We start from the raw sequence: 60,948 nt of genomic DNA on the forward strand, positions 1-60,948 counted from the left end.
TATAATTTAGATGGTATTTTTTTTTTTTTTTTGGCCATGCCATGTGGCACACGGGCTCTTAGTTCCCCGACCAGGGATCAAACCCTTATCCCCTGCAGTGGAAGTGAGAAGTCTTAACCACTGGACCACCAGGGAAGTCCCTAGATATTATTGTTGACATGATGACAGTTGTACCACAGGCTGATGGGGTCTAGAATTTGCTGAGCACCTACTATATGCCAGACACTATGCCAAGGAAGCTACAGCGGAAACTCACCTCAAAAGGTAATTCCAAGGTAATTGTAAATAGAAGCAAAACAACAATGTAAAGACAACTTTTTATCATCTAATTCAAGATATTGGTCTCACTAGAAAAATAAAATTGTTAAATTACAATGAAAAAAATTCATTTTTCTTTGAACATACTCTATTGAGAGGACACTTGACTACAGGAGAACAACAGCAACAACAAAAAAATGGAAAACAGAAGAAAAAAATCTTACTTCCTCAATCTACCAAGATCAAAAGAGAATCTCATGTTATTGAAGGGAGCCAAAGAGTATATTCCACTATGTGAGAGAATTATAGAGAAACCCAGGGGCTTCTAGAGAAACTGGGACTTTGTGACATTTGCTCCCAGTTTGTGAAAGTAGGAGGGAATTAATATTGTGTATACACCAGGCATACATTACTTCATCTAATCTTCACAAACACTACAAGATAGGTATTTTTTCATCTTATAGGTGAGGAAACGGTAGTTTGAGGGGTTATGACACTTTGCGGAGGTTACTCCCTAAAAAGTAGTGGATCTGCGAATTGAACTTGTCTACCTCGCTTCAGAGTTCTTTACATGTCACCACAATCCCTAGGCAGTGGGTCCAGAAAGCATGCCAAATGAGGACATTGTTGCCAAAGTCCAGGAGACCAACTGAGTCAGAACTTAAGCAACACTGACAGGAGGCGGGGAGGTGGGGAGAATTTACCACAGAAGCTATTATTCTTTACGATTTATTAGGTTTTCAGAAGTGGGATGGCGAATTCCTGACGTGATTTTCTGGTGCACTTTGATGAGCAGTTGAGGATACCAAAAGGACCCTCTCTCTAAATTATCTCTCTAACCCACTATTCTATCTTTTTTAAAAAAAAATTAATAGCTCTCCTTTTTAAATGAATTGCCTAGTTGGGGAGAGCAAGAGTCAAGAGCCCTGGGAAAGTGCAGCTTAGTTTTGAGAAACTCTTGAGACATCCAGTGTCCATGGCAAGTAGGCGGTTATATAAATGGATTTGGGAAACAGAGGAGAGGTACAGGCTGGAGAAAATAAACTGTGGAACCATGACTGAAGTCACGTGCAAAGATGAGAGCACCTAAGGGATTAGGATAATCCCCAGGGCTCCACTATGTTCCTAGTGTTAATCAATTAATACGCTGGAATAGGAAAATCCTAAAACACCAAAAGCAAACACAGATGGTCCAAAATGACTCAAGATCCTCTCCCAGAATGTCAGTAGGAGAAAACTGCAATGATCTGGAGTCTCCATTTTTCCTCTAAAGACTTAACTGTTTCTAAGAGATCTGATCTCTTCAAATTTAACTCATTTGCAATCCAATCTCTTAGTACAGGAGACCAGGATAGGCAGCCTAATTTCAGTTATCTTTTTACAGTAAGAACCTAATCCTTCAGTCTGTGTTTCTTTGTCATGCTGCACCCATCTCTTCTATTAATACAAGTGTAGATTCCTCAGATGTCTAGATCCAAACCTAAAGTCGTCTAACTGACAAAGGCTGTTTCATGTCCCTATTCACGGGGAATCTAGGTTGGAAAGACTTGGAAATATCGTTAGAAAAATGATCATTTGGGCAAAAAAAGGTCAAACTCATGGGCCAACATAATCCAAGAATATTAAAAGCTATAATTTAAGTCCAGGTGAGTCAATTACATTCCTAGATAAATTAGGAACTGATGCAAATGATTCAAATAATTGCCCTTTATTTCATTTACCTCCCTCATCAAAATATTTTGGACTATCTTCAATGTGATTAGTTTGTTTAAATCAATACTTTTTTCACTTCAGTTGCCCCTAAATTAAACTATACATCAGTGGAATGCCAACACATAGAGAGAAGGAAGTTAATATAGACTGGAAACCTTTCTAGTTTCACAAACAACCTTTAAACTATAAAGTAATTTTACTAACTACATACAAATAAACTGTGGACATGTTGGAAAACTGGAGAGAAGTGGTTGTGGCTCTTGGTTGAATTAAAACTGATGAAACAAAAAAGTCTTTGGAGGAGTTAGGGAAATGATCTCAAAGAACTCAACTGAGACTATTCACAGATTAAATTAAAATCTTTTCTGAAGCAACTTACATTTTAGGGTAAAGGGAAAAGGCAAAGGGTACTGTAGACTAAGCAAATAATAAAGACAGGTTTGGGCACTGTCACCAAGGTACACACATCTCTAATAATGGCAAGGCAAGGTGCTACCTAGAATAAATCTAAACTTTGTAGATAACGAGATTTTCCTTAACTGGAATCTAATAACTCCATCCATTTTAGAATTGATTATATAAATCTGAAAATTGCCTATGAAGAAGATTTCTTACCACCAGAATCCTTGCCAAATCATCTGCATTACAAACTTCACGGGTATGGTTTCTCTCGAAAATACTTAAAAGCTGAGTCTACTAAAGATACTGAAAAGATTGAGAACTTCTCATCTTCCCAACTGGCAATACATCTCTTCAAAACTCTGTGTGAGCCTTGAAAAACTCAAAGGCTTTCAGAGGCAGGGCAAGTTACAAAGGTGAGAAGTGATCCTGAAAGGGTACATGCCCTGCCCCAAAGCAGAAAGGCATTCAAATTCAAGTTTTGTTTTGTTTACAAGATAGGTATTTTTCCCATTTACAGTTGAGGAAACAAAACGTATACAGGTACATTCCTCCTGGAGTGGCCACTTTCAAACCCATGTACCAAGGACATTCTTTGAAGCATTATGTACAAGAGACTAGAAAATCTAATGATCCAACAATTAAATTCTATGCAGTCATTTAAAACTTGTTTTCTAAGAGTTAATGATAGAACCTATTTTTTCAATTATTGTCATCATTTTACTTGCAAACATTCCTCAGTATTTAAATGGGTTTAACAGGAAAGTTGGATACTGTTTCAATAGTTAGATTTTGGGATAAGTTTTGAATTCAAATCCCCACCTCTACCACCAATTAGCTTTGAGACCCTAGGGAGGTTATTTAATCTCTAAGTTTCCTCACCTGTAAAATAGGTAAAATGATACACTCTTGTGAATGTTATGAGAATTAAAATAAGATCTACATAAAGCAATATGCATAAGTTCCTATAATACAGCAGTCAATAAATGATAATAAATAATAAATTCTAACGAATCTTTTAGCTTATCGTGGCTATATTTCGCAATTACCTCATTCTAGTATTACCAAGGACCAAGGGTTAGGATCAAGCAAATTCTATACAAGACACATTCTGGCAGATATATGTCGAGATTGGTTGGTTTGTTTTAAATAGATGTGTTCTATAACCCCTACACTTAATTTGGGACGTCCAAACTCACTCTATTATACTGCATGACCCAGTATCTTGGAAATTTCAATTGAATGTTTACCCAAGTGCCCGAGCTGATTCAGAGCTTTTTTAAAAGATAATTTTGGCCTTACCTGTAAATCTCATGAGGCCAACCTCAGATGACAGTTCCCATTCCAGTTGAGCTGAGACTGCTAAGTTTCACTGCAAACTTTATGCTGTCATACCTCCTATCCCGGCTCCCCAGCCATACACGCACAGAGGAACCGTCCTGCTCTCTACAGCCCGGCTACTCACACTGTGATCTATGGATGAGCACTGTTGGCTTCACCTGGAGCTAATTAGCAATGCAGAGTCTTAAGCTCCCTCTCAGCCCTCTTGAATAAAAATCTGCATTTTAACTAGATCCCCAGGTGACCCATATGCATGTTAACACTGGAGAAGCACTGCCCCACAGTACCTGCTGCTTTTTAATTAACAAGATCATCAGCAGGTTCCAGGAGCCACTGAGAGATACACAGTGAACTGAGTTTATGAGACCCTGAATAGGTGACACAGACTACATGTCCTTTTCCTTTGTGTTTTATGTTCTCTTGCTCATTTTTATGTAACAGCAAAGAAACACACCTGGACCATATTATCATGACCTCACAGAAAACTGAATTATCTGACTGGCTGAATTATACCTCAAGTTAATTATTCATACACAATAGTTCCCCCCTTATCCACAGTTACACTTTCTGGTTTCAGTTACCCACAGTCAACCAGAGTCCAAAAATATTAAATGGAAAATTCCAGAGATAAACAATTCATGAGTTTTAAATTGCGCGCCGTTCTGAGTAACATGATATCTCATGCTGTCCTGTTGCATCCTGCCCAGGACCCTCAACCATTGACATTGTCCACTCCTGACATCTAAGATCAAGCACGATATGATCATGGCTTGATGATCCAGGACCACCCAAAGCAGATGATCCTCCTTCTCTCGTATGGTCAGAAGATCAATAGTAGCCTAATGATATTCACAACGCTTGCGTCACTCACATCACTTCATCTCATCATGTAGGCATTTTAACATCTCACATCATCACAAGAAGGATGAGTACAGGTAAATAATATATTTTGGGAGACCACATTCAGGTAACTTTTATTACAGGATAGTGTTACAAATGTTTTATTTTATTATTGTTGTTGTTAATCTCTTACCGTGCCTAATTTATAAGTTAAACTTTATCATAGGTATGTATGTATAGGAAAAAAAACATAGTATATATAGGGTTCAGTACTGTTTGCAGCTTCAGGCATCCCCAGAGGGTCTTGGAACATATCCCATGTGGATAAGGGGGGACAAGGGGGGACTACTGTACCTCTCCAGTTTGGTTTTGGACATTAAAAGAAAATAACATCAGTTGAAAACTCTGAGTCCCCTAGTACAATTTTGTATTCAAATATATTCCCATCATTTGTAAAAGATATCTTATGAGGTTAAATACTATTTTCAGAAATGCTATTTAAAAGCAGAATGTATATGTGAAGTCACCATATAGTGAGTACTTACTATATACAAGACACTGTGCTAACTATTTTGTATACATTATCTTATTTACCTAAGTACACAGTGCTAGAACTATTTTACAGATAAGATGAAGCTCACAGGTTATGAACTTGTCTAAGATCACACAATTGTTAAATGACAAACCTCAGATATAAATCCAAACCAAAACTTCATACTAAACACTACTGCTCTGTCCATGTGATCCACAAAATTCTCTGTGAGACTGAGCCATATAGGCAGTAAATGCTGTGAGAATTCCTGCAGTCAAAAACACATCAAATATCTAATTTTGCATAATGGAGTATCACCCAAACTTATTTGCTCATGGAGTCCCCTCCTTTCCCCCAAACCTATAAACTACTGTGAGGTCACCCTTTAGACATGTACCACAATGTACTAACCTTTACAACATTTTTAAATGTTTTTAGAACTCTCTGTCACTCAACAGTTTTAAGGCATATTAGGGACGCTCCAAGAAGGAATTCAAATGCTTACATGTCAAAGATATGGGCAGAACTGGTAACCCAAGAAATTTTACCAGGAAAATAACTTCTGGAATACAAATATTTCCACTTAGTCAGATGTGCTTTGTTTAAAAAATGGAGGGACCATCTAGGGCACAAAGAATCCAAATGGGAAAACAAATTAAGGTGTCATACAGCACTTTAAAACACTCAGATTTTATAAAATACTGAATCTACTCACCAAATACAAGTTCAATTTACCACTAATTTTCCAAAAAATATCTTCTACCAAACAAAGTACATCTATACGCTATACTATAGCGCCATCATTTAAAATAAACAAATAAAACCTTAAGAGTCAAGGAGGGACTTCTCTCGTGGCACAGTAGTAAAGAATCCGCCTGCCAATGCAGGGGACACGGGTTTGAGCCCTGGTCCGGGAAGATCCCACATGTTGCGGAGCAACTAAGCCCCTGTGCTACAACTACTGAGCCTGCGCTCTAGAGTCCGCAAGCCACAACTACTGAAGCCCGTGTGCCACAACTACTGAAGCCCACGCGCCCTAGAGCCCGTGCTCCACAACAAGAGAAGCCACCGCAAGGAGAAGCCCGCACACTGCAACAAAGAGTAGCCCCCGCTCACTGCAACTAGAGAAAACCCACACGCAGCAACGAAGAACAAACGCAACCAAAAATAAATAACATTAAAAAAAAAAGTAAAAAAAATGAGTCAAGGAGTTATTTTCTAGAGCATTATAAAATGAAGATCTGAAAAAGATACTAATTATATGGATCCACCATTCCCAAAATAATACTTTATCTAGTTTCAAGACGGCAAAGTCCTAACCACCGCCTCCTTTTGAAAATCACCCCCAAAATGAACAAGAAACTGAAAAGCAAACTCAACTACAGTGCAACTAGGAGACATTATAACTGCAAACTATAATGAAAAGAGAACAGATGGAGGAATGGCAAATGCCTTAGTGAAGGAAGGTCAAATCTAAATGCTTGCAGAGGGAGCAGCCCATGAGAAGCAGGCTGATTAACTCACACAGACCCCAGATGGGCTCAGGAATTGCAGGGACCACGTACCACAAAGGCAGAGCTGAGTCACAGGGCTGAAAACCAAGGGAGGCTCAAGGTGCTGGGATCCAGCAGTGATAAAAACTGGGTAAAAATCCTGCCCACGTGAAGCTGCATTAGAGGATGCAGGCAAAAGTTAAACTTAACAGTGCTTTGGAAAACAAAGCAGGGAATGAAAAGTATTGGGGGGGAGGACGGTGTGGGCACAATTTAAATAGAATGGTACCTGGTTCTCATTGAGAAAGTGACATCTAAAAAAAGACAAAGGTAGGGAAGAACGTGTGGATACCTGGAACAGCAGGAGTAGTATGAAATGTTTCACTTTTTTTCAAAAGGCTTATTCTGATTTTTTAATCGAGAAAAAGTAATGGTGTGAGGGCTTGAGGTATAACATTGTTAGCCCTCACTCATATCTGGTTGTCTTCTTCCTGAGCACTCAGAAGATAACACGCCCATGCCTATTAGTTAGCACCATGCAATTAGTTCTAGCCAATAAAACATGAATGGAAAGCATGTGCTGAGGCATTATTATCTGCTGGGACTCCTCCATGCTCTTTTCCTGCTGTACTAACTTTAGAAACCGTGAGCTCGGAAGGTGGTGTCACAGAATGTAGGGATCCTGATCCCTGTATCATCAGTGGAGGAGAGCTTTACTGATCTACAATAGATTTTGTGAGAGCAAGAAATAAATTTTGGTTAAATCCAGAGGTTTCAGGGTTTATTAGTAGTAGAACTTAGCTATCCAAGTAATTCTTGGCTAAAGAAAGAAGACCTGTTAGGAAAATATTATAATGATCAGGTTAGAATGTTGGTAACGGTGGAGGTGAGAGAAGCTGGATTGTGGGTATTCTGAAAGTCGAGCCAACAGGGACTGTTGGAAAATTAGTATATATAAGGAACAGTTAAACCCCACCTTCCAGTTTCCCAGCTCCACCCTATATTATCAGATGATGACCCTCCCTCCCACCTCTCTCCTCTCTACCTGAGCCTCTACCACCACCACCACCAATCACTTCAAAAGAAGACAGAAGAGAAAGTCTCTGAAGAAAATTGGAAGAGTTCCTTATTCAGGGACAGTAAGTCCTCAGTTCCTAAGGACCACTATTCCGACAGAAGATTGAAGAACTCTTCTTTGGAGAAAAATGAATATTCCCAGAAGAAAGACCTGCAGAGTGATTTGGGGGATCTGGGGGGTGGAATCCAACAAAAGCCACCTCATCACTTGATTAAGTGATAGTGAAGTCCAATAATAATCAGCCTTTAGTGCTTCAATCTTTAATAGAAATAGCCAAAAACATGCAAACAATTGAGAAAATGCTCTAACAGGGAAGTCAGGAAAAAAGAGTGGAAAACTCAAAGGAATAAAATAACAAAGGGAGGAAAAAATTTTTCAAAAAAATAATTTAAAGTCTAAGAGTAGTAAAAACATACTGCATTGGTGAAACAAGAACAGGATGCTATCAAAAAGAATAAGAATATGAAGTAGTCTAATAGTCACTAGTAAGACAGTTGCAAAAAGGTAGTGATATGAAATTAAGGGGAAGAAATCACCAAAGAAATAATACAAGAATGCTTCCCAGAACTGAAGGAAATAACCAAATTTCCAAAACATGGAACAGGGGAAAATAACACACACTAAGAAACACTATAAATTTTCAAAACAACAGAGAGAAAAACAGAAGCTAAAAGCTTCCAAAGAGGAAAAACAGGTCACAAACAAAAAAATCAATAATCAAAATGGCATCAGACTTTAATAGCAAGACTGGGTGCTAGGACACAACAGAACAATGCCTTGAAAAATAGGAAAATGATTTCAAATGGTTAAGTGGGAGGTTAGAATAAAGAAATTTTAGAATGCAAGATTTCCAAAAATTCTACCTTCTCCAAAACTTTTCTCAAGATACTTACTGGAGAATATGCTCACTAAAACTAGGGCATAAACCAAGTCAAAGAAAAACATAGGATCCAGGAAATGGGGTTCAACTTAGAAGAGAAGGATGGGTTATTCCTGGCCTAAGGGCAAAGGGAAGCCCCAAGAGAGCTATGTAACAAGCTGAGGAACCAACTAGCCCATATTGGAACAGGATGACAAAGAGCTCTACGAGATATTCCCCAGGAAAAATAAAAACATAGAAATATGTTTGATCTGTGAAAATGCCATACTAGAGGCATTTTATAGAGCTTTTGGAAGATGTAGGACAACTTAGCTAGAGAGCCAAGGAAAATTACGTAAACAAAATAGGCACTTATTAACTCCAAGGGAAAAAAAAAGTTGTACAAGAAAGGTAGACATAACAGACCTACTTAGCTGAATACTGAACAATATTTACTTAGAGAGTTAAAATCCTCATTTAATATTATAGGATGTTGGTAAGTAATGTCTAAAATTATTAGGAGAAAATGAACATTACTATAAATGCAGAAAAAACAAGTAAGAGTTAATGTCACGGACTCTAGGGACCTGGAAGGGGTAGAGGTGGGGGATTGGGAGCCCTCTGTTTTTTGGTATGCATCTTTTACCGTTATTGGACTTTATAAACCCTGCATTTTTATTTTGGAGATATATAGATATACTATATAGGTATTACTTAGAAGAGATAAAATACTTCTACAGCAGCTAACAGTACTCACCACTCTACTAAGGAAAGAAAGTTAGAAAATCAATGTTGCTCCAATAGTCTTAATAACACATGACAGGTGTACTATTCCAAAGGACGTTAGCTCTGCGCTTAAAAGACTTAAGGTCTTTTAAGGAGACCAAGACTTAGAAAAAAAGAAACCAGATCTTCAGAAGCAGTCATATAATCTGGCCAGTGAGCATAGATTCAAACTCATCTGAACCACATTCCAACATAAACAAAACCAAGGAACTTTTTTAGGTCTTCTAAAAGCATGCAGTATGGCATTTGAAAAACTAACAAACCACTGCGTTCAGATAAGGTAAACAAAGGAATCTAGGGAAAAGAAGTATTTTTTATTATCCACAGGCAGTCAGACTATAGTCTATAATTCACTTATGGCACGTTTCAATTTTATTTTGACAGTATGTTACAAACTTACTTCTACGTGCAGGCATCAGTCTAGCCAGAACTTTAAGGGCACTTTTTTCTTAACCATAACACTTATTCTTCTCTATCCAAAGATATTTCAGACAAGGGATGGCAAACTCAGAAAAGAAGCAACTCCACTAGTCTCAAAGATGAATGATCTCAGCATAGAATGGCCAACGGGGAAGAGAAATACTGAAAAAAAAAAAAAAAAAGCTAAAAGGAAAAAGTGCATTAGCTTTCTAAGTCTTTAGGAATCAAAATCATTCCTTTCATTTTTATGTGTTTTAGCATTTCAGAACATTATAAATACCCTCATTTAAGCAGCCAGCCAGCACAATGGCCCATAGCCTCCCTTCTTTTCCCTCAAATACACCAAACTCCTCCCCAATTGTGCCAGTTATTCTCCCTTTACGCCACCCGCACAACCACCACCAGATCCCTGCCTTCCCATCTCTGCCCCCAGGAAGATGATCCCTGCTGTGTGCATCTCTAGAGAGCGCTTGCTGGCTGGCTGCCAGTTGGGTTTGGTCAACAGGCAGCCCCAGCAGATCAGGTGGAGGATCTTTCTTTCTGACTCCCTCCCTGTCTTGGGCACCACATCTTTGGCAACCGCTGCATCCCACGGCAACCCTTCCTTCCTGTTCTCACTCTCCCTGAGATCTAGTAACACTATTTCCCCTTGTCCCCCTTCCTCTAGAGGCAGTAATGGCTTCAGGCTGTGGCTAGTCTATCCCAGCCTCTCACCACTGCTCGTTTCTTCCTTTCAGGCTGCCCATATCTCTAAGCAACTCTTCCATTAACTTCTTTTCAATTGAACCAGCTAGGGTAATTCTATTACCAGCCAGGACTCCGACCAATTCATTATCTCAAAGCCTTTTTGCACTTCATGTTCACTATACCTAACATGTTCTTCACTTAGCCCTTTTGTATACTGGCTCCTTAGAGATCAGATGTCAAACTCCTATCACCCTCCTCAGAGGGGCTTCCCTGACCACCAAATCTAGTATTAGCTCCCACCTCAAGCACTCTCTTAGTCCCTTCCATTTTTATCATCTCTCTTTCCTAGAAATAAAGCTCCTAAAAGTAGGAACCTAACTAGGCTGTCTTGTTCACCTTTTACCCAGTGCACAGCATGGAGTCTAATAACAGCAGGAGTTAAAGACTTCTTGTGAAATGACGTGGTTGCAAATCAAACTTAAAAAAAAAATTCCTTCAAGTTTAATTTTTAAAGCAAAAGAGTCCCAAGACAATCTCCAACTCTTAAGGGATGTTATTCCCATAAGCAGGTAAAACTCATTTAAAATGAATGCAAATGTTTGGTAGAACATCATTTCTTAAGACTATTCCCACCTATAACACTAGTTCTCAATTGTTTTCTGTAGCAATCCAATGATTGATTATATTCCCACATGGGATACACTGTCAGGGCCTATCAGATAATGGGGGCTAGTCCAAAGATTTAACAGGCTCAGATGGTGTTCAATCCCCCAAAGGTAGCTCTAATTCCTACTACTTTCAAGAAAGCAATTGTGAATATGAGAATTAAGTTATTATACAGTATCATAGGGATATGCATGAGTCAACTCTTATTTAAAATTAAGACCCATCAAGCATTTGTAACAATTCACTGCAATTCAAACTTAACTACCAGAGCCCCATAACCCAAGAGTATGAATGTGAACTAAAGGGCCACTCATCTAAACCAAAATCTGACCTATTATGGATCAGAAAAGAAATATTAGACAAACAGATCAGTTTAGACAGTTGATCCTTCTACAACACAGGTTTAAACTGCATAGGTCCACTTATACGTGGATTTATTTTCAGTAAACATGTTCTACAGTACTACACAACCCCCGGTTGGTTGGATCCTCAGATGTAGAACCGAGGATGCAGAGGGCCAACCATAAAGTTATACTCGGACTTTCAACCGCATGCAGGGTGGACACCCCTAACCCCTGCATTATGCAAGGGTCAACTGTAAATTAGTTTCATGTTACGCTTTTCTAATGATCATCTCCACAAGAATTAAAGCTAGTAAATGCCCAAAATAATTTTATATAGAACTTTAGCTCTAAGTTAATATATTCAGTCAAACATCTTTTCATAAACTGTTCCTATTTTCCATATAAACACAGAGAATTCCTGGAATGCAGATTTCAATAATTATACTTAACTTACTTTAAGTTTTTATTAAAAATGAAAGAAGTCCAAGAGAACAATTTATATGCAACTATACAATGTTTTAAGTGGCTTTCCTATTCCTACTAAAGCTTTATATTTAAAATGTCTACATAATATGTGCTTCACAGGCTTGACACTATCAAACTTTACCACACATGTGACTTTAGCAGCTTTATTGCACAATGATCCATGTTAACACTGCATATTTGTTTAGTTCACCCAATGTCATAAAGTGCTATTCATAGGTGGGAAAGGAACAAAGCTTACTAAACACTGAAATTCTCCATGATATTTCCTACCTCAGTCAGGGAAAAGAAAGCTAATTTAGTGCTACCAACCTGAATAGCAGATTTCCATTTATATATATATATAACCAGAAAGAAAGAAAAAAAAACAGATCTAAGAGTTTTGTTTAGTCAATTAAAATATGTCAAAAGAATTCCAAGATGATTAATGCTAAATGCCTAACAGTCTAGTTTTTGAATACTCTAACTTTAAAAAAACTAACCAGTTTAAATAAAACCACCCAAGAAAGAATCTTTTAAAAATGAAGATAAAATTTAGATATAATGAGATTCTTCAAATTCAAAGAACTTTTAACTTTAAAAAAGGGTACACACAGTCATTATGATTTTAATTATTATTCCTAAACAATTAAATTTGTATTTTTACTTGCTTATATGACAAATGCTTATTACCAATGAGCCATAAAAAATGCCATACAACTGACCGGATAGTTACTTCACATTTTATAATATGTTTAATGACACTAAAAATGTATCAAGAACTTTTCAAACATGTAAACATAAACCAGGACAATCTGATATATAATATTTGTGCCAAAGAATGAAAATTATAAGACACAAAAAGAAAGCAAAAGAATATGACAATTATCAGTGTATCTTCACTAATTTTTATGAAAAATAATTATTTGATATAAGCGCAAATATTTTCATAGAGGAACTAAAAAAAAAATTGAAGAAAAAAAATTTCCCCAAAAATCATATGAAGTGAAAAGCTTCATGTGTTAGCCAAGAATTTTGTGTTTCCTGCAAGAAACCATGTTTCCTACACATGCAAGTATGGGCATTACAGCTAAGAGAACTCTTAAAAATGTCCTTAAGAATACAGTTTGTGGTCTTAAAAAAAAACCAGCAGTATTCATTTTCCAGGCAATATATTCTGAATATTAAATACATAATTTTCCATTTAAATATACTACCGTTTCTATGGCCTTTTTTTACCTATCTATACCTTTGTTTTCCGATTAAAAACGAATGCACAACACAATGCTTAGTACTAATTTCTATCCAGAAGGCATTTAAAAAATATCTTCTCTTAGGACATAAACATGATAAAATGAAAAACCAAACACAAAAGAAGCATAATAAATACTTTTGTATCCCTTCCCCCAACCCCCCAAACAAGGAATGTAAGTATCAGCAACACAAGCTGACATAAATAAATTAGATTTCCCGTGCCTAAGAAGATAATCCAGTTAACCATTTCATTGTTAACTATGAAAAAGTATCTTTTTCCCAGTGTTTGTGAAAGGCAGGAAGGCTGTTTAGGTTTTCCGTTTTAAGAAGAAACATACACAAAAAACAAGTGTAGCGACCAGATACTTAGATGATATGTAATTAGTTACAAAGGTTAACACCAAGGCATTATTTTGCTCACATTTTTTATCCTAAGTCACATCAGATGCTTAAACTACATGGTCTCTTGGTATTCTAGATATTTTGCTGTGATGGGTTCTTCAAGCTGAATTCCTCCACTGCCCATTAATGCAAATGCTGGATACATAGTATGCGAACAGTCCACTTGGCGCTCATAAAGGCATTTCATGTGATCCATATCATAGAAACCCACTTTGCCTTTATCGTAGTCGAGGAAAACCCCTATACTTGTTGGCATGGGGAGAACTCGATTTTCAGGTTCATTAGAAGAAGTAGGTGACTTGGGAATAAAAAATTTCTTCATGCCTATAGTAACTAACGTAAAGGGTTGTGAAGAATCAAAACAGGTATCCTCACTTCCGCTGTCATGCCCACTGTCTTGCTCGTATCTAAAATACAACACAAACAGACAAAGCAGAATCTTATCTGTATCAGCATAGGCTTTCAAGTAGCTTTGAGACATTTTCACAAGATAATATACACTGAGTTAAAATTAAAATCAATTGTACATCAAAACCTTTCTGGTAAACCATAATCAATTGAAAACATAAGAACTACACATTGCCACTTAGAATTACACCACAAACTCAGCCCCAAATTCTGTCATTAAGTAGCATCCATTTTTACCTATATACCTGAGAACCTAAAAATAATAATTTTGGCCTATCAAAAATAAAGCAGGGGGAAGGAAACTGAAGGGACTTGACAAAGATTAAATATTTCTAGCACAAAAATCATGTATAAAAAAATTAAAAACCAAGACAGGCCCCCTAATCCAAGGAATTATCAGACTAAGTAAAATAAATGGGCACTGCAAAATAATGCAGGAGAAAAAACCATGTTTCATTCTCCTGCTAAGAACTATATTTCCTGGTTGGGAGTTCTACATGGATCTATGATGCAAGCAAGTATTATGAAGGTTTTTTTTTTCCCCCCCTTGATTATAAAACAGTAACACCTTGAAGAAAATTCTGATACAAAGTTCCTTCCATTTTTTCCCTATGCATAGATTGCTTCTTATATATTTGTGATAATACTACATCAACAACTTTAATCAGGTCTTTTCACTTCTAATATTTCTCATGTTGTAAACTTTTTTAGCATTATTAATAATAATCTACCAAGTAGACATGCCACTATGTTTAAGTGACTATTTCCCTATTTCAATTTTCGCTCTTATTTCAATTTCTCATCTTAGTGCAAAAAGTTTTTCCTATCACTCAGATTGTTAATCTGGGATTTCTGTAGACATAAATGGTCAAAAATTACTTGCCTGGACTAGTGCACACTATACCATCTAACAAAAATAAACTGTACAGTCTCCATTAAATAGTCAAACTCAAGAAACTGGAATTCTCTGCCATGGAAACACGTCTACCATGACCCAATTTTGTAAGTACTTACGGGACAGTTTAAAGAATTGTATCCCTTAACAAAAGAACAACTTATATCAATTGTGAAATATGGCATTTAGAGGCATTTCACTATTTATGCAATTTTATCACATCATTAAGGTAACTGATATGAAAGACTTTGAAAATTCTAAATTGCGAAGCGATACCATAATCAAGAGGTGTACCCAAAACAGACTTATTTCCTTACAGCATCAGAAATTAACTGCTGAATCTCATTATTCACTGTGTGAATACAAGACAACCTGACTCCTTTTCTTAGCCAGCCACATAAGCATAGCCAAAACACCTGAGTCTAAGAAATGTATACTCTAAATACTAAATACTCTAAATGCAACAAGTAAATCCAAGTCTATTTTCAGTCTCACCTTGCTAAACCAGGATGTTTACTTCCTAAAGAACTAAAGAATTATCAGTAGGAGAATCTACCTTGGACTAACTGCATCCCGGGGAGACCGGAGCCATTCTTGTAGTTTATCACTGGAAGCAACTCCCACTTTTACCAGGTATGAATATGGTTCTACACGGAAGGCCCAAAAGTGTTTCCCTTTTGTAATTCCAACATCTCCAATGATGTAGTCTAAGCTTGTGAAGTAACCCACTTGGATCCGCTCCGCAGCAAGGAGAAGATTAAATCCAGCTCTGCTCTCTACACGGTCTCTCTTCAAGTTCAGCAAGAGGTGTTCATTATTATAGCCGCATTTTTCATCAAAAAGGAAACTGAAAACTGTAAATAGAGCAGAAAATTAGTCTGCAAATTATTAGCATTTCTACAATCTATGGTTAAATTTAACAGGTTTTTCAAACAGAAATTACTAAAAAGATATAGGAAGAGGAATATATCATTCTACCCTACACAAACTATGACAAAACAAAACCCCAACTTAGAAATAATTTCCAGTAAATTCTCTGTACCTGAAAATCTTCAGAAATTTCAAAGCAGAAGAAACATTTTAAATGCATGAGAAATTTATGAATGTAGTTCCTTGGAATAGACTTAGCAAATCTATCCTAAGTATTTTACAGTCTTGAATCTGTCCTTTTATCCCTAAAATAAGGGGCTGTACATTTTCAAAAATATCTATGTATTTTATTAAAACTTTATTCCAAATTTTATAAATATGGAAACTATTAGCAATTTTAATAAGGTCTTTTCCTTATCAATCAAGATGGCAGACATGAGAAACAGTGTACAGTGTAAAAAAAAAAGAAAAAACACAGGCTTTGGGTTCAGAGAGACCTGGGTTTGATGCCTGGCTCAAGCATTTAACTAGAGTTTAACCTAAACTTTGATTTCCTCAACTACAGAATGGAGAGAATGTTGCTGGTGAATTTAACGTTCTTTCTTCATCGCGAAAGAATTTGGAGAATTCCAAATTCAAGAAGTGGATTTATTTAGAGAGAAACACACTCCACAGACAGAGTGCGGGCCATCTTGGAAGACAAGAAGCAAGAGGCCTCGAAATAGGGCGTGGTTAGTTTTTATGGGCTGGATAATTTCATAGGCTAATGAGTAGGATTATTCCAATTATTTTGGGGAAGGGGCGGGGATAGCCAGGAATTGGGCTACCACCCACTTTTTTTTTTTTTTAACATCTTTATTGGAGTATAATTGCTTTACAGTGGTGTGTTACCACCCACTTTTTGACCTTTTATGGTTGGCCTCAAAACTGTCATGGTGCTGGCAGATGTGTCATTAACATGCTAATGTATTACAATGAGCGTATGAGGCTCAAGGTCTACTGGAAGTCGAATCTTCTGCCATCCTGGACCTAGTTGGTTCTCACTAGTTTTCATCATGTACTATGGCTATGTCTTTCTTTTAAAGGTTGTGCCCTGCCCCTTCCCTCCTGTTTCAGTAACACTACTCTTCTATCAACTTAAACCCATTCAGCCTAACATTTAGTGGCTGCTAGCCCAAAAAGTGGAAACATTCCAAACGCCCATCAATAGATGAATAGATAAAGAAAATGTGGTATATACATACAATGGAATACTACTCAGCCTAAAAAAGTAAGGAAATTCTGATACATGCTACAACATGCATGAACCTTGAAATAAGCCAGTCACAAAAGGATTATGTGAATCCATTCACATGAGGTACTTAGAATAGGCAAATTCATAGAGGCAGAGGTAGAATAAAGGTTACCAAGCTCTGGGGGAAGGGTGGATGGGGAGTTACTGTTTAATGGGCACAGAGTGTCAGTTTGGAAAAATGAAAAAGTTCCAGAGATTGTGAGTGGTGATGGTTGCACAACACTGTTGAATGTACTTAATGCCACTGATCTGTAAAAATGGTTAAAATGGCAAATTTTAACTATATAATACCACAATTGTAAAAAACTGTCTGCTAACAAGCTAAAACTATTCTCCATATGTGATTTGACCAGTCTTCCTGGCAATGCCTATTGCCCTGGCATGGCAATTCACACTTTCTCTCAATCTCAAAAGTCTCCCAGTTTGCAAAATAAATTTAAATGGTCACCCTATTCATGTGGTTTCTCTTGGAGAAAAGAAAGACAGCTTTTAATGTTTCCTTTCCTCCATCCCCCTTCACTTTGTCACTGAAAACAGTAGCTACTTTCAGGTTTCCTTTTTCTTCCAATTTCAGTCAGAGACTAGAAAAGAAAGCGGAAACTGCATAAACAGTAAAACATTTACTTAATACTTGCAAATGGATCCTAAAACTCTCTTTAGGATTTTATTAAAATTCAAGAAAAATAATTTGAGCCAACCCTATTTATTTGTATTTCTTTTTAATTAGCCACAATGTACATGAAAAACAGAGTGAATAGTACACTCTGGACAAAAAGGGAAGGATGGGCAGAGTGCACAAAATATAGGTACATAAGCCACTAAAAATGGGCAGGAACAATGAGGTCTAAAAGCCAAATGAAGGAACCTCTGAGGCCGTGACCAACTGGGCAGAATGATTTCCTGCTCACCAGGATGAGCACAACTTTGGTTCTAAATGTCCCTTATCCATGGAGACACTGTAGTGAACATCAACTAACCTGTAAGTCATTCTCATTCTATAAAAATTTACAGGTGCTGTTTAAGTAGTATCAGTGGTTATTAACTTGGAAGGGGGAGGGAGGATTGCTGGGCAGGAGGAGCTTTTAGTGGAGGAAAAAGCTATCCACGTGGTTCTAATACCTGCCTTCCATCCCCGTGTGCCCGTAATTACTGAGTTAGAAAAGCCAGACAAGTCAGAATTAGGTAAATTAAAATTATTCTTCACGTTATTGTACCAATACATTTTTAAAATATCTGCCTAGATCCTATGTTAATAGAGATTTCTATAAACTGATCAAAAATACAGAATTATACTATTTAATACTTGTAAGGTAGCATTTATGCTATTTTAATCCCAAATTAATAGCCCTGCTCACTCAAATGTCATGTTTTTTCTGTATCTGATGTCAGTCAGAAATCTAATCCTGTTCTCAGCCTAGATGGTGAAATTCAAGTATTCAGTCTATTTCTAAATCCTAGCTGGGTATGGAATCTACTTTTCTAGAGTATTTTACAGATGAGAGGTGGTTTTAATGTAGGTCTGCATGGACACATTAACTGGTTTATTTTTTATCACGGTCTCTTCCAACTCTATGCTTTTCTTATTCCCACTATTCACAATACCTGGAGCTGGAGGAGTATGAAGAATCAATTCCCTGCTGCAAGGACTGCAGATTGAACCCTTGTAGGCTCTTACTCTGAAAGCATAGTTACAATTACTTTCAAGATCAGAAATGACTTTACTTGTGCCACACACTTCTATCTCATTCCAAGACAACATTTCTTCATCTCTATTAATCTTCCGATATTCGAGGACATAGCTATCAGCTTTATCCTTTTCTGGATGGTGCCAATTTATCAAAGCATTGTTATAAATTTTGCTCTGTTCCTCATTGATCTCTGGCACATCTAAGCCTGAAAGAATTATGAAATAGAAAACAACGTTAAAATATTATTTCAGAACCTTTATTTTTCCTCAGTAAAAATGATTTATTGAAAATACTTAAAGGATTTCTCTGCTGTTCAAGAACTTTCTACATTTATAATGCTGTGTATAAGAAAAAGAATAAATCCTACAAATACAACAGGATGTTGGACTTTGAGGACATGCTAAGTGAAATAAGTGAGACATAGAACGACAAATGCTGACTGCATGATTCCACTTTCGTGAGGTATCTAAAGTAGCCAAATTCATAAAATCAAAGACTGGAATGGTGGTTACCAGGGGCTGAGGAGCAGGGAGAAATGGGCGCTTATTAATCAACAGGCATAAAGTTTCAGTTTAGCAAGATGAATAAGCTCTAGAGATGTGCTGTACAACTTGTGTCTACAGACAACAATACTGTATTGTATACCAGAAATTTAAGAGGTTAGATCTCAGGGTAAGTTTTATCATAATAAAATTTAAAAAGGAAAGTAAATTGAGATTTTAAAAGGTATATTTATGTTTATAACTGAAAGGGGAAAGAAGAATGAAAAATAAGACAGACAAAATAAATAAAACTCAATTTTAGCTTTACATATTAATTCTGAAACACCATAAATTAAAATTTTTAACCACATACTCTTCAGTTTCCATCTGCTGAATAACAACCCTAGACTTGATATTTATAGTATGTGTCCTCCTATAAATTATTTTAATAAATACTTTTAACTCTAAGTTTGGTCAGTATAATAATAAACAAACTTCAATAAAACATTATATAGTTTTCTTTCATATTATCTTCCACAGAGTTGCAAAGCAATTTATTTATTTATTTTAAATTTATTTATTTATTTATTTATTTGGCTGCACCAGGTCTTAGTTGGGCATGCGGGATCTTCGTTGCAGCGTGCAGGATCTTTAGTTGCAGCATGCGGACTCTTAGTTGCGTCATGTGGGATTCAGTTCCCTGACCAGGGATCGAACCCAGGCCCCCTGCATTGGGAGCATGGAGTCTTAACCACTGGACCACCAGGGAAGTCTGGCAAAGCAGTTTAAATGACTTTTTCTCGGTATAAACAAGATACGTATTTTTTAAGAAAATCAGAAACTACATAAAACACACACAAATTAAGTAACTCAAAGATTATCACTACAATAATTTTGTGTAGCTCCTGCCAGTATTTTTCTCCCAGTGGCATTCCACTGTAGCAACATTTAACTATTTTCAGAAACATGTTTCTAATTTTTCACTAAAAATACAATGATTAAAATATCACAGCTAAATCTTTGTGCATATTCATAATCTTTTCCTTAGAATAAATTCCAAACAGCTTAACTGCTTTGGTCATATGGTAAAAATAAGCTATAGGAGTTACACATGCACATGCACACATAAATAAACACATATTTATATCAAATCACAGAGAAATACATGAAATGAAAAGCAGAAGTCTCCCTCTTCTCCTTATCCTCCAGCTATGTACAAGCAATGTACAGCATAAGTATGTCTATGTGTGCATTTGTGCAACTGAATGCTATGCAGCCATGGGATCTGAAAAGCCATCCAAACTACATTTTAAAGTTAAAAAAAAAAAAGCTAGTTAAAGAATAACATGACTGGAATGCTCTACATGCGTGCAGGAAAAAATGAGGAGAGCATCCACCAGCAGGAAGCTGGGTGACCAGCAGCTTTCCATTCTGACCCACCCATTTTACTGGTCCTTCGTTACGCACTGGTATAACCCGAGATTAGCCACTCTCAACTTCCTTTTTCCAAAGACTGTTTTGGGACCCCCAGGGAAGGGAGGACCTTGTACTCCTAAGTAAACTAGCATGTATATAAGAAACAATTCAAGTATACATTTTGGAAAAAGAGGAAAGTACAGTACATGAAATAGAATCAGCATTTCAAATATCACCACATATTTGGAAAAACAAGATCATCATAATAGACAAGGAAAGTATATACCTGACAGAGATTCAGGTATTGATTGGAAGAGAAAGGTGGTCATAGTAATAATCCTTCAGTGTGTTTCACTTTTAAACAAGACAAATTTCCTTTGACTGAATACAAATCTATGCATCTATACCTGTACAGTAATTAAACTGTAAGTGTACTTTTCCAAGGACTGTAATTGTTCACCATTATTAGAAGAGAAATCTGAGGGAGACGAACAAGGTGAGAAGAAAAAAGGCAAGGAAGACCTCCCTGCTGCGGAGCAGCAGAACACAAACACAGCCAAATGTTAGGGGCCGAGCTGCCCGCCCTAAAACTCATATGTTGAAGTTCTAGGCCCTAGTACCTCAGAATGGGCCTTTATTTGGAGAGAGGGTCTTTAAAGAAGTAACACAGTTAAAAACAGGTCGTTAAGGTGGAGCCTAGTCCACTATGACTAATAGGACTGGAGTCCTTGTAAGAGGAAATTTGGACTCAGATATGTATAGAGGGAAGACCACGTGAAGACACAAGAAGACGGCCATGTGCACACCTAGGAGAGAGACCTCAGAAGAAACCAACCCTGACGACAGCTTCATCTCAGACTTCTAGCCTCCAGCATCCTAAGGGAATTCCCTGGCGGTCCAGTGGTTAAGATGTGGGCTTTTACTGCCAAGGATCTGGGTTTGATCCCTGGTCGGGGAACTAGTATCCCGCAAGCCCCAAGGTGTGATTGATAGATAGATAGATAGATCGGGGAACTAAGATCCTGCAAGCCCCAAGGCGTGATTGATAGATAGATAGACAGATAGATAAATAAATAAATAAAACCTTTTACTGCCAGAATCCTATGAAATTAAATTTCTGTTGTTATGTCACCCAGTCTGTGGTATTTAGTTTTGGCAGCCCTAGCAAACTCATACAGCAATGTAAACACTTAAACATCTTAGAGTCATTTTCAGCCTGGAGATATCATTTCTAGGTTTCTGCCCTAGAGAAACTCATACACACGCACAAAGAAACACTGACAAAGATGTTCAATAGAGCATTGCTTACAACAGATAAAAAAACAGGAACAGACTGTCTCTCAGTGGGAAACTTACTTACATAATGGAATACTGTAAAGTTAACATATAGCTGTAAACCAGAACTTCATGTATTAACAAATATTTATCTTAAACTTAATTTCTCAAAAAAACAATTTACAAAAAAAAGATACATACAATGTGGTGCCATTCACACAATGTTTAAAAACATACAAACCAAAAGAATCTAGCTTCTGTGCATAAAAACATGGTTATAAAAACATAAATGGCATATGATTTTAGCATACGATGCTCTGGGCAACTGAGATGCTGCATTATAATGTCAAACTGAAGAGAATTTGTGTTTCTTCCACACAATGTGAATTCAAACTAAAAACGTGAAGGTATGCTGTTACTAAAACTCACCACTAGAGAAAAAGGACAATTCTCCAAGAAGTTCTGTTTGTTTAGATGTATTAACAACATAGTCTTCAAAAGAAGTCTGAGCCGCAGGTCTAAAGCTCTTCAAAGATTCTGTAGCTTTCTGTATTCTACAGACAGATATAAAATATTTTATACAAAATGATTCTTTAAAAAGGCAAATCAGACTAAATATTTTCAATGAGATTAACAAAAGAAAACTTCACGTTAAGAGTGAAGCAAGAGATACTGCACATAACACAGCATTCTGAACCACTCAGAGCTACAGCTGAAACATAAAGCAGCATTTAATGACACCGCTAGAGAGAGAATGTCAGTTCAAAGTTAAATACCTGAGGTGGAGCTGTTTTGCGGTCTGAACAAAGCAAGACTGATCTGTCTCCTTCAGCACTTCTTGAGCGTATCCCACGAGTCCGTTGTTCTCTAGCAGCCCCTGATACTCTTCCATTTGAGTCTGAAATTTGTCTAATCTTAGTTTCTTAGAAGCATCAATTGCCTTCAAAACAGACGATTTCCTCTCTCCTAGGATTTCAAAGAGCTTTTCAAAATGTGTAATTGCTTCTTCTTTAGCCCGTTCTCCATTACACTATTATAAAACAAGCAAAGCGTTACCTCATCTGCTAAATCCAAATGTCTTTTCAAGAAAGAGTCGCAATTCAACAAAACGAACCCAAATACTGGAAAGAAAAAGATTTTGTCTGACTCCTTGATGTTTTCAGAACAATAATTTGGCATCAAATATGCTTACTAAGGAATGATCAGCAACTTTGAGACATATTTTGTAATTCTATAATACTGTATTTCCTTAAGCTTTCAATCTCCAAAGTCCAGCAATAAACAATTTATTCAATGAAATAAGAAAGCAACATTCAGTTTGTATACAAAGGAACTTGAGGCAGAAATGAACTGATTTAACCAAAGACACAGGAAAATACAATCTTGCACTTATTTATTTTTATTCACTTCTAATTCAGGAAATTTTATCCTTTCTACCATATACCAATTTTTTAAAAAGTTAAAACCACAGCTATGAAACTCAAAAAACTTACATCCTATACTAAGTAATAAAAATGTAACTCTTCTCTTCAAATTAATATTTAGTTATATATAATTATAATTAAGCTGTAATTTAATTAATATTGATTTAATTATAAGTTATGCAAATTAACTTTTTTATGCTTGAGTTTTTCTCTTCTGAAAACTAGGGGTAAGAGAGACCATTTAGGTTTTTCTGAAGATTGAAAAAGATTATTTACATAAAATGCCCACCACAATGTCACATACTCTCAATAAACATTATTTTCACTGCACACATAGCTATTCCTGTACTTTGCCAAAAAATGATCCTCTCTATAGTGCTTATTAAACATTTTGAATGTCCACAAAATCAGACCTTGACCTGATTTTGAAAATAAGACCAGCAAAGCACTTACAAGCATTTATCATAATAGACTCATAGCAGCAGCCAACAGAAAAGAGTCTTCAAGAACACTCTTAAAAGCTGACAATATATGGTAGAAGTGCACTGCGCATTTTCCAATGGCTTCTGGCCAACATTTAAAATGAAAGGAAATTTTTTCCAGATTTCCTTCTCTGATTCCTAACCTCAACAGCCAATTTTTTTAAAGGAGGATAGGAGGAGAGAACAGAGGGTGGTGACATTCTGGTAGTATTTCAGTGACATATCACATTAAGTTCAGAAATATCATTGTACATAGATCAAGAGGAGACTTTTTCCAACTAAGTATAATTATAGATAAAAAGACAATGTCACAGTCTTCACTGAGTAAAATTCAAGAATGGAGACAAATTCTCTAGTGCAGAAGATTCTTACTGATAAGGCTACAAACGCAGCTTAGGTCAAAGGTACAAGAAGAAGTTAAATAATTTCTCCAGAATCCCAAGGCATCAATGCCTACATGAATACTTGATGCCTGAGTTCCTCAGTTTTCAACCTACTGAATGACAAACTCAAAAACAAGCACTGGGTTTCCTTATCTCAGAAGTAAAGGCAGCCTGACTGAGAAAACCAATAAAGACAAATCTAAAATAACCACAGACACAATCCCTGAAGCAACCTACTATCTAGATGATAATGTGCTATGTGTTCAGGGATTATAGTAAACTGAGAGAGTTTGTCAATCAGATACAAATGCAAGAAACAGAATCCTACTTTTAAATTACATGAAAATGCAATCAGTGACTATCAGAAAAATAATATTTAAAATATTAAAGCAATATTGGTAATATGGAGATTGGTTCAAGATGGTGGAGTAGAAGGATGTGCTCTCACTCCCTCTTGCAAGAACAACAGAATCACAACTAACTGCTGAACAATCATCGACAGGAAGACACTGGAACTCACCAAAAAAGATACCCCACATCCAAAGACAAAGGAGAAGCCACAATGAGACGGTAGGAGGGGCGCAATCACAGTAAAATCAAATCCCATAACCGCTGGGTGGGTGACTCACAAACTGGAGAACAATTATACCACAGAAGTCCACCCACTGGAGTAAAGGTTCTGAGCCCAACGTCAGGCTTCCCAACCTGAGGGTCCGGCAAGGGGAGGAGGAATTCCTAGAGAATCAGACTTTGAAGGTTAGCGGGATTTGATTGCAGCACTTTGACAGGACTGGAGGAAACAGAGACTCCACTCTTGGAGGGCACACACAAAGTAGTGTGCACATCAGGAACCAGTGGGAAAGAGCAGTGACCCCATAGGAGACTGAACCAGACCTACCTGCTAGTGTTAGAAGGTCTCCTGCAGAGGCAGGGGGTGGCTATGTCTCACCATGAGGACAAGGACACTGGCAGCAGAAGTTCTGGGAAGTACTCCTTGGCGTGAGCCCTCCCAGAGTCCGCCATTAGCCCCACCAAAGAGCCTGGGTAGGCAGGCTCCAGTGTTGAGTCGCCTCAGGCCAAACAATCAACAGGGAGGGAACCCAGCCCCACCCATCAGCAGACAAGTGGATTAAAGATTTACTGAGCTCTGCCCACCAAAGCAACAGCCAGCTCTACCCACCACCAGTCCCTCCCATCAGGAAACTTGCACAAGCCTCTTAGATAGCCTCATCCACCAGAGGGCAGACAGCAGAAGCAAGAAGTACAATCCGGCAGCCTGTGGAACAAAAACCACATTCACAGAAAGATAGACAAGATGAAAAGGCAGAGGGCTATGTACCAGATGAAGGAACAAGATAAAACCCCAGAAAAACAACTAAATGAAGTGGAGATAGGCAACCTTCCAGAAAAAGAATTCAGAATAATGACAGTGAAGATGATCCAGGACCTCAGAAAAAGAATGGAGGCAAAGATTGAGAAGATACAAGAAATGTTTAACAAACATCTAGAAGAATTAAAGAACAAACAAACAGAGATGAACAACACAATAACTGAAATGAAAAATACACTGAAAGGAATCAATAGCAGAATAACTGAGGCAGAAGAACGGATAAGTGACCTGGAAGACAGAATGGTGGAATTCACTGCTGCGGAATAGAATAAAGAAAAAAGAATGAAAAGAAATGAAGACAGCCTAAGAGACCTCTGGGACAATATTAAACACAACAGCATTTGCATTATAGGGGACCCAGAAGGAGGTGAGAGAGAGAAAGGACCAGAGAAAATATTTGAAGAGATTATAGTCGAAAACTTCCCTAACATGGGAAAGGAAATAGCCGCCCAAGTCCAGGAAGTGCAGAGAGTCCCATATAGCATAAACCCAAGGAGAAACATGCCGAGACACATAGTAATCAAATTGGCAAAAATTAAAGACAAAGAAAAATTATTGAAAGCAGCAAGGGAAAAACGAGAAATAACATACAATGGAACTCCCATAAGGTTAACAGCTGATTTGTCAGCAGAAACTCTACAAGCCAGAAGGGAGCGGCATGACATACTTAAAGTGATGAAAGGGAAGAACCTACAACCAAGATTACTCTACCAGGAAAGTATCTCATTTAGATTCGACAGAGAAATCAAAAGCTTTACAGACAAGCAAAACCTAACAGAATTCAGCACCACCAAACCAGCTCTACAGTAAATGCTAAAGGAACTTCCCTAAGTGGGAAACACAAGAGAAGAAAAGGACCTAAAAACAAACCCAAAACAATTAAGAAAATGGTAATAGGAACATACATAGCGATAATTACCTTAAAAGTGAATGGATTAAATGCTCCAACCAAAAGACACAGGCTTGCTGAATGGATACAAAAACAAGACCCATACATATGCTGTCTACAAAAGACCCACTGCAGACCTAGGGACACATTCAGACTGAAAGTGAGGGGATGGAAAAAGATATTCCATGCAAATGGAAATAAAAAGAAAGGTGGAGTAGCAATACTCATATCAGATAAAATAGACTTTAAAATAAAGAATGTTGCAAGAGACAAAGAAGGACACTACATAATGATCAAGGGATCAATCCAAGAAGAAGATATAACAATTATAAATATATATGCACCCATCACAGGAGCACCTCAATACATAAGGCAACTGCTAACAGCTATAAAAGAAGAAATCGACAGTAACACAGTAACAGTGGGGGACTTTAACACCTCACTTATACCAATGGACAGATCATCCAGACAGAAAATTAATAAGGAAACACAAGCTTTAAATGACACAATAGACCAGATAGATTTAATTGACATTTATAGGACATTCCATCCAAAAACAGCAGATTACACTTTCTTCTCAAGTGCACATGGAACATTCTCCAGGATGGATCACATCTTGGGTCACAAATCAAGCCTCAGTAAATTTAAGAAAACTGAAATCATATCAAGCATCTTTTCTGACCACAACGCTATGAGATTAGAAATCAATTACAGGGAAAAAAACCGTAAAAAACACAAACACATGGAGGCTAAACAATATGTTACTAAATAACCAAGAGATCACTGAAGAAATCAAAGAGGAAATCAAAAAATACCTAGAGAAAAATGATAATGAAAAGACGACGATCCAAAACCAATGGGATGCAGCAAAAGCAGTTCTAAGAGGGAAGTTTATAGCTATACAAGCCTACCACAAGAAACAAGAAAAATCCCAAACAAACAACCTAACCTTACACCTAAAGGAACTAGAGAAAGAAGAACAAACAAAACCCAGGGTTAGCAGAAGGAAAGAAATCATAAAGATCAGAGCAGAAATAAATGAAATAGAAAACAATAGCAAAGATCAATAAAACTAAAAGCTGGTTCTTTGAGAAGATAAACAAAATTGATAAACGATTAGCCGGACTCATCAAGAAAAAGAGGGAGAGGACTCAAATCAATAAAATTAGAAATGAAAAAGGAGAAGTTACAACAGACACTGCAGAAATACAAAGCATCCTAAGAGACCACTACAAGCAACTCTATGCCAATAAAATGGACAACCTGGAAGAAACGGACAAATTCTTAGAGAGGTATAACCTTCTAAGACTGAACCAGGAAGAAATAGAAAATATGAACAGACCAATCACAAGCAATGAAATTGAAACTGTGATTAAAAATCTTCCAACAGGGCTTCCCTGGCGGCACAGTGGTTAAGAATCCGCCTGCCAATGCAGGGGACACAGGTTCGAGCCCTGGTCCGGGAAGATCCCACATGCCGCGGAGCAACTAAGCCCATGCGCCACAACTACTAAGTCTACGCTCCAGAGCCCGAGAGCCACAACTACTGAGTCCATGTGCCACAACTACTGAGTCCATGTGCCACAACTACTGAAGCCCGCACACCTAGAGCCCGTGATCCGCAAAAAGAGAAGCCACCGCAGTGAGAAACCCGCACACCGCAATGAAGAGTAGCCCCCGCTCGCCGCAACTAGAGGAAGAGTGCGTGCAGTAACGAAGACCCAACGCAGCCAAAAATAAATAATAAAATAAAATAAATAAATTAAAAAAAAAAATCTTCCAACAAACAAAAGTCCAGGACCAGATGGCTTCACAGGTGAATTCTATCAACCATTTAGAGAAGAGCTAACACCCATCCTTCTCAAACTCTTCCAAAATATTGCAGAGGAAGGAACACTCCCAAACTCATTTTATGGGGCCACCATCACCCTGATACCAAAACCAGACAAAGATACTACAAAAGAAAAAAATTACAGACCAATATCACTGATGAATATAGATGCAAAAATCCTCAACAAAATACTAGCAAACAGAATCCAACAACACATTAAAAGGATCATACACCATGATCAAGCGGGATTTATCCCAGGGATGCAAAGATTCTTCAGTATATGCAAATCAATCAATGTGATACAACATATTAACAAATTGAAGAAGAAAAATCATATGATCATCTCAATAGATGAAGAAAAAGCTTTTGACAAAATTCAACACCCATTTATGATAAAAACTCTCCAGAAAGTGGGCATAGAGGGAACCCACCTCAACATAATAAAGGCCATATACGACAAACCCACAGCAAACATCATTCTCAATGGTGAAAAACTGAAAGCATTTCCTCTAAGATCAGGAAAAAGACAAGGATGTCCACTCTCACCACTATTATTCAACATAGTTTTGGAAGTCCTAGTCATGGCAATCAGAGAAGAAAAAGAAATAAAAGGAATACAAATTGGAAAGGAAGAAGTAAAACTGTCACTGTTAGCAGATGACATGATACTATACATAGAGAATCCTAAAGATGCCACCAGAAAACTACTAGAGCTAATCAATGAATTTGGTAAAGTTGCAGGATACAAAATTAATGCGCAGAAATCTCTTGCATTCCTATACAACAATGATGAAAAATCTGAAAGAGAAATTAAGGAAACACTCCCATTCACCATTGCAACAAAAAGAATAAAATACCTAGGAATAAACCTACCTAGGCAGAAATAAGATCTGTATGCAGAAAACTATAAGACACTGTTGAAAGAAATTAAAGATGATACCAACAGATGGAGAGATATACTATTTTCTTGGATTGGAAGAATCAATATTGTGAAAATGACTATACTACCCAAAGCAATCTACAGATTCAATGCAATCCCTATCAAATTACCAATGGCATTTTTTACGGAACTAGAACAAAAAATCTTAAAATTTGTATGGATACACAAAAGACCCCGAATAGCCAAAGCAATCTTGAGGAAAAGAACGGAGCTAGAGGAATCAGACTCCCTGACTTCAGACTATACAACAAAGCTACAGTAATCAAGACAATATGGTACTGGCACAAAAACAGAAATATAGATCAATGGAACAGGATAGAAAGCCCAGAGATAAACCCACGCACCGATGGTCAACTAATCTACGACAAAGGAGGCAAGGATATACAATGGAGAAAAGACAGTCTCTTCGATAAGTGGTGCTGGGAAAACTGGACAGCTACATGTAAAAGAATGAAATTAGAACACTCCCTAACACCATACACAAAAATAAACTCAAAATGGATTAAAGACCTAAATGTAAGACTGGACACTATAAAACTCTTAGAGGAAAACATAGGAAGAACACTCTTTGACATCAATCACAGCAAGATCTTTTTTGATCCACCTCCCAGAGTAACGTAAATAAAAACAAAAATAAACAAATGGTACCTAGTGAAACTTAAAAGCTTTTGCAAAAGAAAGGAAACTACAAACAAGACGAAAAGACAACCCTCAGAATGGGAGAAAATATTTGCAAATGAATCTACGGACAAAGGATTAATCTCCAAAATATATAAACAGCTCATGCAGCTCAATATTAAAAAAACAAACAACCCAATCAAAAAATGGGCAGAAGACCTCAATAGACATTTCTCCAAAGAGGACAGACAGATGGCCAAGAAGCACATGAATAGCTGCTCAACATCACTAATTATTAGAGAAATGCAAATCAAAACTACAATGAGGTATCACCTCACACCAGTTAGAATGGGCATCATCAGAAAATCTACAAACAACAAATGCTGGAGAGGGTGTGGAGAAAAGGGAACCCTCTTGCACTGTTGGTGGGAATGTAAATTGATACAGCCACTATGGAGAATGGTATGGAGGTTCCTTAAAAAACTAAAAATAGAATTACCATATGACCCAGCAATCCCACTACTGGGCATATACCCAGAGGAAACCATAATTCAAAAAGACACATACGGGCTTCCCTGGTGGTGCAGTGGTTGAGAATCTGCCTGCCAATGCAGGGGACACAGGTTCGAGCCCTGGTCCGGGAAGATCCCACATGCCGCGGAGCAACTAAGCCCATGCGCCACAACTACTAAGTCTACGCTCCAGAGCCCGAGAGCCACAACTACTGAGTCCATGTGCCACAACTACTGAGTCCATGTGCCACAACTACTGAAGCCCGCACACCTAGAGCCCGTGATCCGCAAAAAGAGAAGCCACCGCAGTGAGAAACCCGCACACCGCAATGAAGAGTAGCCCCCGCTCGCCGCAACTAGAGGAAGAGTGTGTGCAGTAACGAAGACCCAACGCAGCCAAAAATAAATAATAAAATAAAATAAATAAATTAAAAAAAAAAATCTTCCAACAAACAAAAGTCCAGGACCAGATGGCTTCACAGGTGAATTCTATCAACCATTTAGAGAAGAGCTAACACCCATCCTTCTCAAACTCTTCCAAAATATTGCAGAGGAAGGAACACTCCCAAACTCATTTTATGGGGCCACCATCACCCTGATACCAAAACCAGACAAAGATACTACAAAAGAAAAAAATTACAGACCAATATCACTGATGAATATAGATGCAAAAATCCTCAACAAAATACTAGCAAACAGAATCCAACAACACATTAAAAGGATCATACACCATGATCAAGCGGGATTTATCCCAGGGATGCAAAGATTCTTCAGTATATGCAAATCAATCAATGTGATACAACATATTAACAAATTGAAGAAGAAAAATCATATGATCATCTCAATAGATGAAGAAAAAGCTTTTGACAAAATTCAACACCCATTTATGATAAAAACTCTCCAGAAAGTGGGCATAGAGGGAACCCACCTCAACATAATAAAGGCCATATACGACAAACCCACAGCAAACATCATTCTCAATGGTGAAAAACTGAAAGCATTTCCTCTAAGATCAGGAAAAAGACAAGGATGTCCACTCTCACCACTATTATTCAACATAGTTTTGGAAGTCCTAGTCATGGCAATCAGAGAAGAAAAAGAAATAAAAGGAATACAAATTGGAAAGGAAGAAGTAAAACTGTCACTGTTAGCAGATGACATGATACTATACATAGAGAATCCTAAAGATGCCACCAGAAAACTACTAGAGCTAATCAATGAATTTGGTAAAGTTGCAGGATACAAAATTAATGCGCAGAAATCTCTTGCATTCCTATACAACAATGATGAAAAATCTGAAAGAGAAATTAAGGAAACACTCCCATTCACCATTGCAACAAAAAGAATAAAATACCTAGGAATAAACCTACCTAGGCAGAAATAAGATCTGTATGCAGAAAACTATAAGACACTGTTGAAAGAAATTAAAGATGATACCAACAGATGGAGAGATATACTATTTTCTTGGATTGGAAGAATCAATATTGTGAAAATGACTATACTACCCAAAGCAATCTACAGATTCAATGCAATCCCTATCAAATTACCAATGGCATTTTTTACGGAACTAGAACAAAAAATCTTAAAATTTGTATGGATACACAAAAGACCCCGAATAGCCAAAGCAATCTTGAGGAAAAGAACGGAGCTAGAGGAATCAGACTCCCTGACTTCAGACTATACAACAAAGCTACAGTAATCAAGACAATATGGTACTGGCACAAAAACAGAAATATAGATCAATGGAACAGGATAGAAAGCCCAGAGATAAACCCACGCACCGATGGTCAACTAATCTACGACAAAGGAGGCAAGGATATACAATGGAGAAAAGACAGTCTCTTCGATAAGTGGTGCTGGGAAAACTGGACAGCTACATGTAAAAGAATGAAATTAGAACACTCCCTAACACCATACACAAAAATAAACTCAAAATGGATTAAAGACCTAAATGTAAGACTGGACACTATAAAACTCTTAGAGGAAAACATAGGAAGAACACTCTTTGACATCAATCACAGCAAGATCTTTTTTGATCCACCTCCCAGAGTAACGTAAATAAAAACAAAAATAAACAAATGGTACCTAGTGAAACTTAAAAGCTTTTGCAAAAGAAAGGAAACTACAAACAAGACGAAAAGACAACCCTCAGAATGGGAGAAAATATTTGCAAATGAATCTACGGACAAAGGATTAATCTCCAAAATATATAAACAGCTCATGCAGCTCAATATTAAAAAAACAAACAACCCAATCAAAAAATGGGCAGAAGACCTCAATAGACATTTCTCCAAAGAGGACAGACAGATGGCCAAGAAGCACATGAATAGCTGCTCAACATCACTAATTATTAGAGAAATGCAAATCAAAACTACAATGAGGTATCACCTCACACCAGTTAGAATGGGCATCATCAGAAAATCTACAAACAACAAATGCTGGAGAGGGTGTGGAGAAAAGGGAACCCTCTTGCACTGTTGGTGGGAATGTAAATTGATACAGCCACTATGGAGAATGGTATGGAGGTTCCTTAAAAAACTAAAAATAGAATTACCATATGACCCAGCAATCCCACTACTGGGCATATACCCAGAGGAAACCATAATTCAAAAAGACACATACGGGCTTCCCTGGTGGTGCAGTGGTTGAGAATCTGCCTGCCAATGCAGGGGACATGGGTTTGAGCCCTGGTCTGGGAAGATCCCACATGCCGCGGAGCAACTAGGCCCATGAGCCACAATTACTGAGCCTGCGCGTCTGGAGCCTGTGCTCCGCAACAAGAGAGGCTGCGATAATGAGAGGCCCGCGCACCGCGATGAAGAGTGGCCCCCACATGCCGCAACTAGAGAAAGCCCTCGCACAGAAACGAAGACCCAACAGAGCCATAAATAAATAAACCCAAAGTTTAAAAAAAAAAGAATTACCTCTTAAAAAAAAAAAAAAAAAAAAAGACACATGCACCCCATTGTTCATTGCAGCACTATTTACAATAGCCAGGTCATGGAAGCAACCTAAATGCCCATCGACAGACGAATGGATAAAGAAGTTGTGGTACATATACATAGTGGAATATTACTCAGCCATGAAAAGGAACGAAATTGGGTCATTTGTAGAGACGTGGATGAATCTAGAGACTGTCATACAGAGTGAAGTAAGTCAGAAAGAGAAAAACAAATATCATATATGAACACATATATATATGCGTTAACCTAGAAAAATGGTACAGATGATCCTGTTTGTAGGGCAGAAGTTGAGACACAGATGTAGAGAACAAACGTATGGACACAAAGGGGGGAAAGCAGCCGTGGGTGGGGGTGGGGGTGTGATGAATTGGGAGATTTGGATTGACATGTATACACTGATGTGTATAAAATGGATGACTAATAAGAATCTGCTGTATAAAAAAATAAATGAAATAAAATTCAAAAAAAAATACTGGTACTATGGTGCTAATTCACATAATTTTTCAGTGATTTTAACCCATTTTTGAAAAAAATTTGTAAGAAATGACAGTCTCATACTAGCCAGAATATTTTTATATTTAATTACAAAACATAAAGTGATCAAGGGTAATGGCTCTTCAGTTTATTTCAAATAGGGAAAAGAAATAGAGATCAAAATCAGTGAAGACTATTAGGAATTTTAAAATAACCTAGTCCTATCCTCTCTTACTATATTTTTAAAGTGCTATCAGTTTTTAAAATTTTTTACTGAAGTATAATATGCAAAGAGGAAAATGTACATATAAGTGTAAGGATCAATGAGGCTTTGCAACCACACCCATGTAACCAGCATCCAGATTGAACAATATTACCAGTATCCCAGAAGCCACCCTTATAACCTTTCCAGGCACTAATCCTCCTTCTCTTCAATAACTCCTATCCTGAACAACACAGTCTAGTTTCACCTGTCTTGGAATCACCCAGCATGTACTCCTTTGTATTTGGCATCTTCCTTTCAATATTAGTGCCAGACTTATCTACATTGTTGCACATAGTTGTAGATATTCATCCTTCACTGCCATTTATATTCCACTGTTAATGAACATCTGAGTACTTTCCATTTTGTGGCTATCACAAATAATGCAGCTAAGAACATCTTAATACATGTCTTTTGGTGAACATATGTGACAGGAATATACTTCGGAGTATCTGGAAACTTAAATAAACCTGGTCCTATCGACATATAGTACATTTTTCAAATGCAATCTGTTAGTTTTATAAGATACAGATAATCATAAAAGCTATTATTTTCCTTATATTGCTACTTTGGAGAACTCGTTAACTGCCACATAAAGAATGTCATTCTTTCCTCTGTGTTCCAGTATCATTGACTCACAACCTCTATCAGCACTGATCACATAGCATTATTTTTTACATTTGTTTTCTTAGTCCCAGAAAAGCAGGAGTGAAATCTAACACAACTTTGTTCTCCCAGCTCAAATAATACCCTCTGGATTTTATGAATGAATAAATGAATGTCTAAATGAATAAATGAAAAATATGCAAACCAGCTTATCACTTACCTCCGTTTCTTTCATTAACAAGTTTAGTTCAGAAATCTGACTCTTCACCTGGCTCTCCTTGCCAATAAGGTAATCAATATCTTTTGAAAGCTTTTCCTATTGGAATATATTAGAAACAGAAACAGAAGTGTAACAAAGGCCTTCCAGAATTTCTTTTAACACAGTACCCTCTTCTCTAGCCTATGATGAACAGACAGTAAAATCAACAATGGTGATTATCATTATTAACCCAGGGTAAACAGTCACTGGCCTTGAGCACACAGGCCTAAAGATACATGAGGGATTCGAAGCAGTTAGAAAAAAGAACAAGGTAGTGATGCTCAGATTAGTAAAAACTCCTGAATACACAAATGGCATATTTTTGTTGTCTCATCATCACTCCCAGAATGCTTCCTCCCAAGGCTTCTAAGTAAATGGAAGGGCAGCAATCCAAATAGTGTTGTCTTCCACCAGATTTTATAATTCACTCTCACACACACACACCCTACACACAACAGGAAAAACAACAAAGACCCTTCCAAAATAATCTTCATAGTCCATCCCAGCCTAGATGTTCATTAAACAATTACACAATACACAATAATGAAAACACAGATTTATAAAAATAGGTAACTTCAAGAGCTTATTGAATAGTTTGTTCATGAAGTAGTCATTTTGAAACTGGTATAGTTTATCATAGAGATAATGTCATAGATTTTGGTGAGATCACTAGTGTAGCCCAGAAAACATTAATATACCTGAAATACATTTAAAAACAAACAATAATACCCTGACACACCACGGGGTACAAAGTAGTAAGAGACAATGTATCCTGAGACTAAGAATAAGAACATCCAGAAAACACTTCCCATGCTGTAGCCCTGACAGGAGGATCTGAACATTTCTTGCTCACAACTGGTGACTAAGGGTTGAAAAGAGTTAGGAAGAAGAGGGGCAAAGCTCTTAGAAATTAAAGAAGTGAGTCTCCTTCTTATAGCATCGTCCTCTTTTTTTACTTAGACCATGTTACAGGGTAAGAGAACGTATGCAGAAATCAAAGTGACAGGTCTCCAGCATGGCCCATCTTTAACTCTTTGGTACATCCAGCAATCAGACCCAGTGAGTTTCCTTGATGGCTCACTGGAGGGACAGAGGAAAGACCGACCTGTTAGGCAGAGGAACAAGATTTCTGAGAACTCAAGGCAGGACGGGACCAAGAAGGAAATCATAGGATGTTAAGGATAGGAAGAGACATTAAAATCCTGCATTTTAATCCAGGAAACCAAAGCTCACTGAGTACAAATATCACATAGTCAATAGCTGAACTAGAAACCTCCTCACCACACATTAACCATGATGTCACAGGCTGAGAGGTGCTTCCTCAGCACCAAGCTGCAAGGAAGATGATAGTTCCTCCGATACCACCGCTGTCAGGCCCATGTTAGGACCAGACCTACGGGGTATGAGTGCTGGCACTCTTTTTAGCTATAGTAGCAAAGAAAGGAATTTGGCCATTTAAACTGAAGTAGGGCTTAGTTCTGAAACAGCTTAAGTTAACAGTGCTAAATAGGCTAGAGAAGAATAGAGGACAGAATTCAGAAACACCGTCCAAGGTCTAAGTGGTTCCAGTGAGCTGTGAGGCTTAGACCAAGTCTCTGGCCAACCACAGCCTTTATCTGAGACGGCTCCAGTCTTCTCAGTCCCCTTAAACTTAGGCAGTCTGTGTTAAGACTAGATCTGTCTTAACCAAGAATCAGTGGTCCATTTATTCATAATCCTCCAAAAAGTATATGCACCAGACACTGATACTAGGCATTTTATCCAGGAAGTTCATCTAACGTGAGAAGCAGGTTTAAATCCTTTAGTTCTATTAGGACCCCAGTTCTCTAGGAACTGATCAGAGGCTAAATTCTCAAGGACCCCAAAGTTGCTCAAAGCTTCCTCTAGAGCAGTGCTTCTCAAACGCTGGCGTGCATCAGTCTCCTGAGAGTCCATAAAGAACACAGAGGCCCAAGGTCATTAAAGTAGTACAGGCCTGGCTTCCATAGTTTTACCAAGTGTTCCAGGTGATTCTAACACCCAGCAGAGTTTGAGCTCTCTCCCTACAACACTCAAGTGAGTAAAAATGAAAATGATATTATAAACCTATTTCACCTAGATCATGAAGGCCTCTGGCTTAAAATCTAAAACAAGTAAAAAGGAAGATCTAAGGAGATCTGTTTGCTACTTTCAGCAAAACTGAATAATTTTACTCTTACTAAAAAGTGAATAAATTGAAAAATCCATTATGGAGTCTCATTTTTAAAAGTGTGAAACATAAATGGGAGAAATTAACAACAAGGCAAAGGATAACTTAAGTGTATGCTATTGTCAAATACTGATTCCAAGTAACAGAAAAAAAAATTTTGGACAACTTATATAATATCCAACCAATAAGAAACAAACAAAAAAGGTGTCAAAGTTAAAATTATCAAACAGTGTTATTGCCACTGTGAGGCACAACAGAGAAACAAAGACTGGATTTACTCACCCACTTGAAACAACTAAAAAAACCTAACAGAACAAATGAAACAGTTCTCAAGACACTGGACATCAAGAAACAAAAAACAGTGTCCCTGAGGGATGGGAAACAAGATGAGCCTATGATTGCTCTCAGCTTATTGTCAGGAGAAGGCTTCCCAGGCCTGGTGCAGAGAACTCAAATGGGGCCCAGGATCTCCCGTAAGATGAGGCGATGAGGCGATGAATCTGGGAGTCTGGGGAGGCCAGAGTTTATAAAACATAACACCTAAGAACAGGTGGCCATAAAGAGAAAGAACTCCAGAGATTTACCAAGCAGCCCCCTTGCTTATTCATATGAGCTTTGATCAATTTTTATGTGTGAGGAAATTGCCACAGGCCAGGGCAAGTATCACCCAAAAGAATTAGAAGGAACAATTTCAGAGCTCACACATGCCGGAAATAGTGCCTGTTCCCCACCAGCCAGACTAAAAAAAAAAAAAAAAACCTCAAAATTCATAGGGCATTGGGAAGAGTAAACAAATGGCTTTACTTCAATAATCACATAAAATTAGTCCTAGAACAAAATGCTGCTCTGTCCTAACAAAGCTTAACAGCAAGACCAAAAAGGAACAAATTGTTCTAACTTAATCACACAACAGAAGAAAACTCAAGAATATCTTTGGGAATATAAAAATATCCACTGCCCAACAAGGTAAGCTTTACAATACCTGGCAGCCAATCAAAAGTTGGCAGGCTTGCAAAGGAGGAGGGGAATACAACTCATAATGATAAGAAAAATCAGTCAAAATTGACCTAGTAATGACACAGATAACAGAATTAGTAAATGAGGACGGACAATAAAACAACAATACTTGTAACCCAAGTGTTCAATGTAGAGGGAGGACTGAGCATGTCAGACATACAAAATACAAAATATGAAACTGTATGTATAGATGCAAAATAGATACAGGTCAAAAAATGCATACACATATTGTTACAGGAATCAAAAATTTAAATGGGTAGTAGATTTATAAATGAATTGATTCCCTTTTAAAAAGGAAAAAAGAATGAAACAAAAAAAATAGCATTATACCACTGCCTACTTGGCTGTAGATTATCAAATTTGAAAGTTTTAAAAGGGCCATGTATAAGGTTAACAGACAGTAAATAACTCAGTTTTAGCCGGAACCCACCAGAATAAACAAAAATGTTTATACTAATTCTATTGGCAGCAATAAGAATCAAGTGTCTTAAAACAGCTACTACCCTTCAAAGTGTGTCACTCCCGTAACCACACTCAATGTCATGGCATTAGGCTCATGTAGGGATGGATCATAATGAAGTGTCCTTCATCCCTCTCTTTCCTCAGAACTAGATATCAGTAGGACAAAGAGTTGCCTGGTCAGAAATACTAACAACCTAATATTAATAGATCATTAAGTAACACTTTAGATTATTAACTCATTTCAGTAAAACAGACCACACAATATGTACAATATGATTTTATAAAGAAAAAGTTAAAGGTCTAAAGTTATAAAGGATCAAAATTTAGTTCTAAAAATAAGTTCTACCTTTAAGGTTTTGTAGGCACTGCTCATAGTGGTTACACGGTGGTTGGAATGATTACCACCCAACTTACAGAGATGACAAACTGGCCTCCTACATAATTCACAGTACATGTTTATTCTCTCCGTTTCATGTTCTGGGCACATTAAAATCTATTGAATAAAGAATAAAAGTGGGATTAAGGGTCTTCATAGCTTACATGGCACTCAAAAGATTTCAAGTAATTGGATGAAGTCCCAAAACACAAAGATTTGCTTTATGAGATCACTAAATAAAGCCATTTAAAGTAATGAAAGTGTAAAAAGAAATAAAAGCATTTGGTACATTACATGAGAATTCTCTACATTAGAATTACTGTTTTTCAATTTGAGGGTTCAAATGGTCAATTAATTATGTGTTATTTCCTCTAAACTTGGTGATAAGAAGGTAAAAATTTACTTCCTATAAGACTTAAGTGAAATGCTTAAACAAGCTAGAAAGGTCCACTGATCATAATGACTAGGTAAATTCTTAATGATCATGATCAATATTTTTTAAGGTATCATAACAAATAACTTATGAGGACCCATAGCCTCATTATCCTCACAAGAAATCTGTTACTAAGAGAGTCTTGGAACACTTTATAAGCTTCCAGATGTTTGCTTTTACATATTGATTGCACACACATTGACCAAATTTAGAACTGTGTTCTCCTGATTTAAGTTTCTACCTTTTTGTTTACTCTGTAAACTATCATCATAGTTACACTGAATTTTTACATAATATAGCTGTTTTCATTTGGAAAAGAAGGAGGATTCTTTTAAACTAGTGTGTTAATGGAAATCAAAAAGCTGCCCATTATTCCAAAAGATTAGATTTCAAGCAACTACAACTGGTCTGATAACTTAGAGAATTTTTTTTTAATTCCATTATAAAAAGTCCTAATACCAATGTGTAGCTCCAAGGAAAAACTGGAAAAGATTTCAAATTTCTAAGCATGTCCAGGTTCCTACATTCTCAAAGCCATTACATTTAAAATAGAATATAAAGTCAGGCTTTCTGCAAGGAATGCAAGAACTCAAAATTATAAGGCAAATATTCTATAGGATGAGACACCTTTTTAGAATTTGACTATAGTGAATTACACTATTCACTATTTTGTTTCATCTATAACTTCATTCATTCATAAAGTTCTTCTGTACGTTACTATAGAAATTACCCAGAATATTTAAGAAACGCAAATTCCACTTCAAATACTATATAACCATTATATCATAAGCTTCAAACTATTAGGCTGTAGTTACTCTTATTTATTCATAATACAATTTTAGGTAACCAAAAATGTCAGAATGTTTCCCAATCACATCTTTTAGACAATTATGGATTTATCATATTAAAGCACAAAAGCTTTTTAACTTTAACCATTTCAATCTTAGAGAGTATATCTGACATCACCTTTCCTCTCTTACTCAGTTATCGTTACAAACATTCATATATTGTATTGTATCACACTGTATTGTAATAGAGTGAACCATAATATTGCCTTCTAAGCTCTGGGGATGTTTAGCAACATACTAAATAACTCCAACTACTAGGCCTTAATTTCTTGTTCCAGCTTTTAAAGTTATTTCCCTTCTTACTGTCAGGTTCTAGACTTGTTACAATTTATCTTATCATATTAAGTTTAATACTCTAACTTAATAGAAACTTCACTTACCTTGGGTCTAAAATTCGTAGTTGGGCCCACATACTCATGCTGCGCTTTTACAGTACCCCAGGGATGATAAATTTTGAAGCATTCATTGCAGTAGCTTGCACTACAGTCCATGCAACTTTTTGTGGATTCTTGAGGTGGTGGTTTACAAAGGTCACACATAATGGCTGTGGCTGCCCTGGCTGCCTGACGATATCTTTCAACAATAGTTTCCAAAGTGAAATTTCGAAACAGACCGTTGATTCCCCGTTCTCCAAGATCCACATCATGTTCACAGCCAGGACAAGGAAAAGTAGTTGTCCTAGGGGTCAATGAATTGCGCTTCCAGCCTGTGTAATTAGTTAAGTCCTTGTTTAGTTACATCAGTAGGAAAATGGATAGAATGAAAACTAAGGAGTCATGTTTTGGAAAGATACATATCTACAAATATATTGCAAAAACATAATACTCAAAGTGGCTCCATATAAATCAATTTATGTACTGAAAATGCTTTTTTTAAAATGGCTTTTCCTTGGCATACAAAAGATAAGCCCAAGTTATTAAACAGTGATCAAATCAAAAAGGAATGAAATTATTCTATAATAAATCCCATATAAAAACCATATTAAATCAAACAGATATGTGGACAAAACATATAATACAATACTACACAGGGTCAAGATCTTTTGAAATTATACAATTAACATTTATAGTTAATTTCATATACCATTCCCAAAGGAATTTGGCTTGTATTTAAATGAACACAGCCTTGGCTCATTGATAGGAAATGAGTTTATACATAAAAGAGCAAGAGTCCTTAACCCAGCCAGGGTCCATCGATTGACTCCAGGAAGATTCAAATAGTTTGGTAAACTATTTGAAATTATATGCAAAATTTCGCATGTATGTATCCATACATATTTTCTGCTTAAACAACCCATAGCTTTTATCAGGTTCTCAAAAGAATATGTGACCACAAAATTGTTAAGAACCACCGCAAGAGAGGGTATCCCACTGTAGTATTGTTTTATCTAGAAAATTCAGTAAGCAAAATCATTAGTTAATTGAGTGCAATCTATAAAAGAGTAAAAAGCTCATTCATAGATCTAGAATCTAGTGACTTTAAGAGGAACCAACCATTTAATATCTTCTTATGACCTGAAAAAAAGAATCATTAAGATTATTTAATTCAGTAAGCCAGAAGATACACCAAAAAAATTACAGATAACTTTACAATATATAAATAATACAATGAGTGATCTTAAACATCACACTCTTCTTCAGTGTTATCCCGATTTTAACAAATCAAGAAACCAAGGCATGACAGTCCTTACCCACAGGTTCACAAGAATCTGGGGTGGTCTGTTTAACACAGGTGTATGCCTATCATGTTCCCTCCTCTTCTGTATAAATTTGAGTATGTAGCCTTGGTTGCCCACAAAATAACTTCCTAAATATAAACACAAACTTTTTAACCTACAGCCTTCTTTCATACTTCTATGTATCCAGTACCAAAAGTGAATGGTTAAACTTAGAATACGACATTTAGAAAAGGTCTTTAAACAACTATATTAATATTGTCTTGGCAACATTACTATCAACACTGAAGACTGTCTTAAAAGATGTCTGGCATATCACTACATAAATCACTACAGGTAAAATTTAGTGATCAGCCCACGATATTATTCATTTGAAGTGACTTTACACCATGCAAAATGGCATTAGGCCCCCAAAGCTACTTATGCAAAAAACATGCAGCTGCACTATTTTAAATTTTAAATATTTTCAAAATATTTAAAGATATTTTTAACCTTCACATTTTAAAATATACCCAAAAAAGCATACAAAAAAAGCTGCCCCATAAAAATTTGAAAATCCTACATAAAATATACTCTTGTAATAATTCTAAAAACATGCAATACAGTACAAGATATTTCACACCACAGCAGGCACATAATAAAATAAGCAGCAGAGCTACTTTTAAAACACATGCCAATGAAAATTTTGTTTAGTGAAAAAACAAGCCAAATAATTCTGGAAGTGATATAGTACAGTGGTCAAGTTTAAACAAATGGAAATTCATATTTAATTGCATGCTTCCACACATGAACTAGGTGATAGAAATTAAAATGGATAACTAATCTCAACAGTCAATGTTTTAAAAAAATGAATTATTGGTTTTATGAATAGAAGATTGTGATCAATTAAGTAATGGGGAAAAACAAAAGTAAATTATGCCAGTAAAATCACGCTTTAACACATACACTGGTGACACCCAGATTTTGGCCTCATGTTCAGAAATTTCAGATAAAAAGCTTTATCCCTTTTCTGTAAACCTCTTTTAACTTGTTTTTATAATAATAAAAAAAAAAGGTGTAAAGCATCACACTGAACTTCTTATATCAGACAAAATATTAAATCAATATATCTGCTAAAGAACTTTTATTTCATCTGTCTTAACTTCTACCATTGTTTTCATAAAAACAATCAATAGAATATATATTCAGGGCAATAAAGAAAACAGGACAGATCTAAGGATATTCTGGGAAGTAAGGCTGATGGAAAAAAAATCAAGACGGTAGAACTAAGAATAAAACATAACAGAATCAATATTTCTCTATAACGCTGCTAATATAGTAAACATTAGCCAAATGTGGCTATTTAAATTTAATTAAAATTTCATTTAAAATTCATTTCCTTAGTTGTAGTACCCACATTTAAAATTCTCAAGAGCCACATATAGCTAGTGGCTACCATCTTGTACGGTGCAGGGTCAAACATTTCTATGATTATAGAAAGGTCTATGGGACAGTACTACCCAGTAGCATGATATAATGGGGAAAAAAAGTAATGATGTCTTAGAAAGGTAAAGAAGCAATATAGGCCAAGCAATGCAATTTTCTATGTCAAACTCCATTTGCGGGGTCAATAATATTTGCTAATTATCTGAACACTGCCACCTCACAGAATCAATTCTTTCCCCCATACCTTTAACTTCAAAGACAGATTAAACTAGTTAAGCATAAACCATGACACAATTATAAAATGAAGATGCCAAAAAAATTTCAAACTCGTTTATAGCAAATCCCCCCCAAAAAGTCAGCTTTCCATCATATGTTTTACCGTTTAAATGATCAAAGAGAATAATAAAGTATTTCAAAACAAAGAGAGTCAATTCATAACAGGTTCCAAACCTGTGCCAGCTGCATCTTCTCCCATATCCTGGCTGCAAACAAATTCCCCACTGTTACCACCTGGACACGTTAAGTAGACTATTTCTCCTCATGCTGGACACTCATGTTGGACTTCCTGGTGTTGTGCATTGGGCTGATGCCTTATGCTTCCACCTTAATGCTTCCACATTCTGACCATCTGATGACTATGAGTTACATTTACCCTTTGAGTATTAGCATTTTCAAACTGCAAAAACTTTTTCTCGACTACCCTCTGAATCAAAAGTAGGTAACAAGGTAATTTTTTAAGCAAACTGTTCCTATCTTTCCTCCTAATTATTAAATTTCAACACTTAAAATTCTCAGGGACTCACTAAAGCCTGTAAGAGAATGGATTACATGTGGCTTCTAGAAGTGGCTGTAAGATTTTAAAATCGAGGCATGTAGAAGAAGGTGAGGAAACCAGAAAAGGGATACATTTCAGGTGTTTATTTTCTCCACTAAAGTTTAAGGTATCACCAGCATTCCTGAAAAAAATAGCCAATTTTACTTTAAAGGTCAACTGGAGTAAAAAAAAAAATTATTTTAATAAAATGGGTTGGCCCACCTTTCACACAAAAGCAATGTACATTATTTACCCACAAGTGAGACCTGAGTGTTAAAACTCTGATCCCAAATACCTTAAAATAAAAACAAAAAATACACCATATGCACAAACAAGCAAAGATTATGGTATTAACTACAAAAATTATCAATACCTTTAAGTAAATTTTTAAATACAGAAGAAAGTACTGGCTTATTTAACCTCCCGAAGGGTAATATGGCTGTTAACGTAAGCTTTGTTCCACTAAGTAAATGTAAAGCATTTTTAAGGTAACATTAAAAAAAAAACAAGGGGATGTCATTTTCTTTAAAAATATCCCATCATGGATGTGTGTGTGTGTGTGTGTGTGTGTGTGTGTGTATACATGGCAAAATGCAAGCACTAATAATCAGACCTCCATTTAAAAACATCAGAAACTGCTTGGAAATTTAGTCCTGTTGACCTTTAAGTCATGTCAGCCAAATTTGTTCACTTTCTACATGATTTTGAAGACTTGACCACTGATGTTTATTTTTTAAAAAACTTTATCTATATAAAGTTATTTAATTTAAATCTAACACTATACTGCCTGCAGCCACACAAGCAATAAAGCATTTTCTACCTCTCCACCCCAAAGATCTCCGTTGTGATGCTGTGAACAATGAACAGAAAGCTGGATTTAGAATTTAATTTCAAAGAGAAGATTTACAACATGTTAACAAAAGATAAAGCAGTAACTGTGTCCTACACATAATACAATTATTGAATTAACAGTAAAAAAAAATGTTTTTCCTGGTACACATGGTATTTATATAAAGCCACCAATGTAAAACAGTCATCAAGCTTATCCTATCACAGTTCAGAATTAATCACTGTTGGTGCATCACTTAAGAGACCTATACTTTATCTTATAGATTTGTATTTTTAAACAATCATACTTCTGGAAACTGTTGAATATATAAAGTAAAAATCAAGCATCTTTTTTTTGGTTTTTTTAAGTGATCTAAATCAACACAGTAAGTAAACATTATTAACAATGATTGTATCTTAATGACAACAGGTAATACAGAATGGGAGAAAAGCTTGCATATATATGACCAAAAATGAACAGTTATATAGCTCTTTTATTTTTACACAATTTAACATGCTAGTGTTATACACACAAATCTTACTCTCCTTTCAAGGCATCCTTTTATTTTAAAATCTGTCAAATGACCCATGCAATGTTATTTGAAAGGAATATGTGTGAAAGTGTAAGCCACATATGTCATTTTACATTTTCCAGTAGCCACAAAAAAGTAAAAATAAGTGAAATTAATTTTAGTAATACATATTTAACCCAATATATCCAAAAACTATCATTTTAAAATGTAATATAAAATTATTAGAGATATTTTATATTCACTTTTTCACTCTAAGAGGTACAAGTGCATATCTCAATTCAGACTAATGTGTTTCAAGCACTCAACAGCCATATGTGGCTAGTGTACTGGACAGATCTGGAATTTTTGCTGTGAAGATACCCAGAGTACTACTACTCTTCCACAAGGCAGCCATCATATTCTGCAGTCATCCCTTCACCAAGTTAAATATTCTTATTTCCTATAATTGATCTCCACAGAGAAGCTTTCTAACTTGCCCCCCATGAGGACATAATACAGCTTAACAGGGTTCTTCCTAAAGAAGAGGGAGGAACATCTCGGTAAATCTATTTCTGATCTCTTGTTCTGGAAAAAATGCCATCATCGATAAATATAAGCCATTATGGCATGCTCTGTACAAATCTTATAGCAAACGTTTGTCATTCAACATCCACTCAACACATATTTATTAAACATCTACCAACTACTGTGCTAGGTAAGTTCCTGAAAACAGAAACAGTTAACTATTTTTCATCTATATTTCATTCATACTTTATATCGATCACAAAAAAACTAACCAAATCTTAAGATTCAAAGCCTATATAAAACACAGAATTTCATGAAATACACATGTGACCTCAATCTAATGATCAGTAGAAATACTAGTATTTAACCAGAATTTTATTTAATGGTCTGTGCTGAATATTAATATACAAAAAGTGAATCTTCTTGGTCAATCAAGCCAGGGTCCCTAATTATCCAATGAGGATCTACCAACAGAATATGAATTTTTATCTGGAAGAATGATTTCAAGCTATCACTGTCTTTCCTCCCCTCCTCAGTATGCCAGTTTCCTAACAGGGACGAAAACATAAAAGTGATGGCTTCACAAAGAGCATGACCCTCTCTCCAACCTCATACATCCTGCACTCCCGCAGTTACCTAATGCTCCCTTTTTTGTATATACATATAATTTTTATGTGTGTAAAATATCCTCCAAGGAATTGGTGATTACCATTTTTAAAAAAATCATGTTTTTAAAATACCATAATACCACTCTTAGAATAAATCTCCTCTTATCCACTCTCTGATGGAGCACATAGACACAAATATTGCCCAAGGAGACTCCATATCCCAGCATGGACCAAAAAAGATGACATTCTCTAAAATGCAAATGAGGAGAAAAAGATTCTTCTCTGACTTAAAAAAAAAGGGTTTTTTTTACAATATTAAAAAGTTACTTCTATACTAAGGAGGGAGAAATGGACAGAGTGGACAAAAGGATTAAACTGAAAACCTCAAAGCCCAAACTGGGCAGAGCTGAAGCCCTGAAGTCTGGTGCTCATGGCCACTCAAGGACTCTCCTCCATAGGAAGGAAGTGCTGAACATGATGCTGTGGTATTTCTACCCAAACCTCTGCCTCCCCTTGACCCTTACTGCTGATTTTGGCCCTTAACTTCCCAGTGGCCCTGTTCCCAATGGTTTTAAATTAATTTTGATCTACATTAATTCTGCAATAGATGTTCAGAAGAAAGAAACATCATCCCAAGAGGAAAAAATTTAAACACCGGCTATATAATAATAGTATAGGACTTCCCTGGTGCCGCAGTGGTTAAGAATCCGCCTGCCAATGCAGGGGACATGGGTTCGAGCCCTGGTCTGGGAAGATCTCACATGCCACAGAAGCAACTAAGCCTGTGCGCCACAACTACTGAGCCAGCACTCTAGAGCCCATGAGCCACAACTACTGAGCTTGCGCACCATAACTACTGAAGTCCGTGCGCCTAGAGCCCAAGCTCCACAACGAGAAGCCACCGCAATGAGAAGCCCACGCACTGCAGTGAAGAGTAGCCCCCGCTCACTGCAAATAGAGAAAGCCCGCGCGCAGCAATGAAGACCCGACGCAGCCAAAAATAAATAAATTTATTTTTAAAAAAATAAATAAATTTATTTTTAAAAAAATAAATAAATTTATTTTTAAAAAAATAAATAAATTTATTTTAAAAAAAATAAATAAATTTATTTTAAAAAAAATAAATTTATTTCTAAAAATAAATAAATTTATTTCTAAAAATAAATAAATTTATTTCTAAAAATAAATTTATTTTTAAAAAATAAATAAATAATGGTATAGTACATGTGCTATACATCTAATTAGATCTACTTCTACATACTACTACAGAATTCCACTACTGTTTAGCTGATGTTCAAAATCCTTATTTTAAAATTTGGATTAAAAAATGGCTGAAGGGCTTCCCTGGTGGCGCAGTGGTTGAGAGTCTGCCTGCCAATGCAGGGGACACGGGTTCAAGCCCTGGTCTGGGAAGATCCCACATGCCGCGGAGCAACTAGGTCCGTGAGCCACAACTACTGAGCCTGCGCGTCTGGAGCCTGTGCTCCGCAACAAGAGAGGCCGCGACAGTGAGAGGCCCGCGCACCGCGATGAAGAGTGGCCCCCGCTTGCCACAACTAGAGAAAGCCCTAGCACAGAAACGAAGACCCAACACAGCCAAATAAATAAATTAATTAAAAAAAAAAAAAAAGGCTTAAGAATAAAATGGAATAAAATGATACCAAATAACATTCCTCTAAAAAGTCTTCTAGAACTGGGCATTATGTAGTCTCATCCCTTAATTCTGCATATTTGTTTACCTATTACCATACATAGATGGTTCCCTAGTAAGTACTTCAGTAGTCCATTATTTCATTCCTCATATAAAGGACTTCACAGGGTCAGAACACCCCCTAAAATACAGGCACAGTTAATAATGGGTTTAATACAAAATTCGTGTTCAATATTCAATATCCATTTTAAATGCATACCAAAAGACAATAGAAGTTCATTTTGACGTTTTAAAAGTTCATTTTAAAAGAGAGAGGGATTCTTTTCTAACTATAGTTTTAACTTATTCACCTGGAATGATTAACCCCCAAAACAACGAAAATAATTTCCCTTCCACAATTATCACTGAACATGTAACCAAACTCCACCACCCCAGGTTCTACCACATACCTGGTCTGCTAATTCTGTCAATTTTATCCATGCTAGGGGAAGGAAGCCGAAGTCGAGGACTGCTCTGATTGGAGTTGTCTGATCCCACGTCATTGAATGAATCATCAAGCATCAGTAAGAGTTCTTTTACACATTTATGACAGATACTATGTTGACAAGGGAGAATCAATGGGTGGGTAAACAGCTCCTTGCATGCCGGGCAAATGAGCTCTCTTTCGATATTCTTAATGGTAACCTTAAGTTGAGAAAAAGAAATCAGAATCAAAGTCTTTTAGTGTGTAAATACATTAACATGCTTATACTTCTTGTATAAGTACATGTGTTTACCTTTCAAAAAAGAATTAAACAGATTTTTTTAAAGTCTGAAGTTTCGTTTTGGCTATGAAAGTCTATACCATTAATTATGTCCCCCTCATCATCCAATGCCTAGAGGTGAAGGGACATGAAATGGTTAAAGAAAAAAAAAAGAGAAAACCTGAAGTATGAGAAAAATTAGCATAAAGTATTAGGGGACCATAATATTTCATCAATAATTATTAAGTTATTCAAATCATTATTAATTAACTGATTTAGGAATTCAATGAAATCCTGAAAGTAGATTACTGCAATAAAAATTAAGTATATAGCACTAAGAATAGGATTATTCCTATTTAGCACATTAGCTCTGTAACTGGCAAGTAACAAGAGCTGGTAAAAACTGGGTTAGCCATTATGTTCATGGAACTCTACTTGAAATCTATTTACAAGCTGAATTATCAGCAACTTTCTACATTAAATGTGACCATTTTCCATGTGCTGCAATTGTAATGTAGGTAAGAGGTTCTCAGGCTGCATATCAAAGCAGTTATCTTAAAAGCACTTTATGAATACTAAAAGGGTATAGGGGATTAGAAGGAACCATTATAAGCGCTCTCTCGATACTACAGGCTTGCAATATTTTCAGTGAGAAACATTTAGACTCATCACAACTAAAAAGGTCTGATGACCTCATACCAGTTTTCCCATCCTTTGCCTGTGTAGTTTTTCCCCACGGATCCCAAACTTCAGGTGCTATGAATCTATATTTAGCATTCCTGCAATTTTAATGATGGTATAATTTTAAAGTACTCATAACCCCGTACAATCATTTCAACTACTGGAAACACACAGAAAATTAAAACTGACTTAATTCACTTGTTTTAGTTAAATAAAAATGCATGCGAGTATTCCCCTTAAAACGACACCAAGTGCTTTAATAATCCCTGACAATAGCACTTCAACCAACTGGCTTTATCACTGTCAATGGGTCTTGTGATGCAGCGTTTCTTGATGCATCACACAAATGTTTAAAAAAAGCCCACATCACGTCATAGTTTTAGTAAATTTGGAGGATATGCACACCTCAATATTCACATCAAAGAATACAGAATATTCACATCCTCTCTCATTTCGTAAAGAATTTGACATCTGATTCAAAAGGAAATTATTGTCCTGAATGTTCAAAACAGGCTCTCACGCCCCATTTTATGAGAGGTTTACTTCCCACTGAAAGATCTAAAATCATTTCCACTTTTCTTGTACACAGAGCAGTGCATAAGCTTTCTAATCACAATGGATATAAAGCAATTTTTACGCAAAAGAAAAATTTAGTGCTCATTTTACATTCACTGAGAGGAAACCATCTGATTAAGAGAAATGTGATGTGCTGGCTCCCCCAATTAAGCTATTTCAAAATAAATGAGGTTCGACGGGAAACTAGCAAGTTGGAAAGAATTGCATATCCGACCCCTTGAAACAAAAACACTTGTACCCCGACAGCTGCTGGAGTAAGCCCGCCTCCCGAGAGCAGGCAAAAGCGGGGAGGAGCCATTGCTCGAGGCGACTGCGGGCCAGGCCCGCGAGGGTCCGAGGGGGACTCGAGAGCCGGCGCCACCGCGCTCCCAGACAAAGGAAGGCGGGACACGCGCGGGACACGCGCCCCGGGCCGCGACGGGCACCCGACTCCCTAAAGCGAATTAATTCTACAATCTGAATACCATTAAAGAGCCCCGCCCAAACTCCCCGAGGTTCTCAGGTGAGCCATCACCGCACAGGAGTGGCGCACTCTTCCGGGCCCCGGTGACCCCGAGTCCGACCGTCCCCACTGAGGGGCAGAAAGGGGGCGCCCCGGGCTGCGGAACCCTGCCCGGGGCGGGAAAGGCGAAGAGGAAGCGGGGCCACCACACGTCCGCCCTCGCTCCTCCGAAGGGAGAGGGTCCCTCACGGCTCAGGGCAGAGGGGAAAGAGAAACCCAGGGGACCCGGCGCGCCGCCACCGAGGCGTTAGGCGGCCGTCCCTCTCCCCCACTCACCAGCGAGTCTGAACCATCCCCCTCCATGGTAGCCTTCTGCCAGGTGTCATCAACCGCAGGATCCAAACAGGCAGACGGGCGGCCCCTGGCTGGGTCTGGTGGGCGGGTCCCTGTGGCTGCCGTGGAGCCTCGGTTCGGAGCCGGAGGGCGAGCTGGTCAGCCGGACCCGACCAGCGGACCGACGCGGCGAGGAGGCCAGGGCGGGCGAAAGCAAAGACGCGGAGAGCCGAGCTTTGCTCCCTGCGATGGCCCCGTGAATCCCGCCCCGCATCCGGCTGCAGCGGCGGCTCCAGCGGCCTGCGGCTGGGCGGGCAGCCACGCGGAGACCAGGGCCAGGGAGCCGCGGAGGGCGGGGCCTGGGCGGGGCGGCGCCGTCGCCCGGGCAACAGCGCTCACCGCACAAAGGAGGAGGGGCCGCGGGCGGGTGGGAGACCCAGCGGCGGAGCAGGGGGTGGGGGTGTGGCAGTCGGCGGGGTTCCAGCTCGCTCCGCCAGCGCCTTTGCCCCTTCCCCGCCGCTCCATACTGCCGCCCGAGCCGCCACCTTCGCCCCCTGCCGGGTAGGAAGCCTCGGAGGGTCGGAAGTGAGGGCGGGGAAGGGGCGGTGGAGGCCGAGGGCCGAGCCGGGGCGGGGCCGCGGTGGAGCGGTCCGGCGGTGCTGCCCCTGACTACTGCCCTGGCCACTGCTCCGCGCCGACCCTCTGCTCTTCATTTTGCTTTCCGTGCGCTTTGCTAAAGCGCGGACTAACCATTCAGAGACAAGCTCCATTTCCTGACTCTAGCCGGGGCGGCGGGGCGAGGGCTGGCCCACGCCGCCTTCCCGTGCTGTCGCACCCGGCACACAGAGTCGCGCGCGGGGGAGGCGACCAGGGCGAGACCCGGCTCACCCCACCCCAACCGGGGCCGGGGGTTTCCCCTAGAGGGTCCCTGTCCCCGCCCCGCTCTCCGCCTTCTCTTCCGGCCAGATTCGTAGCGTGAACTTCACATTCCCTGACTGGTCACCAGCCACTCGTTGTCTGCTTCTGCTTTTACACACCAGGGCGCCGCGCTGCCACGCACGGCACGTTCTTGCCAAGTGGCGCGGGGACAAGCCGCAGCGTAGGGGTCCCTCTCCCGGGTACTGGCCGGGAATTAGAGGCGGCAGCCCCCTGCCCCGCCTAGTGTGTGCGTCCCGCCGCCGCCGCCGCGCGGTTCCCACTCCCGGGCACGGAGGGTGCGGGGAAATCGGGACAGCTGGTTGGTCTTTAACGGCTCCGGCACCCACGCACCCAGGCGGTGGGCGCCCGCCCTGTGTTCAGGTACCGCTTTTCCAGCTCGGAGACTAGCCGCGTCAAATTCACCTGCTGCGGTTCAAGCGCGTTTCTTCCAGATTTCAAGGCAAACCGAAAACACATTAACGTGGGGTTGTTGGAAGCCGTATTGTTAGATCACGCCACCGCCCTCCCAGCTGGCTAAATAATTCCATCTCTTATGTATAGACTGAGAAAACAGGAGCTCTAAGCAGCTGGGCGAAGGGACCACAGAGCTGTAGCGCAGCATCCCGTTTAGGTTTTGACACGCTTCCCACTTTTATTTCCCATTTGGGACAAGTCTCTGTCTGTGGCAAGTTCCGCCGTCTTCCCACAGCACTGTCAGCAGTAATAGCCTCTTCTCCAGCCGACAATTAAATAACGCTGTGGCAGTGTAGAATTAAGAACAGCAAGGGACCGTAGCAATTGTCTTTAATGGAATACCCTCAATTTACAGATGAGGTTCAGAGAGGATGAACACCTTGCCAAGTAATGACTGGAGTGTTCTGATCCAGATTAATGCCCGCTGCGTGGCCGAACATGCTGGAGTTGAGGCTGCTTCCTCCCCACGGGTTCTGAAGCGTCCTAATCAGAAGGGAACTGAGGAAGATAACAAATGCGTGTGTAATTTAGTTACCTATATGATGTCCTACACCATGTTCCCATATAGATTTTAAAAGGCTCGACCATTAAAAAGCATTATAAGTCGGTTTCTGTTTTTAATTCTGGTCTTTGGGTTCAACAATACCCCTTTGGCTGTAATCTCACATCAGCACACTTGAATAGTGCTTTGGTCCGAAACTAACGAAAGTACAGAGTAAAAGAGATTAGACGGTTTCATTAACATGAACTAAAGAAAGAAACTGTATAGACAATACTTGGCTGAAAATAAATTTGAAAGCCCTTCCATTATGCAAATCAAATGACAATGAGTTATTTTCTACCTGATTCTCAAAGTTCAAAAAATATGTTAATACACTTGGTAAGAATGTGGGAAAGTAGACACTTTCAAACTTTTTTGTAACAGTGTAGATTGGTCCAGCTTATTTGAAGGGAAATTTTGTAAAACCTATCAAAAAATTTCAGTGTTTCTACCTTTAACTAAACAATTCCACTTCTAATAACTTTCCCACTGAAAGACTTGCATTGTGCACTAAAACGTGTACAAAGATCTCAGGGGGACTTCATAGAAATTAAATATCAACCATCCATAATGTACATCCATGCCATGAAAAGTATTTCAGCATTGCAGCAGTTAAAATGAATGCACTGATGAGAAAGGATTTCTAAAATAGTGTAAAACAAATACAAAACCATATGGATTCTGTATGTTGCCACTTTGGAAAAAAAAAGGTGAGACAGGCAGGCATATTGCTTACATAGGCAAATAAGTAAATAAAAGTAAGTCTGAAATGGAGCACAAAAATTGGTAACAGTGTTGTGGAGAAGTAAGGGGATGGAGTCAGGTGCAGAAGACACTTTCCACCCACATTGTATTGTATTATTTGCACTTTAAAATATGTGTATGTTTTACTTCTAGGCACTTTTTAATGTAACTTAATCCATAAACTTTTAAATCCATATTTATTTAAACTATTTAACCCACATACTTTAAAAAGCAAAATGGTGGAGGGGGAATATTGGTAAGAAGATAGCAAATATGAAAACCACCAGTCTAAATGACCACTCTCCCATTTGCCTAGTCATTTCTCCCCCCTTGGCTGCCATGCTTTGGGGCATCTCATCACGTTCTCTCAACATCCATCCATCTCAGCCTCCCAGTTATCAAAGATACCAAGAGCCTTCCCAGTTCCTCAACTTAAAATCCTGTGTGGTTTGGGTTTTTGTTTTTGTTTTTTTAATTCTTCTCTTTCCTTTCCCCGTACCTCTCTCTGACAGCCTTCAAATCCTCTTACAACAACTCAAAATGAATCTAGTATAGTATGGAGGGCCTAGAATTACCATGCTTCTTCTCTGTAGACATTTGAAGGCGTTTATGTAGGAATGACATGAAAGATGTGTTTTGTTTTGTTTTTTAAATCATTATTCCCCCAGTTTGTATTGCATATACCATCCCTTGGTGCCTGCCCCTCCCCAGTTTGGAGTATCCTAGCACCTTCTTTTCCAGTAGTTTCTTTTAAAACATGGGTCAAAATTCAACACAAGGAAGCCTCTTCCACATCTATCACCCCCTCCAGTCCACAGACCTTCAATACTCCTGCCTATATTATGATATCTTGTGCTTGGTGGCGTTGTGTAATTGCTCTTCTATCACAGGGGTGTGAGCTGTCTCAAATCTATCTACTTCATGAAGTCCAAAAGGTCAATTTCTCCTCCTTCACCTGCCATCAACCACCACTCCCGAAACACAAACACACACACACACACACACACACATACACTATTCAGGTCTGGTAAAGTAGACGTTCAATAAATGTTCATTACCTCACACTTAAAATATAAACCTGATACCCTTTAGTTTCTACACTATTCACTAAACTGAGCTGCTCTCTTTCCACACTGACTCCTAATACCCAACAAGAGCTTAAATTCCTGGCCAGGTCAGGTCCTAATGACCCTGGTGCATATTTGAGTCAGTGCCGTGAGGCATCACTAGCTCTTAATCTGTTTGGTCTGAGGTCAAACAGCCAGGGTACAGTTCTGTTAGTATATCTTGAACAAGAACAAGCAACAAGGTCCCATGGCCAGCATACTTCTAAACCTTGCCCCCTGGTGGAAACAACCTGGGTTTTCAATTAAGAGAGCCCCTGGACTTAGGGGAAGTAAAGAAGGTGGCAATGAAGTCAATCGATGAAGTCAATCACAGGGTTTCACAGTAGACTGGCACATGCACTGTCTAAGCTGCTGGGTATCAGGAGGTTACAGGTGAAGGGACAACAAATGACATTTACCAGTTATTGACCCAAGCATCTGACAAGCCAAGCTTACCTGTCATAAAGTGTTTCTGTGGGAACAACCTCAGGGGAGAGGAGTCCAGCAAGCCAGGAAGTTCGGATTTCCCTTGCCGAGCCAACTCCAGCTCATCTTTCAAGGTGCAAATCTAGAGCCTCCATCCTCATTAGTCTAGTTTTCATTGATCAGCTCCCTTTACTCTGAGTTCCTCTAGCACTTACAGTCTTACCGCTCAGTTTAACACCATTACATGCTCTCATTTCGTACACTCATGTTTGATGTTTTGTAAGCCTTATCTTCCCATCCATTTCAAGCTTTTGTTTGTTTAAGAGAAAATCCAGGAGGCATTTATCTGCTAACTGGTAGCACCAGACCAACAATTTGAGAGTTGATGAGAGATACAGTGCTGCTCTGGCAGACACTTCCCCATTAAAGGCAGGAGTGTATCGGCTGCATAACTGGTGGGCAAAGGGGTCCCTTAGCCAACTTGGGGTGTGAACAATATCGATAATATTCAGAGGTTGTTAGCAGGTCCCCTTTGACCGCATCTTATTATTCCTACACTTAGGGTTGCTAGGTTTAGCAAATAAAAACACAGGATACCCTGTTAAATTTGAATTTCAGATACATAATGAACTTCTTTAGTATATGTCCCAAATATTGAATGGGATATACTTACATTAAAAAATCTGTTGTTTATCTGAAATTCAAATTTAACTCTACATCCTGTATTTTATCTGGCATCTCTACCTCCCATTGTTAATGATCATAGTTTGCATATAAGGTGTCTCAAGACCTAACCCTGTTGTCACAGTAGCTAGATGTAATAGCTTTACTTACTGGAGGCCTACTATGTGCCAATAACAGTATTAGGAACTTTGCACAGAATATTCATTTAATCCTTGCAATAACCCTGTGAAATAGGTATAATTCCCTTCAGAGGGGACATGTAACAGTCACAAGTCCTCTCCACCTCTATCCGGAGATTAAGTAATACCCTCAAGGTCACATGGCTAGATACCAAGAGCCAGGATTCAAACCTGGGTCTCACTCCAGCATCCCTACTCAGGCCCACAGGAGTGTCTAACATGCAATTTCAATTTCATAGAAAATATGATTTAAACATTCTTTGACAAAGCAGTTTCAGAGACAGTTTTTCCCCCCAAATTATCGTTCGAGTAATGTAGTAAAAACATCAGAGGAAAATTCTGATATTTATAAAATTAGCTATGTTCAAGTGATCCTGCTATCGTCTAAATCTTCTCTTTGCCTTTCCTCCTCCCCACAACACACACACTTTACCCAATCCCAAGATATAAAAAAATGTTTTAAAGGATACTTTGCAGTGGGCACAACATTAGTATTATCACCCAGTTTAGATTCAGTTGTGTGAGCAACTATCTATTGAACCTTCTGAAACAGATCATTTGGTGGTATTTTTGTTTTGGTCCCAGGAGATGTTTAAGACTTTACGTTAGTCGAGATGTGAGGATTTTCCAAACGTAATTCTTTCAGAGTATAAGCATCTTCTTGAAAGCAAATTTTGTGTTTATAAAAGTTCTTGAATCTTTTGTGCCTCAAAGATATTCAAAGTTAAAAGTAATAATTCACCAAGTAATGGAATCATCGCCTGTTTCTCTATTAAAATTAAATGTAAGCTTTCCAAAGCCTCTTTATTTTGCTCAAACTATTGTACTCCTTGGATGTGCCTGAACAGTAACTATTGAACTGGGGGAAACAAGAAGTGCTTTCTGGCTTTGAACACATAAATATAAGTATGTTTAAATGCTAAATAAGGAAGCATACTGAATTTAAATTCTTCTATGTTCCTTGTCATCAAATCTTCATTATATGATTCTAGAAAAGTGTGTGATAGTATGAAGAAAAGAAGTGTATGAAGATGATAAAAAATTAATAAGGTAAATCTTTCTAGAGACCAAAACAGTTTGAAAATACTGCTTTGTGTAGTCCTAGATATTGACCACAGAGTTGGAAAGCTCTCTTTTAGCCCAGAGAGATGAGTTACAAAAGAAAAACCAAACCAAACCAAACCAAACCAAAACAAAACAACAAAAAACAAAACCTCAGAAAGCAGCTTCCAGAAATGGTACAAATTTCTGTATTTCTGTGATAGTGACATATAAGCAAGTCCATTTACATTGATTTTTAAACCTCTTGAGAATTATCATAGGTATTAACCATACTCGTAGGGTATTGTTTGATGAACAGAAAGACCACAATGGTAGAGATCACTGTGTACTTTAAATATTAAAGTAATCATCACAATAGAGTAAAACTAGATGATCAACTTTGTCATGTGGGTTTTATGTTACTCTAAGATGAAAGGCTCACCTCCCACATTCAAGAACACAACAGTAAGCTAATTTAATTTGAAATAGACACACAGCAAACTGCTGCCACTGGGAAATGCAGTGGATTGGAGGTGGGAGTGAAGTTCCACCTTTTACTCTGTAAAATTTTCTGTAAAGTTTGAATATTTTGCAATGAGCATGTATTAAACGTAAAATTTTAAAGCCATCAGAGACAAGTGAAAGAAATTATGATGATGGTCAACCCACTGGTCTCAACTTTGAAGGAAGGGAAGGAAAGGGCAGGGGGTTAGGAAGACAAGAGCCTCTGCTCTTTTTTTTTTTTTTTAACTCCATGAACTTGGCATAATTAGATCAGTTTCACATTATTCTTTACCTTACCAACTTGAGATACAAAGTGGAACCTAACTTCTCAGAGGAAAATAAAGCAAGTCAAAGGTCCGCTAGTCCATGGCTAATACTCAGCGAGGTATTCGGTGTTCAAATCCTGTATAATCACATATATAAGGGTTTTAAATAGAGTTAGGGGGCGGAGCTGTGAGGAAAGTGGGCAGAGAATAAGCTTGAGTTGTAATGGTTAGGAGGCTACTCCTGACCCCTCATGCCCCACCCCGACAAATAAAAGGCAGAGGGAGGAACTGTCCTAAGATCTCACTGTGAGAGCCTACTTTCCAACTCAAGAGATTTCACAGGGATACCTGCCTCTCTAACTTTGGAAGTCAGCTGAGCTCCTGCTCCTGCTTTTGCTGCAGGCCCATTACTGAAACCTAGTGAAGAGGGTCCGCCTAATGGAGAGCGAGGCAGAGAAATTCAGTGGATGAAGCCAGAAGGTTATTTGGGTTTTGTTTTTTTCATTACAGTGAGCATATTGTGAAACACAATGCTAATTCTGAGAGGTTTGTTTTTGTTCACCTGACTTTATTATAAGAAGTTTTAAGGGTTCACTAATGGTTCTGCCCTACTCGCCCATTTAGTATTCATGAGAAGTTCACCTGCCTGCTTCATAATCACCTGGGATGTCAACTTGCAGATCCCTGGGTCCCACCTCAAAACTACTCTCTCCGTGTATCAAGTGTTGCCTGCTATTGAAGGAAAGTATTAGCCAACTAATACAATTCTGGCTTACTCTGAAGAATGTCTGAGCACCACGGGCCTAAACTCACCTCTCCATCATCCTATTCCCGATCCCATCAAGAGCGGTACATTTATTTTGCAATCAACAAAAGGCATCCTCTTTCCTTCTCCCCGCCCCCCCCCCCCGAGTTCCTAGGCAACCAGGGTCCTGCTGTGTGCTTTAGAGGGCCAGTTTCTGGCCCTCTGGCGGCAAGCCTCCTCGCTCAGAGCCAGCACTTCCTTCTGGACTTCTTTCCCCAGGGTCGGCCCTCCAGAGGGTAGAGAGGGCTGTAATACGCATCCCAGACGGGGCGGGGAGGCGGAAGGTGCTGGTGGCCAAGGGGAAGCTGTTTGGGGCGACAAGGAGCTTGGAGATGCTGGTCAGGATGTCCCTATGCATGTGCAGGAGGCCCCTCGAATTGTAGGCTGGAGCCCCAGGATTCGAAGAAAAGTAGAACCAGGGTCCTCCATTTGTACTTCTGGTGCGGGGTGTAAATGATAGGGATGGCCCGAAGCACAGCCTCTACCTTCGAAATGTTCATAAGTATTCTGTTTCGGATGAGTGTATTCCGTGTTTGCAGAACAGGAGAGAGAATTCAGGGAGGCTCACAGTTCGCCCGGGACGCTTCCGTCTGGGAGGGCGTTAACCGGCTCCCCAGCCCCGGGAGCCGCGGGACTGTCTGGCCTGAAGCATCCACAGAGTTGGGGTTAGTGAGGTATGAGACTGGTGTTCCAGGTGCTCGCACAAGAGCTGCAGATCATCCTTCTCCTTCCTGATGACCTTGCGCAGGGCCTCCTTTTCTCGTCTGTGCCACCTTTTCTCGAAACTCCAGGTGCAGAAGACAAACGCAGACGACGTTTCTCGCCTTCTAGCCACAGGCGAATCCCGGCAGGCCGCGCACCGCGCAGCCTTCGTATTTCCCGACACTTCCCGCCTGTAAACCAATTAGGTGCCTCTGCAGGCACTTTCTCTGATGCAGCGCCGAGGCCCGCCTCCCCGCAAGGCTTTCAGCTTAGGCGCGGCGCCACCCGGCCCGGCCGAGGGCGCGGTCACCACGCGCCACCGACAGCGCCAGTCTGGGTTTCTAAAGGGCTCCGGGACAGGTGCCTGGCTGAAATCTGGTGCCTTAGCATCTCCTCCTCCCCACCAAAGGAAGGATGTTTGAAATGTTCCCGACCTGGGACAACAGCCAAGGACCTGGAAGGAGTGCTGATAACGCCAAGGCCTGGCGAACGGGGGTTCTGCTCCTATTTATCCGCCACAAGGTCGGACTGCTTGCTGAACCCGATCCCACCCTCCTCGCCTATTCACCGTCTGGTCCGACCCTCCCTCTGCGCTCCGCGCCTGGACGGGCGAGGTCAACCACTTGATGTCACCACGCTTAGGAGCCCTGGGTGCGTCAAGGAGAGCCCCCTGGCCAATGCCCGGCCCTCCTCCCCATCTTCGCAGGCTGAGATCTTGACCCTCGCCGTCCCGAGAGCCCCCGCGGTCGCCCAGCTGGCCAAGTGCCTTTTGGCTCATTTCAGAAATGCCGCGCAATTAAAAAAAAAAAAAAAGGCGTCTACTTCGCATTCTGCAGCTGCTGGGGCGCCCTGGCTGAGAGCGCGGACCTGGGACTCCAGCCCCGCCCTCCCCGGCGGCTTCAAGGGCCCGGGACGCCTACAGCCACAGGCCGTGTAGTGCCTGGAGTGGGGACCCAGGCCGCGGCTTCGCGCGCCCCGGCACTTACCTTGCCTCTGGCTATCAATTCCATGATGTAGCCAAATTCACTTATCTCCCCCGACTCAGACATGGTTACGACCGTTCGCAAACTCGGGAGGAACCAGGCAGGTGCATCGAATACGTTCTTTTTCTCTCTCTTGCTCTGTTTTTAGTCTGAGTTTTGCCAAGCGCCCCGCCTGTATGCTGTTAACGAGGAAAAATGAGAAAGCGGGAGGGAAAAGCAAAAAGCGGGGTTGGGTGGGATGAAGGCCATAGAGGGCTCCTGGGCAGCCACGTCTGGCGTTCTTAGCTCCGGGCAGGGTGACGTAACGGAACAAACGAGGGCGGCGGAGGCGGTGGCGACCGTGAAATCCTCACCGGGCGGAGCAGGGCGCGGAGGCCCCGCCTCCTCGGGGGTCGCGGCCCGCGCCTCCTGCCGGGGGTCGGACGGCTGCGGAGACAAACACCTACACAAAAGCTTGTCTGCTCCCGGCGTGGCGCCGCCCCAGCCCGGACACCCAGTGGATAGTTAAAGCCGTCCTTTATGCGATGGCTGAGACGGTGGCTG

General features: G+C 38.8%; 1 protein-coding gene across 2 annotated transcripts; it reads right to left on the bottom strand.

The window, feature by feature from the left end:
- Window positions 1-13,586: 13,586 nt before the first annotated feature.
- Window positions 13,587-60,705, bottom strand: TRIM36 (tripartite motif containing 36). 2 transcript variants are annotated; one of them, XM_061188056.1, is made up of 10 exons: window positions 60,409-60,705; window positions 48,707-48,941; window positions 40,600-40,925; window positions 38,909-39,055; window positions 34,857-34,952; window positions 22,639-22,892; window positions 22,292-22,416; window positions 18,604-18,894; window positions 15,394-15,691; window positions 13,587-13,941 (listed from the first exon to the last, which is right to left on the bottom strand). In XM_061188056.1, exons 1-10 carry the CDS (start codon window positions 60,469-60,471, stop codon window positions 13,587-13,589), a joined length of 2,190 nt encoding a protein of 729 aa, XP_061044039.1. In that variant the 5' UTR covers window positions 60,472-60,705. The 2 variants fall into 2 exon arrangements, with proteins under 2 accessions (XP_061044039.1, XP_061044040.1); XM_061188057.1 differs by lacking the exon at window positions 60,409-60,705 and adding an exon at window positions 51,036-51,115.
- Between the last annotated feature and the right edge of the window lie 243 nt (window positions 60,706-60,948).

This window comes from Eubalaena glacialis, chromosome 4, assembly GCF_028564815.1.
Source record: "Eubalaena glacialis isolate mEubGla1 chromosome 4, mEubGla1.1.hap2.+ XY, whole genome shotgun sequence".
NCBI lineage: Eukaryota > Metazoa > Chordata > Mammalia > Artiodactyla > Balaenidae > Eubalaena > Eubalaena glacialis.

What these genes read in the sequence shown, in the direction of transcription:
- TRIM36 (XM_061188056.1), bottom strand. Translation starts at nt 60,471, where the DNA reads ATGTCTGAGTCGGGGGAGATAAGTGAATTTGGCTACATCATGGAATTG. An exon ending in TGACAGAATTAGCAGACCAG is followed by an intron (nt 40,926 to 48,706) that starts GTATGTGGTAGA and finishes CTAATTACACAG; the next exon opens with GCTGGAAGCGCAATTCATTG. An exon ending in GCAAAACAGCTCCACCTCAG is followed by an intron (nt 22,417 to 22,638) that starts GTATTTAACTTT and finishes ATCTGTCTGTAG; the next exon opens with AATACAGAAAGCTACAGAAT.